At 37.0% G+C, this 72089-nt stretch overlaps 5 protein-coding genes across 8 annotated transcripts; 2 read left to right on the forward strand and 3 right to left on the reverse strand.

Annotated features, from left to right (window-relative positions):
* Nucleotides 1–3322: 3322 nt before the first annotated feature.
* LOC125648649 (uncharacterized G-patch domain protein DDB_G0278987-like) lies at nucleotides 3323–3928 on the reverse strand. The gene has a single exon (XM_048875661.2). The coding sequence runs from the start codon at nucleotides 3926–3928 to the stop codon at nucleotides 3323–3325; it is 606 nt and encodes a 201-aa protein (XP_048731618.2).
* Nucleotides 3929–20997: 17069 nt separating this feature from the next.
* On the reverse strand, nucleotides 20998–21777 carry LOC125663590 (axoneme-associated protein mst101(2)-like). Its single transcript, XM_048895867.2, has 3 exons — nucleotides 21768–21777; nucleotides 21328–21647; nucleotides 20998–21219 (listed from the first exon to the last, which is right to left on the reverse strand). The coding sequence occupies exons 1-3, from the start codon at nucleotides 21775–21777 to the stop codon at nucleotides 20998–21000; spliced, it is 552 nt and encodes a 183-aa protein (XP_048751824.2).
* Nucleotides 21778–23372: 1595 nt separating this feature from the next.
* LOC125648653 (uncharacterized) lies at nucleotides 23373–44672 on the forward strand. Of its 4 annotated transcripts, none has more exons than XM_048875665.2 (5): nucleotides 23373–23498; nucleotides 29699–29823; nucleotides 30868–30933; nucleotides 35474–35636; nucleotides 38318–44672. In XM_048875665.2, the coding sequence occupies exons 2-5, from the start codon at nucleotides 29742–29744 to the stop codon at nucleotides 38625–38627; spliced, it is 621 nt and encodes a 206-aa protein (XP_048731622.2). In that variant the 5' UTR covers nucleotides 23373–23498; nucleotides 29699–29741; the 3' UTR covers nucleotides 38628–44672. The 4 variants fall into 4 exon arrangements, with proteins under 4 accessions (XP_048731622.2, XP_048731624.2, XP_048731625.2 ...); XM_048875667.2 differs by having other exon boundaries at nucleotides 23391–23498; nucleotides 29720–29823; XM_048875668.2 differs by lacking the exon at nucleotides 30868–30933 and having other exon boundaries at nucleotides 23391–23498.
* A 5384-nt stretch (nucleotides 44673–50056) lies between these two features.
* On the forward strand, nucleotides 50057–50854 carry LOC130047446 (uncharacterized). The gene has a single exon (XM_056142525.1). It carries the CDS (start codon nucleotides 50057–50059, stop codon nucleotides 50852–50854), a length of 798 nt encoding a protein of 265 aa, XP_055998500.1.
* A 2894-nt stretch (nucleotides 50855–53748) lies between these two features.
* On the reverse strand, nucleotides 53749–54945 carry LOC125663598 (uncharacterized protein F54H12.2-like). Its single transcript, XM_048895879.2, has one exon. It carries the CDS (start codon nucleotides 54943–54945, stop codon nucleotides 53749–53751), a length of 1197 nt encoding a protein of 398 aa, XP_048751836.2.
* Nucleotides 54946–72089: the final 17144 nt, after the last annotated feature.

Consider the following 72089-nt stretch of genomic DNA (forward strand, 5'->3'; position numbering starts at 1 on the left):
TGACCACATACTCCTAGGAGTACGATTTTGAATTCGAGCTAAAGTTGGAGCTGGAGCCCGAGCCAACTTTTATAACCTCCTAGACAGGCATAATTTGAGTCGAAACGTCGGTCGAAGCGTAACCCGTCACCTTTTCCGGCATTACAAGTTTTCCAGAATTAAAACATGAAGGCTTGCGAAGATTGATTGATGGTTTCGCCACACTCAACAATTTTAAAGTTATCTGGTGGCGCCCAGTTTTTTTTATTTGTGAAAGAGAGAACCCAGATACAATATACCTGGGAAGAGACCACCGACCTTCCGAAAGTAAACTGGGAAACTTCTCACTTACCGGCGCGAGCGGGATTCGAACCCGCGCCGACCAGAGGTGAGAGGCTGTTTGATTTTGAGCGCGATGCTCTAACCACTCGGCCACGGCTTCCAAAATATAGGGATTTTTCTGTGCTTTGCATTGAATATTTCTTCACTTAGAGCGGTTATATATATATTTATGTAATTGACTCGCAATTGACTTTTCCCGGAAAAAATATGTTTGTGGTTGTTGGTTTTCTTTTAAGTTCAACATGGAGGTGAAGTCATTAAAACGCTTTAAAGCTGTAAAAACGTATATCACTATGTTAAGCATGTGAGCAACATTGACAATATTTGTAACTCATGGCAGTTGGGCACCTTATTGCAGTTAAGTTTCTTCCATGTTTACATCACATGAAGGAAATTCAACAACTAAAGTCGATAGATGGGCGGGAGACTTTACTGAATGTCGTTAATGATATTCATGGTCCGCTTCATGACAAGGTGAATGAACTCACAATTAAGGTGGGTCAAACTTTGGAGATAGACCATAATGCTTTTGATATAGAGGGTACGATGTCCATTACAGACATAGTGTATATGAATGTGAAGTCTATCATATTTTCATGTAAACCTGTGAATTCTGATACAGTTTTTGTCAAGGACATTGGGGAAAGACCACGGACAAAGCAGTCAACGCCTTTCAACTCTTGGTGGCTGATCTTATGTGGAGAAAAAGACGCGTAGGTATATATTTCAATGAAATTTTCTATGACAGAAGTTTTTTTAAAGCTGGAAAACAGTTGGATCCCATTAGGATAAGTGGGGTCTGCTCAGACTGTCTTTCTACCATTACACCATTGAAATTTTAGTAATAGAGACAGAAATGTATTAATGAACTTGTTAAGTCCAGGGATTTACATGTATCAATACCTCTAATATCAATGACCAAAATTCGGACCCATGATCAACTGGGAATAGCTTTAGTTAACTCCCTCCCCCCCCTCCCCCGATTTAGGTGAACAGTTCTTTTGTATGGTTTATGGTTTCTCTTCTGGAATAACTCGAGTAACATGGTTCTATTGTTCATAAACCCCCACTATGTACATCATTTAGCAGTACCACAGTCATAACTCGCTTTTAAAGGGGAAGGCAACCAAAACAAAACATTTACATGATAATGATAAGATTAATTATATAATAAAAATTTGTCATACTATCAGTTTTTTCGTTAGGAACCGGCCGCCGACCGAATTGACCGCCTCAGACAACTAAGTTGCCGGTTGAAATCGTGTTTGAAAAAAAAAATTATTGCATCTTTTTTTTAATTTGAAGTTAATTATTATTCTCATCGAAATAACCAGTACTTATTAGTTAAAAATAGACTGTGTTTACTAGTTAAATATACACGGTGCATATCACTTCCTCGTTGTTGAAAGCGGTACGTATCGCGGATTTTCATTGGTTGCGAATATCGTGTATAATCTATGAAGGATTTTCATTGGCTGTAAATTCCGAGTCGATGTTGTGTTTTGAATGAACGGGAATCTTCCCAAATGTACCACGCTGACCTACAACACTGATAAAAAACTTAAAAGATGAACGTGAAGAACTGGTGATGAAAAGAACAGTTAAAGACTATTTTCAAATCCAAAGCAAGCAAACGAAGCGATCTAAAGGTTAAAAATAAAACATATTTTAAACCTCATGATGGGCCAGAATACAGGATTTTGCGTTCCTGATTTTCAAAATTTTCTGGGACCATGATTCATTTTTATTTGAAAACAAACTTTTTGTTATAAATCTGAATTTGAATGCTGACGACTGAATGTCATATTTTATGCACTTTGCTGAAATACCTGAAAAAAAGATATATAATTTCACATATTTTAAACAATAAATTTACTCTCAGAATGCAGGATTTTGCGTCCTGATTTTCAAAATTTTCTGGGCCTCCTCAAATCCTTTATAGGCCTGTTCAATGAAAAGGAAGTGAAAACCCGGACTATTCTGCTGATATACGGCCTAGATAAGCTCAGTACTAATTTGAAAACGTTAAAAATTGAAATTCCCACCATTTATAGAGGCTGCCAAGTCGTGGAACTCTTTTATATTCAAGACAACAAAAATCAATAATTTTGACGTCACACCGTTTGTTCCGCTTTAGATGAGATTCTAAGATCATCAAAGATGTGCATGACTGTGATAGATTTTACGAAAAGTTTGATACCTTTCTCTCAAGCTGTTAATTGCACAAATGCAATGGGGAGATGTGGAAAAAAAAGTTGTTTTTTCGAAATACCTGACCCAACCAAGTGATCTGAAAAGAAAAGACTATGTGTACGGTGGATCCATTATTTGCGTGATGATAAGTTGAGGTTCGAGTATGAAGATACGTGTACCGTCTGCGACTCGACTGAACGTCTTCTTTTCTTAATTTCTTCTTACGAAGAACAGGCTCAACCCTATACGGCTCCAAACTTAACTGTTCGTGACTTGTCATGTTTACAGTGCTGCTGATGAAATAAACCAGAACCGACTGTGTGACGTCATAAATTAAACTTCAATGGCTGCTCTCTTAGCGGCGGTTGATTTAAAATATATAATAGATTGATATTGATTTAATCGATAGGCAAGGATTTTTGTTGTTAAAGACTGTCCTATACATGTACGATATCAGTAAGTAATACTTTTATTCATAAAAGCAACAATGTGGTTAGGGTTGCCTTTCCCTTTAAAAGCACTGAAATATAGCCAACATTTCATTAAATCCGATTTTCCCCGGTTTTTATTTTACTAAATTGTATATGGGCTAAAGCCAGGCTTAAGGAAAGCACGATATGACGCCAGCTGTAGACTATTCGTGTATACATAGATAATATGCGAGTTTATTTGCACTATTTTCCGTGACCGCCACACACAGGAAATTCGGAATATATCCCCAGGATGAGGAAACGCTTTATTCATATAACCGACAAAGGATTATTTAGAAAGAGAAAAAAACGTGACTTGCAACTTTAAATAATTATCATTAGAAAATTACTTCCCCCCTGCAATTAATTTGCTCAGTATTTTTTGTGAAAATGTCTGTAGCATTCAGCAAGAAAAGCCCGTCTGCTATTGCTATTGTCCAAGTACTATAATCTGACAGGGTATAGCTATCTGAACTGCTAGTACTATCATCTGACAGGGTATAGCTATCTGAACTGCTAGTACTATCATCTGACAGGGTATAGCTATCTGAACTGCTAGTACTATCATCTGACAGGGTATAGCTATCTGAACTGCTAGTACTATCATCTGACAGGGTATAGCTATCTGAACTGCTAGTACTATCATCTGACAGGGTATAGCTATCTGAACTGCTAGTACTATCATCTGACAGGGTATAGCTATCTGAACTGCTAGTACTATCATCTGACAGGGTATAGCTATCTGAACTGCTAGTACTATCATCTGACAGGGTATAGCTATCTGAACTGCTAGTACTATCACCTGACAGGGTATAGCTATCTGAACTGCTAGTACTATCATCTGACAGGGTATAGCTATCTGAACTGCTAGTACTATCATCTGACAGGGTATAGCTATTTGAACTGCTCTGTAACCTAACATGATGGAGGCATATGAAATTCATTATAACTTGACAAGATTAACCTAAATGAAATAAACTGTAACATGAGTGACAGGGTGGGATAATTTATTGATTGAACTAGAACTGTCCTAATGGGACTAATACCCCCGCGGGGCATATAAGATGATGGGAAATATTTAATGCAAGCACATTGGATATTTTCACATTATCTACAGGGCAATCAATGTGAATGCAGAAGTGTATATTCTACAGTACAGCAGTACATGAAATATTAAAAATATGCTTAATATAAACAATGAATACTATTTGGACACATTTTAGGCTGTATGATTGCAAATCCCTGGTCAACTCTTTTAGTCTTTAGTTTATATTCACTTTGTTAAAGATCATTATGTTATGCCAACTTTACTTTGTCATTGATTTTGTCAGTAAATAAATGACATTAGCTCAAGTATTGGTATTATTGTAATCTTTTCCACTGGTATAACAACTCTAAGTAGCTGCAATAAAGGCAGTTTACTATGAATCCCATTGCCAGGGATAGTTGAGATTATAAATACTATCTGACAAATAAGTATTCAACACACATGAGCCACTTTATGTTTTACCGAGAAGTCACAAGATTGCAGATACAGTATGTGGATGCCAAACCCGAAAATGTCCGTAACTTCCATAAATGTTAAAATATTTCAATGAAAATAGAAGATGCACAACTACATTATATATTTAAGATGAGAATAAAGTTTGAATCAAATCTGTTCAACGGTATTATAATTAAACTCTGGACAAAGTGCGCAACCCCCAAAATAAAAAGAAAATGTGCGTAACTTCTATAAATGTTAAAATATTTCAATGAAAATAGGAGATGCACAACTACATAATATATAAAAGATGTGCATAAAGTTTGAATGAAATATGTCCAGCGGTATTAGAAATAAACTTCGGACAAATTGCGTCTACGGACAAACGGACGGACGGACGGACAAAGTGATTCCAGTATACCCCCCCCCCCAAACTTCGTTTGCGGGGGGTATAATAATTGTATCTTGCTTAACGTTTCACTCGAGAATTTTTCACTCAAATGGAGACGTCGCCAAGACCGGTGAAGGGTTTAGGCCTATACTCGGTGCTTACAGCCATTGAGCAGTGAAGGTCCTTTAGAATGCCACACCTACTGTGACATGGAGCATCCGATTTTAAGGTCATCTCTGAGGACCCGTGACATTCACACCTGATGACGAGCGTATGGCGATGGAACTGTCACTACCTGTTTTAACGACTTAGGTCTGCCGCGGACGGGCTTCCGCATGCGGGGCGAACGCTCTAACCTCTCGGTCACCGCGGCGGTGTTTATCTGATCAAGATATAGGGCTCACGGCGGGTGTGACCGGTCGACAGGGGGTGTTTACTCCTAGGCACCTGATCCCACCTTTGGTGTATCCAGGGGTCTGTGTTTGCCCAACTCTCTATTTTGTAATGCTTACAGGAGTTACGAGATTGATCACTGTTCGTTATCTTCACCTTTCATTATAAAGACTTTTATATAGTTTCGTCTTCTAAGGTTATGGGGCCTAGTGAAGATCGTATAGGCTTACCATATCAGGTTAGAATGAAATCCATGTACCTCATTCCTGCCATTCTATTGTGAAGTTCATATATCACCACCCTGTCACACAGGGGCTCGGTTGTCAGATATCTGTCCCCGAATAATAAATTGAAGTTTTGCATGATTTGTGTCCGAATAATAGATTATATAAATAAAATCATCAACCAAACTCCGCTTTTTTTCGGGGTTTTAAAAAAGGTGTATCCATATGAGTGAAAAATTCTCGAGCGAGACGTTAAGCAATATACAATCAATCAGTTATCTGTAGTCAAAATCCGTGTGCCAAGAACGGTCTAACAATCGGTATCTCATGATATCCACTACATGTATATCTTAAAAAGGTGGGGCGATATGAACTTCACTATAATCTAACAGCGTGGAACTATATCGCGAAACAGGGGATCTTCATAAACTTAATTGTAGTCTGACATGGTCCGACGCGGTGGTCTAGAGGTTAGAGCGTTCGCCTCGCATGCGTAATGCCAGGGTTCGAATCGTTAAAACAGGTAGTGACAGTTCCATCGCCAAACAATCAGGTGTGGATATCACGGGTCCTCGGAGATTACCTTAAAAACGGATGTTCCGTGTCACAGTAGGTGTGGCACGCTAAAGAACCCTTGCAGCTCAATGGCCGTAAGCGCGAGCAAAGGCCTAAATTAAAAGCATTTCACAGGTCTTGGGTGAAAAATTCTCGAGTGAGACGTTAAACAAAAACAATCCAATCCAAAACTTCGGGAAAACCATTCCAGACTAATATACATTGCAGGACCCAGGAAATCTTTTTTAACAAGCCCTCACAAAAATGTCAACTGCTGTGAGGGGGAAACTTCAGACCTATTGTGCCACAACCAGGTAAGATATAGGGCTCAAGGCTCACTGATCTACAGGGGATGTCTCATCCTACTTCTGGCGTATCCAGGGATCCGTATTAGTCCAACATTTAAATTTGTATTCTTTATAGAATTATGACATTTATCACTGTTCGTTATCTTCACTTTTTCATTCATATGCGTGAAGTGTATTCAAATATGGATTCTCAAAAACGCCAAAGATCTTTTAGAAAATTTGAAATCACAAATCTTTTCTAAATTCAGCAGCATCTGTGCAAACCATACCACTTTCCAACGTTTAACGCCATCATTCCTCACGATAAAGGCTAATCTTTTGACATCATAGCTACTTCTATAGAAATATTCATTTCTGCTTTTATTGAAAATAGATATTAACGGCAAACTAACAACTCAACTTTATGACAAACTGGATGATTTCAGCTTTTCTGGGGATGCTTACTCCCCTCTCGGCACCTGATCTCATCTCTGGTATATCCAGGGGTCCGTGTTTGTCCAACTCTCTATTGTGTATTGCTTTTAGGAGTCATGCGATTGATCACTCCTTTCATGATAGCTGCTTTTAATAACATCATGGGCAAAAGATTGTTGATTGATTGTATATTGTTTAACGTCCCTCTCGAGAATTTTTCACTCACATGGAGACGTCACCATTGCCGGTGAAGGACTACAAAATTTAGGCTTATGCTCGTCGCTACGGCCTTTGAGCAAGGAGGGATCTTTATCGTGCCACACCTGCTGTGACACAGGACCTCGTTTTTTGCGGTCTCATCCGAAGGACCGCCCCATTTAGTCGCCTCTTACGATAAGCAAGGGGGTACTGAGGATCTATTCTAACCTTGGTCCCCACGAGACTCATGAGCAAAAGAAAAAAACCACATGTGAATATATAAAACATTTCGCTATTTACATGTATTAAACTGGTTTCATAGGAATTCCTTGTGCTATAGGTATATAAATGTTCATTATCAGTCCGCTGTTGTGATTTACAATGTTATCAACAACTAAAATAAGTGTTTGATACATTAAAATTTAAAGATAACAATGCAAAATTTATACTTCACCATGTAACGTAAATCTTCACCGCGTAACACAAATCATAGAAAATATATGACGTCACAATCAAATGACGTCGCAGCAGTGTGAGACAGAAAATCTCACATGGGTAAAGTCTATTTCACACTCGTGATAACGTGAGAAAACAGAATTTGCAATATTGTATGATATGAAAAAAGGTAAGGCAATAGTATTTTCCTTGTTGAGATGGGAACACTTCCTGTGACTTCGGAATGTCACGTTACGTCACTGAACCAATATTGGCGGGAAGTTTAATCACTCATCTTCGTAGATTCTGTCACAAATACTACCAATCGTAACTACTCGGCTATTTCCGTAACCGCAAATGAACCTCGTATGTGGATCGACGCCATCAGAGTTGGTTGCTACGTATACATAAACGTAACTATGACGTCACAGTCGTACGTTACACTATGAAACGTGAGCTTTCAAATGCATCTAAGATATCATACATATCTAAGGTATTGTACCACTATCAATTTCCACTTATATGTATTATACTGAAATAGACGTTAATGATACCAAAAATGAATTTGTGGTGAAATCTACATAACACATTATACAGGGATTCAGTTCTGGCTGTTTAACCTCATCTACGGGCGCGCTTCCGGCGAAGAAATGCATCGATTTGATGCAATTCTTGCGCCGATCCACGTCCGAGTCTTCTTACCGGTTACGGAAAAAGACGAGTGCGTGATCCGATTGAAATACTACGTTGGGCGCCATTTCTGTAACCGTGCGGTATTAATGTAGACACAACACAGTTGATTTTTTCGTTAGGTTCTATATTTGTGATCTTGAAGATGAATATCATATATATACACACCCTACAAAACATATAGCAACATATCAATTGCAGTATTAACATAAATAAATTATCACATTGTTATGTTAAAATCTAGATAGCTTACATTTATCATAGGTAATAAAATAATTGCATTACATTGAATTAATCTGTACTATGAAAGGTGAAGATAACGAACAGTGATCAATCTCATAATAACTATGTAATAGAAATAACTTCTATTTTACTCAAGCAAAATAGATTGAATATAATAAATCTCAATTATGAATATATATACAATGCTAATATACAATATGATAAGCAATAATTACAATAGTTACCGAATTGTGGATTCAGGCAAGAGAAAGAATTGGAACCATGTCCATGGTCTATTTACAACACATCAGACCTGTATATAGCAATACACACATTCACACTTTATGTAAACATATATAATAATGTCTTACATCAAAGCTGATATTATCATATCTACCGATACATAGCATTCATTCTATATTAGTGTAATTTACTTTAAAAGCTATTGATACATTTATATTTGATCATTATTCTCTTTCTCTTACATACATGTATAATTACAACTCATCATTTTCATACTCTAGAATTGTTAATGGAAATTATTAAAGAACTTACTTTCAAGGTCTTCTATAGATTGTCCAATTTCCTTCAATTCTTAAATAATGGCAAAATATGTAGCACTGGCAATATCTCAGACTGCCAACTTCAAAGTGATTTAAATTTACAGAATTTTAAAAACTCTCCAGAACTTTGACCTTCAAGACCTTCCAATAAAATTCCAGGAATACTTACAGTGACCAATCAGAGACTACTGACCTCTAAACTAGTCCTCTGCCTATACTTGTCTTGAATGAATAAAACACTAAAGACAACTCTTATTCTAAAGAAAGATAACTATGGTTATACTTCAGTAATAGAAACATGCAGTGCTGGTTAGTAATATGTACATGTATTTTATATACGTAATAAAGCATTATTTATTTACAAGTATTTAATTGGTATATCAATACTTTATTTTATATTATTTAAAGTTTAAAAACACTTCAAAATAACACATAATCATTCTTTATTTACTCGTGTGGAATAGGGAAATTCCACGGAGGGGACGAGATTCGCTGTAAAGCCTCGTCATAGACTGCGAATCTTGTCCCCTCAGTAGAATTTCCCTACCCCACACTCGTACTAATGAAGGATTCTTTTAGTCGTACTTTTTATTTCCCTGACATCTCATATGGTATGTTGTTGTTTTTTTTGTCTTATCTTTCATTTTCCTGACACTCTATATTGTATTGTCTTACCATTTATGTCCTTGACATCATTTTGTAGTCTATTGTTTTGCCATCAATTTCCCTGACACTGTCGTATATTATATTGTCTCAACTTTTATTTCCGTGATATCATTTTGCATTTTCGATGATCTTATCTTCTTAGGTCACCTGAGTAAACTCGGGTGACCTATTGCAATTGTTGTCGTCATGCGACTGTCGTCGTCCGCCTTATGGGCGGGCCAATTTTGTAGACCAGTTTTCAAAAAATCTTCTCTACAACCACACATGTGTAAGACAAAATAAATGCATTGTGATGTAGAGAAGAACGGCCTCTACCATATTTGTAAATTTCATGATCCCTGGGGTAGGAGTTCTGACCCCAGAGCGGGGCCAAACTTGGTATATAGTATTTATTTGTAAAACATCTTTAGTGCTGTCGATACTAAATTGAAACTAAATGGATATTTAGAAAGAACAGGTAGTGCAAAGTTGTAAATTTGATAATCCCAGGTATAAGGGATTGGTATCGGGTTGGCACCAAAATAGTCAGTTATTAAGGATATGCGGGACGATGATCACGTGATGGTTGCGAATTTATTATAAATTTAGAACCGGACGCAGCGTAGTTAAGCTTCCCGAGAAAAATCACAATACTGTACAGACACACTATACGACGTCATAATAAAAAAAAAGTACGTCACGACGTTGTATCGCGGGGAAAATGTCATCATATTTTGTTGTAATTTGCTACCGCTGTCAAGTGTTTTGTGTAAATCTGTAGATTGAATTCTTGTCAAATTATAATTTTCATTTTATTTCATAGTGATTACAAGTCTCTTTTTCATATATATACATTGCATATATTAAATATATGTATAGTATGCGCCACAATAATTTTGATACTATAGCCTACAATTTATAGTCACCAAAATCGCTCCTACATGCACATGCAATTTGCATCTCTAGGCATTTACCAAAAGAAAGTCAACCGTCTGTAAACAATGACTCAGTGCAAGTGTAAGATGATGATCGTTTGTTGATATTTACTATAGTAGTGTGAAACTAGATCTGGACACACATTTCTCCGAATCTTGCTTGGGAGACGTACAAACTATTCAGGTGCTTTTATAATCGATCCTTGTTTGCGAAAAATACCCCCCCCCCCTTATGACGGCAATCGTTACTTTTGGTCAAATATTAACGTCCATACTAGGAATGTTTAATTTTTGCAAGCATTTTCACGTAAATATAAGTACGCTTTATCTCTGAAACTATTTCATATTCCAAATTATTTTTACTAACTTTACGAAACACTGCTATGGAAATGGTAACTAATTTAAAAAATATGACACACGTCGGAATGTATGCGAGAAGCAGACGTGTGAAAAAGAAAAAGGTGCAAAGTCACAACATGTGCGATACATAAATACTTTGAAAAATAGCATGGAGACGATCGAGTCAAGCGACACTAGCTACCATGGCCGCGGAAATGCTGTTAATCTAGTAAAAGAAGTAGTAGCTCATATTGACGTTAACTAGACCTAACCCGTGGTTTGAAAGAAGACGTATTGTTTAGAGCTAGACGTTTTGTTCGAAGCCATGTTTAATATATACATGTATATTTAAAAAAAAAAAAACTAAATTTAAATTTGTTTCCATTATCTCAATTTTTGTTCCATAATTATGAAAATTCTAAATATTTCAATAGGTTCAAAACAAATATAGTTTCTAACAATGTATTCCAAAACAGGCACGAAGAATTAGCCCCCCCCCCCCCCCCCCCCCCCCCCCCCCCCCCCCCCCGTCTTTGACAATGAGCTTCTTCTTTTTTTAATTTTGTAGTGCAAATAAATTGAGACTGTCCCATCCCCCATTACTTTTAACAGTAGTTGTTCATGAAAAGAATATAAGCTTGAAAGTTATTAATAACAAATATTTCGCCAAGCCTAACCCCAAGTGAACATATCAATGTATAACTTCAAGGACGCCTACCTCAAAATCAAGATTAGCTTCACCCCTTCATATTTCTACAGGAAGTTGGGTATATGAACAGCTTTTAATTGCAGTGTTTGCAAAAAAATTCATTGACAAGTTTTTGAGCAGTGCTTCATTTAGTATCTGGACTACCCTGTTTTTGAGTACCAATTTCCACCCCAAAGCCTTAAATTTTCCCAATTTCTTATTATATGGTTATGTTTAAGCATTTTATTATTATATATTTTATATTTTACATATATTTTAAAAATTATTGTAAAAGATATAAATAAAAATTCTATCAAATTATTTTTTTGAAATGAAAATCGGAATGATCTTGTAAAATTCTCAGTTTTCGAAAAGGGGGGTAATTCAAAGCTTATTATCTCCCTTGTATACCTAGAAAGTGGCCATGAAATTTATACACATTGTACAGGACATCCTGATGGTGCTTCATGAAAAAAAGAAAAAATATTCATTGACGAGTTATTTTTGGCCACATCGTCCCGCATGTCCTTAAATGTGGGAATAGAAATTTTTAACTTCTTGATTTATAACTACTATTATAATTCAAATTTGGTATGAAGCATCTATGGGACAAGGAGGACATATATGGTAATTTTCAGGACTCCTTCGCCTTAGGGGTGGGAGAAAACTGATAAAAACTGACAAATTTTCAAAAATCTTCTCTATACCTGTATATCTTTAAGAAAAACTAAATACATAGTGATATAGAGCAGGAAGACCTATACCATAATAGTAACTTTCAGGGTCCCCGGAGTAGAGGTTCTGACTAAGGATGAGGGCAAACTTGGTATCTATAGTGTATATGTGCAAACATATAAATGGTATCTGCTTTAATGCTATTGATACTAAATTGAAACTTAATGGATATTTAGAAGAAGTAGGTAGTCCTTTACCAAAATTGTAAATTTCAGGTTTCTAGGGGGTAAGGGTTTGGTTTCAGGGTGTTGCCAAAATTATTATACATTCTGTAATGATTTGAAGGACCTTTCTAAGTTCGTTGATACCGTATGAAATCTAAATGCATATTTAGGAATAGCAGAAAAGGATGTACCAAAAATGGTGAATTTCGCAACCCCATGGTTTTGACACCAAGATGGGTCCAAATTAGTCATATCGTTTAATGTTAATACATTATTATATCATATTATATAAAGCCTTTCATCAGTGTATGCACTTTTGAGGGCATTAAAGTTTTTTGAAAGAACACATCTTGTTTAATACTATTGCTCAATACCGTAGAACAGTATATTGCATAGCCCTTGGGACTAGTGATACTTATAAGTAGTACTCAGGTGACCCATAAGGCCTGTGGGCCTCTTGCATTTCCCTCAATTATATTATATATTTTATTGTCTTACATTTCATATCCCGACCGTGGGGATCCGGGTTAGAATAGGTTCTCAGAATCCCCTGCTTGTCGTAAGAGGTGACTAAATAGGGTGGTCCTTCGGATGATACTGCACAAACCGACAGCAGGTGTGGCATAATTATAAATATCTCTTCCTGTTAAAAGGCATGTGCCGAGCATAGGCCCAAATTTTGCAACCCTTCACCGGCAATGGTGACGTCTCCATATGAGTGAAAAATTCTCGAGAGGGACGTTAAACAATATACAACCGTCCTTTCAATTCCTGATATGATATTTAATTCTGTTGTCTTGTCTTTTGTTTTCCTGACATCATATTGTATATGACATTGTCTTATCTGTTTTCTCCCTGACATCAAATTGTATATTTTGATGTTTTACTTTTATTTCCCAGACATCATATTGTATGCTCTTTATCCAAACGGCACGAAAATATAACTCGAGTTAGCGCCATGTGACGTCATCGGTCAACAGTTTTTGTAACAGTTCCTGGTCCAACAGTTGTCAGAACAGTCGAAATGTTGGACTTTTTTGTAAGGAGTTATATAGGAACTGTTTTATAGGGGTATAACAATATACAATATACATGTACTATAATACTAAGCAAACATATTTAGACCCTAACTTTTAATTTAGAGAAAACGTTATGTGATTTTCAAATTTGAAACAATTATCCTACAAAACCAATATCAAATTTAGATATTTTTTCTTTGTTCTAGTAAATTGAGAAGAATGAAGTTTGATATGAAAATTAAAGAAAATCACAATATTGTTTTGAAATCATTTGAAAAAGTATTCAATATTATATAGATCTAAGCCTAATTTTCTTTCTTTTATTATCAGGTACCCCATTTTAATTCTCGCCTAGAGTACCAGGGGCCCCTGGATTGGACACATATATAGCACAGTAATTACAAAATCATATACATGCGCCAATTATTATTACAGAAAATAATGTTATAGGCCTATAGTACATTATTGTGTATAATTAGAAACAGGGTAAAGTATTGGCTGTGATAATATTGTTAAATTCAGAAATTTGATTTCAATGTTTTATATAACGAAAAAGAAAAAAAACAACATATAGGTCAAGGTATTTTAATTCTACACAAGACAGTTCATCGTGTACCCTGCGCTACGCTACTAGAGGCAGGACACCTCAAATAATGGGTTTCTAGGTCATATAAGGGAGTGATTGTTACTTAATATTATATAACATATATGAATATTCATAATGTACAGTGAATGCGAAAAGGGTCTTGATCCTCACCTAGGGCACCATGGATTGGATACATTCATATAATACCATGGCCAGTTCTAGGCATAATTAAGAAATTGTTTGAAAAAAAGAAATTTACTTTCACATGTTTTAAGAAGTGATACTCACAAATTAAAAATTATAAACAGTTTTAAAAAATACAAGATACATTATATAATCAAAGTACTGAAAGACGGGGTCAAATTATTCAATGCATAACTTTCAGAAATGGTGCAGTTATGCTAATATGACAATTCATATGAAAACTCTCCAGACAAATACTTTAATCAGACAGGTCTTGAATTGTAGATTTACGTACAACTTCCTATTCGTGTTTTTGATATAAGAAAAAGAAGTGTTCAAAATCTTGAAGTCTGTTCCTTTTTTATGGTTTTGATTGATTGATTGTATTTTGCTTAACGTCTCGCTCGAGAATTTTTCACTCATATGGAGACGTCACCTAGACCGGCGAAGGGCTTTAAATTTAGGCCTATCCTCGGCGCTTATGGCCATTGAGCAGTGAGGGTTCTTTAGCGTGCCACACCTACTGTGACACGGGTCATCCGTTTTTAAGGTCACCTTCGAGGACCCGTGACATTCACACCTGATGCCAAGCGTTTGGCGATGGAACTCACTACGATTTAGGTCTGTCGCGGTCGGGATTCGAACCCCGGCCTTCCGCATGCGGGGCGAACGCTCTAACCTCTCGGTCACCGTGGCGGTTTGAGGCCAAAACGAATATCTAAAGGAATGCTTGTATTGTGACCTCCTAGTCTTGTGGCCAGTTTTGTTTAATCAATATGATCCAGAACTCGATATTTTTGGTTATCATTCGCCGAGATAGTTCCTTCCTTATTAAACCTCAATACTCTTGGTTTGTATCTTATAGTGAAGGTCACCATTTTAACTTGCACTTAGCTCTTCAGCTATTCATAGCTAAATCAGGTGCTGAACTCTTATGAAAAAGCATGAATGCTATAATAAAGTAAATGAAAAGAAATATAGATAAGGTATGGAACAAAGTTTAATATGTCAACAGAACAGAAAGATTACATATGATATGTTGACATATGGCAGTATATGTTTAATAGCTTATTTGTTATGGACCAACATAATGAAACCAAATGTTAAAGATAAAATTGATAATGGCATACTTTGGAATTGCACAAGACAACCTGTCAATAACACATGAAAGGTTAAACTCAAGTGGAAATGCAAACACTCCAATTCTTTCTTTAGTAAAGGAAATTTTCTAAACTACTAAAGCTGTAAACAAGAACATGAAAATTGTAAACAAAATTGGTAGCATAGTAATTTCAAATATTTTGACACACATTTGGGCTAGAAGTTTCCTATGCAATGGAAAATAAGTCCACAAACCAGACCAACTGTCTTCTCAAGTGGAACAATATAACATGAAGTGCTGCAAATTCAGGCATTTTAGAATATTATGCATATACCAGTATCTGGACAATTAACAATTGTAAAAACATTACTGTTGAATAGTAACAACATCGATACAGAACAGAGAACTATGATTGTGTAATGAATATAATACTGTTGCAATGTGAGATTTTGAGTTAATAATACAGACTGATGCCTGATAAGGGTTAAATAAATTGCAATGCTGGGTTTTCATCGCTATTTTCAGTATCACAGAAACGGTTATAATGAGATGGACATGTAAACAATCCAAACTTGTATAAAACAAGATTTGTTTGTGAAACACAAAATGCCCCGATAATGGCCAATTCCGAAGATGACCAAGGTCACAAAGACAAATGTCTTGGTACCAATAGAAAGATCTTGTCATAAGAAATGCTCAAGTGCAATATGAAAGCTCTGATATTTACCATTTTGAAGTTATGACCAATGTCAATCTTTTTAAAAGTAGGTCAAATGGCAAGGTCAAATAGTTTAGTACAAACGGAAAAGTCTTGTCACAAGGAGTACTCATGGGAAATATCAAAGCTCTATCACTTACTGTTCAAAAGTTATTAGCAAGGTTAAAGTTTTCAAAAAGTAGGTCAAACTCCAAGGTCAAAGTCACAGGGTCAAAAATGTTGGTACCCACAAAAAGGTCTTGTCACAAAAAATACTCAAATGAAATATCAAAGCTCTATCACTTACTGTTCAAAAGTTATTAGGAAGGTTAAACTTTCAGACAGAATGACAAACAGGACAAAAACAATATGCCCCCTGATCTTCGATCTCGGGGGCATAAAAATAGTTTCTAAACTACTAGAACTGTAAATATGTGCATGTGAATTGTAAACATTTTAACAAATTATTTACATAATTTCTAATTTTTTGACACACATTAGGACTAGAAGTTTCCTATGCAATGAAAGTTATATGCATATGATAGTCAATCATGAATATACAAGTCCACAGGCCAGACATCTTTTTTTAAATGATATAATATAAAGAGCTGTAAATTATATAATTTCAAAATAGTATGCATATGGCCGAGTTGCAGTTTGGAAAATTATGCGCGCTTACATTCACGAAGTAAAAACATGCACGTATTTTATATACATGTAGTTTATAAGTATGAAGCTTTAAATGGTCACAATAGGTATTTAGTGTGACAATGACCTTGACCTTTGAATTTCAAAAGCAACATGAATCTTGAATGTCATCAGGATTTGAAGTCTGATAACCATGCACCAGCAAGTACATGTATAAAAGTTAGAGTTAGAGGCAAACTGAAATCTACAGTATATAGTGAAAAAGAGACTTTGACCTTTTGACCTCAAAATAAATAAGAAAAACGTCCCAAAGAACTCGCCTGTACAGTTGTCGGAGGTAATATTGTTGGCTTGCATTAAAACTATTTTTTGCGTGCATAGAATGAATAACACGACAAACTCCGGATACATTCGCATATTCTCGGTTTCTTCCGTAAAAAAGGCCGGATATAAACAAAGTAAGAATATTTGCTCATGAAAACAACAATCGTGTCTGTTTGATTGATTGATTGATGTTTTCCGCCACACTCAACAATTTTTCAGTTATCTGGTGGCGCCCAGTTTTTTATTAGTGGAAGAGAGAACCCAGATAGAATGTACCTGGGAAGAGACCACCGACCTTCCAAAAGTAAACTGGGAAACTTTCTCACTTACCAGCGCGAGTAGGATTCGAACCCGCGCCGACAAAGGTGAGAGGCTGTGTGATTTTGAGCGCGATGCTCTAACCACTAGGCCACGGAGGCCCTCGTTTCTGTTTAAAAGATAATTCAAATTCATCTAATATATCAATGAAAAATAAAAAGATTGTTTGGTGTTTTCTTTCAAAATATTGATCTTATATTTTTCAAATCTGTGTACAAAATGATCAGTGCAATTTATGCACTCTTTTCTTCCACGTAGATTCAATTCATGTGTTCTTGGCACGGCTTCCGTTTTGAGGCCTCGACTGACAGTAAACTAATAGACGGGGTCACGTGACCCCATCTAAAAATCTGAATGGGATTAATTCGATTTAACATTTCTTTAGAATATGAGATATATTGAGATTTTACACTTAGATTTGATTTAGATAATGGGGTATACTTTTGGGATTTCATCAGGCGAATGAAAATACCTTCGGAATCATTCGAGAACATTGGAATGCTATGAGGCAAATATGTGAGAATTTATCAAATGATTTAGAATTGGTTTCGAATTATTTGAGAACATTCTTGAGATTGTCGAGAAATACAATTACATTTGATCGAGATGAAATGATGAGAGTTAATAAAAAGGTGCACTCTCCTCATATCAAAACGAGTTTGTAATTTATCCCAGCAAACGTTTTATGCATAATATGTATATCACTGCAAAATGTGGTCATTTCATTAATTTAACAGTCCCATTACGTTATAAATCATTTTTACAATAAGGATCGAACTAAATTGAACAACAATATGAATTACTGTAAAACATTTTCATTTTTCCATTTCATGAAAAATATTTCATAAGGAAATCCCCATCTTAAATACTAGTGTAGCATGCATTTATAATTGTTTAGAAAAATGTTCCAAACTTCCAATATCTTATTCTTTCCTTTACTTAGCAATTGCAGCAAATTATTGAACATTTTGTTTTGATATGTTAATAGTACTATCATAACTTGTATATCCATACAGCATCATTAAAACCCTAGCCTAGCGATTCTCAGTACTTTGATTTTTATAATTTCACCCGTTGTCAAGTACTGTTATCCGTTGCGAGATACTATCACCCTGGACCGCGTGCTTTCTGTTCTCAGAGGGTAACAATATGGGTTTTTTTTCAAATGCTTCTCGACCAATCAGATTCAAGTATTTTAAATGAAAGTATAATAAGGATGTTTATTACACTGTGTTATCGTTCATGTACCTGATACTGTATGTATTTGGTATTGTCCTACCTTTCATTACCCTTATATCATTTTACCTAAATCTTATTTTGCTATTGTACAAGTGCGACAACAGGTATTTCCTGCCCTGAATTCTAACAGATTTATATATCTGAATTCAGTAATTTAAGTGTTGAAATACCTTGAAACGAAAAGAATATTTTCCACTACAATAATTCATTCCCACACGAAGTAGATTTTTTTTTTTTACTTTTTAAGGGTTGTTTTTTCATGGGGGGGGGGGGTGATAATATCCTTTATTTATATAGGATTGCATAATTAGTTTTAACAAGAGGCCCAAGGGCCACATCGCTCTCTTGAGTCACCTTGGCTCATATTTAAAGATTTTCCCTAGTATATATTTGTATGCAAAACTTTGATCCCCCCTTGTGACTCCATCGTACCCCTGGGGGCCAACATTTTAACAAACTGAAATATGTCAGAAAGCTTTCATGTAAATATCAGCTTTTCTGGCTCAGTGATTCTTGAGAAGATTTTTAAAGATTTTCCCTATAATTATATTTGTATGTAAAACTTTGATACCATTTTGTGGCCCCATCCAACCCCCGGGGGCCATGATTATAACAAACTTAAATCTGCACTATGTCGGGAAGCTTTCTTGTAAATCTCAGCTTTTCTGGCCCAGGGGTTCTTAAGAAGAAAATTTTTAAAGATTTTCCTTATATATTTGTATGTAAAAGTTTGATCCCCTATTGTGGCTCCATCATACCCCCAGGGGCCATGATTTGAACAAACCTGAATCTGCATTATGTAAGGAAGCTTTCATGTAAATCTCAGCTTTTCTGGCTCAGTGGTTCTTGAGAAGAAGATTTTAAAAGATTTTTCATTTATATTTGCATGTAAAACCTTGATCCCCTATTGTGGCCCCATCCGATCCCCGGGGGCCATGATTTGAACAAACTTGAATCTGCATTATGTCAGGAAGCTTTCATGTAGATCTCAACTTTTCTGGCTCAGTGATTCTTGAGAAGATTTTTAAAGGTTTGTCCTATATATTAGTATGTAAAACTTTGATCCCCTATTGTGGCCCCATCCAACCCCCGGGGGTCACGATTTGAACAAACTTGAATCTGCACTGTCAGAAAGCTTTCATTTAAATCTCAGCTTTTCTGGCCCAGTGGTTCTTGAGAAGATTTTTAAATGACCCCACCCTATTTTTGCATTTTTGTGATTATCTCCCGATTGAAAGGGACATGGCCCTTCATTTGAACAAACTGGAAAGCCCTTTACTCAAGGATGCTTTATGGCAAGTTTGGTTGAAATTGGCCCAGCGGTTCTTGAGAAAAAGTCGAAAATGTGAAAAGTTGACGACGACAGACAACGGATAAATTTTGATCAGAAAAGCTCACTTGAGCGTTCTGCTCAGGTGAGCTAAAACTAGTTTTGATATATATATATAACATGAAAATATCACAGTTAATTTACATACATATATGAACTACCTGATAAGAGACCATAAACACATGGGTATTTATTGAAAATCAAAATATTTTTTTAGATAGGCTGATTTAAAAGAGGTAGTTGTGCATTTTCTAATAAAATGCAATGGGCAGTATTTGTCGACCAACACTATTTTCATAGATAAGCAACATTATGATATGATACTTGAATTATCGTATTTGATTATGGTCGACACATGCGACCAATATTTGTTTTATCCCAAACCTCAGAGTAATATTGTTTTTGGCCTTTTGATGAAAATGAGTAAATTGATGATTCCTTACTTAAATTATCATTTGTTTTGTATAATGTAAAACGTATACGGTACCAATTTTGATGCACCAGATGCGCATTTTGACAAATAATGTCTCTTCAGTGATGCTCAACCGAAATGTTTGAAATCCAAAATAACTATGAAGTTTTGGAGCTAAATATCGCCAAAAACAGCGTGCCAAAAAAGTGGAGCAACTTGTTATTTATGCAGTTTGAAATTGAAGCTAGAATTAAGACCAAAATAAACCGTTAGTAAACTTTATTCTTCCGTTTCCTTGTTACTATATCGTGTAAGCAACGTAGACCTGGCTATAATCTGACTATTTCGTTATAACTACACGCTTTGAAGTTAACTAAGGAGAGGTAATTGCTATTTGACTTCCTACCAAAGTACACCATTCATCACGAGGAAACAGAACTATAATTGTGACGCCCAAGACTTAGACTGTTTTCGGGTTGAGGCCTGATTGGAATTTGAATATTTTATCTGGTCAAGGAATGACAATTCTCTTTTGATTGAGTCTTCTCAATCTTCTGGTTAAGTTCTGACATTCTCTTCTGATTGAGTCCTGACGCTCTCTTCTGATTGCGTCCTGACACACTCTTCTTCTGATTGAGTTCTGACACTCTCTTTTCTGGTTGAGCCCTGACACTCTCTTCTGATTGAGTTCTGACATTCTCTTCTGATTGAATCTTGACACTCTTCTTCTGATTTAATCCTGACACTCTTTTAAGTGAATCCTGACACTCTCGTCAGGTTGAGTCCTGACATTCTCTTCTGATCGAGTCCTGACAGGCTGACACTCTCTTCTGATTGAGTTCTGACACTCCCTTCTGATTGAGTTCTGATACTCTCTTCTGATTGAATTTTGACACTCTCTTCTGGTTGAGTCCTGACACTCTTCTTCTGATTGAGTTCTGACACTCTCTTTTAAGTGAATCCTGACACTCTCTTCTGATTGAGTCTTGACACTTCTGATTGAATCATGACACTCTCTTTTAAGTGAATACTGACATTCTCTTCTGATTGAGTCTTGACACTTCTGATTGAATCATGACACTCTCTTTTAAGTGAATACTGACATTCTCTTCTGGTTGGGTCCTGACAGGCTGACACTCTCTTCTGATTGAGTTCTGACACTCTCTTCTGGTTGCATCCTGACACTCTTCTTCGGATTGAGTTCTGACACTCTTCTTCTGATTGAGTTTTGACACTCTCTTTTGATTGAATCCTGACACTCTTCCTCTGATTGATGAGTTCTGACACTCTTCTGATTGAATCCTGACATTCTTCTTCTGATTGAGTTCTGACATTCTCTTCTCATTGAGACCTGACACTCTCTTCCGATTGAGTTCTGTCACTCTCTTCAGATTGAGTCCTGACACTCTCTTCTGATTTAAATCTGGCAAACACAATTATACACCGGACACTTTACAGTTCCATAGACAGGGCTACACATATAAACACTGAATTTGTGTTATGGAAGCATACTTTTTAAGTAGGTGGCTCTTCAGATGTATACCAGAATTCATTATGGCTTATAAAGTGATATTTTAAAGAATTTATCACAATTTCAATTAAACCAACAACTGTACAATGTACTGTGTTCTTTGCTGTGATACTTCAAACGTACAGAACTAGAAAAAAATGTTTACAAACGTACAGAACTAGAAAAAAATGTTTACAAACGTACAGAACTAGAAAAAAATGTTTACAAAATTACTACCAGCTTATTTTTAGAAGGAAGCTTACATAGACAACTAAGATCACAATCTGTCTCAATGTTCTGCATTTGTCTTCCGCATACAACACATTATCATCTCAAATTTATTGTATTCAATCAAGAGATTGAGAGTATGTTATAAGTATGATCACTTAATCGTAACCCTAGCACCTGTTAACTTCAGAAATTTATATAGAGGCATCTACAAGGCAAACTATCAAAACAGGATACAATGCATGATTTAAATATAATATAAATTGCCGAATGCTGGTGTTAGACATGAAGGTATTTTGTTTTGTCTTCTGAATATCAATGATAAAGTGACAACGCAAATAATGTCAATGTTTAAAATAGCAATGTCAATAATGCCAAAGTTAAACTAATAAGGTCATGGATTTAATGTTAAAATGGCGTCAACATCGATGTCAATCATGTCAGCATTACTTGTATACTGACAACGACAATAATGTCAAAGTTAAACTGACGTCAATAATGTCAAAGTTAAACTGACGTCAATAATGTCAAAGTTAAACTGACGCCAATATTGTCAAAGTTAAACTGACGCCAATAATGTTAAAGTTAAACTGACGTCAATAATGTCAAAGTTAAACTGACTCCAATAATGTCAAAGTTAAACTGACGTCAATAATGTCAAAGTTAAACTGACGTCAATAATGTCAAAGTTAAACTGACGCCAATAATGTCAAAGTTAAACTGACGCCAATAATGTTAAAGTTAAACTGACGTCAATAATGTCAAAGTTAAACTGACGCCAATAATGTCAAAGTTAAACTGACGTCAATAATGTCAAAGTTAAACTGACGTCAATAATGTCAAAGTTAAACTGACGTCAATAATGTCAAAGTTAAACTGACGCCAATAATGTTAAAGTTAAACTGACGCCAATAATGTTAAAGTTAAACTGACAACGTCAATATAATGTCAAAGTGTCAACTGACAAAGCCATAGTCAATGTTAAAATAAAGTCAATATTGACAACTTCAACGACAATACTAACGTTTTAAAACACACACACGTGTGTGTGTGTGTGTGTGTGTGTGTGTGTGTGTGTGTGTGTGTGTGTGTGTGTGTGTGTGTGTGTGTGTGTGTGTGTAATTCTGTATTGGACAGATGTTATGATTTTTGTTACATTAATTGAATCCGAGAGAAATCACGATTGTTACTTATTATTATTTATTGAATGCTTGAATTTTATCGCATTAACTTTCTAAAATGATACTTCATATCGTATTGAAATAATCCACTTTGCACTTTAATGTAAAAGCTTTAAATTTGTTTAGATTTAGGTTTGGTTCATTTCCCTGCTTCACGTGGTACAATTATATAGATTCTAAATTTATATTCCGATCTAAATGAAATACATGTAGTTAATAATACTTCCTTCCTCGATCGAAATATTACGACAACTAGGAGGAAAGTCCTTTTGGTGACTAGGAAGAAGTTTGTTGTTCAGCGATTGTAACGTTTTACAGGATTCTAAATACAAGCAGAGCTTGTAATTCTTCATTGGTAAGAACTTTGTTGAAATCATTTTCTAATTCTGTCAAATAGCGGGTCAGTACAAATATACGAAATGGGATTTTTAGCGTGTTTCCGATATTTTTCTTGATAACTTAATTTCAAATGCAAAAAAAGAAAAGAGCTGAGGTGTGCTCTAACTTCCTGTTTGATAAGCAAATGATCGCACCGACTAATGCTAAATGTAAGGGTGACCGTTACAGATGTTTGCCAAACATTCCCCCATCTACCTAGTGATGGCTTTATTAAGTATTCCAATTGTTTATATGGTTAATAGACACTTATATACTAACAATACGAATTTCTTCCTAATTCTACATTTTTAAAAGATTTAGTTCCGTGGGGATCCGAGTTAGAATAGGTCCTCAGTACTCTTTGCTTGTTGTAAGAGGCGACTAAATGGGGCGGTCCTTCGGGTGAGACCGCAAAATCCGAGGCCCCGTGTCACAGCAGGTGTGGCACGATAAAGATCTCTCCCTGCTCAAAGGTCATAAGCGCCAAGCATAAGCTTAAATTTTGCTGCCCTTTACCGGCAATGGTGACGTCTCCATATGAGAAAGATTCTCGAGAGGCACGTTAAACAACATTTAATAATTCAATCAATCTAACGACATTTCGGTATTCTTTCAAAATTGGTGCATGTGATGCACGTGCTGATCGTTAATTTGTCCATTCCGATCGATTGCAATACTAAATATATCTACATAAAATACAGAACATTTCATTGAAAATAAAACCCTAAGGCGAATTGTAAAATCATGTAATCAAAATATACAGCATGGATATGCACGTCCTCGCAAGTGGTTGTTTTTTATTTATATATTTTCTTTATAATTTCAACAGCAATGAGTCTCAAGTGTTACTTACAACGCAAATCAAAAAATTGATTTTAAAAAACGAAAAGGTTAAATAGCAATTCCAAACAAATGTACGGGCATACACGTGCATGTGTTTCACCACGTTTGATTATATTAATTTATATGCACTTTAAGCATATACCTATGATGTGAATATCATTCTATTTTCCTCATTCATAAGAGAGTTATAGGAGTTTAAATATTATCAAATCATAATTTACCGTACATGCTTGCGCATCCTGTCAGCAGTTTTGAATATTCTGATCAGTAAGGAGTGCTACTTGTATTTCATTAACAGGAAATAATTTTATATGCCTAAATTAATTAGCTATAAAAATGCACGTGTTGGCAATTATATTTGGCCATTAAACAGGCAGAAATCTCATGATAAACCTTCAACATCAAATTGAAAAGATTTAAACAAAAAAGTATCTGTAAATGAATATCGACTTTTAAAAATGGATGCGCGTGTATAGATGCGCGTCAGCTTTCTTTAAATCTCAATGTATATGTACTTATAGTATCTACCTATGATGTAAATTCTATTTCCTGCATGCAGAAGAAAGTCAGACATTTAAGTATCAATCAAAATTGAGAGCAAGTGCATGCGCGTGGGGATTCTGAATTTATACTGTAAAAAAAAAAAGTATACTATCATCCTAGAAAGGTTTCATTTTACGAGGCCCTTGCATAGTTTCTGGGGACATTTATCAACAAAACAGTCCGGAAGATAGAGAAATGAGAAGATCTTAAAAGAAGAAACAGTAAGGCAACGAATAGTCTATTTGGTCCTCATTCTGACTATGGTTTAAAACTAAATAAGGAACAAAATTGTCTGCATACATGTGTTATTAAATATGTAAGAAAGACAAAAATAGTTCAATTTTAATAGTGTATTATAAATACAATGGATGACGTAATAAAACAATGAATTCCCCACTATTTTCTTTAAAATGATAAAAAATCGCTATCTTCAAGCCTTATTAGACAAAAGCTTATATCGTTCCGGTTTAGTGGCCCATATCTAGAACTTTTGCAACAGTGTAATATAAAGAACGATGTGTGATATTGCATATTTTTTACCCCTAAGTTTTTTTTTAAATCTAAAACTATCTTTACCACCTTACTTAAAACCAGTAAAATTTTATTTCATAGACAACAAAAAACAAAAAAAGGCGTGATTTTTTTTCTGCTATATTAAGCTAATATGTGATATTTTCCGTTACTGATAGAATAGAATTTTCCTCTTTTATAAGTGAAATTTAACCTCAAAATAATCTGGTCATCACACCGTCAGCAACAAAGTATAGAATGCAAGTTTTGTATCTGAACACGTGTCACGCGCCAGGTGACTTTCTTGCAAAATATTAGTTACTCATGAATTTTGCATTGGACGGGAACTCATCCAAAGGACTAAGACCATGTTTAGCTATATCGGACCTGTGGTGTGTTAAAAAATAAAGCAGAATGAATTGAAATAAAATTGTTATCATTTGATAATATAATCTTTATACCATCGCGACGTGCCAAGATTTCCCCGCCAAAACGTCAGCTTGTGGAATTCTATACAAGACAAAACCGGTATAGGTCTGGTTTTCTTCAGAAATCTCCACTTATTTCAAATTTAGTCATATAATTCATATAAAACACGACCTTCAATCCAGAAACTGACTGTAGTCTATCAAAATCTACCAATACAAATAAATTTTGCACGAACGATTTTTTGGATCGAAAGGTGTGCTGTTGATGAATATCAACTTTGAATTAAATCGAGAGCAATCCGGAATTATTTATTTTTGTGAGAGTTGTGGGTATTTTATTAATTATGTTGCTTTGAAAAATTAAAACAATATACTTATGTGGAGTCTACATCATTTCCATGCAGAATACACCCCTATGTGGTGTTTTTTATCACAAGTTTGTGCAGGAATTCTAAAAGCTATAGAATTTTAATGTGCAAACAAACAAATCTGCTGTCCGAGAAATCGGACCTTCAATGCTATAGAAAGTTTTTATTTAGACGACACCAACAGAATTACTAAGATCAAAAATGAAAAGAATTTATAGAACATGCATTGATATAACTAAAACTATATGCCGATATATCGAAAGTATAACGTTAACTAGGGCAAGTAAATGTATGAAGGATTTTAGAGCGAGTGACGTCATAGACGTCGTGGTTTAGTGTGCAAGGGCGATAAATAGATGTACACAAGTGCATTAGCGAGACTTGTGACATCACGACAGTCATATCGCGTATGGCCCAACCCGATCCGTAATGCAAAACTAAACACATTGTCTTGATTACCCCGCGTGATCTGTGATTTTCCGTCACACCATACCCACATAGGAAATCTGTATGGGCTTTTTAAAAAAAAAAAAAAATATATATATATATATATAAAGCACTTTATTTGGATACTCATTTCCGCCCCTACCCGGGGTTGAACTCACGACCTGCGGAACCAAGTTTCCTAGCAGCGTGTAACCAACGCGCTAGACCGCTCGACCATCTAGGCAAGTCACACACACACACACACACACACACACACACACACACACTCGCGAAAAATTATTTCTGGACAATATATGAAAAGGATTAATCTCACTCGTCAGAGGAGTTTCGGACTTTCCAAAAAGCGTGGTTAATAATCATTAACGCTTGACGTTGATCATTAGTGATTTGGGTTAATCATTAGCGCTTGGGTTTGATCAGTGGTGGTTGGGTTTGATCAGTGGTGGTTGGGGTTGATCAATAGTGGTTGGGGCTGATCAATAGTGGTTGAAGTTATGAGTGTATCATTAATAGGATAACGTGGCTTTCGAATGTTGTATCGTTAGTGGTTGCGGTGATGCCTATTTATGATACAATTATATTATAAATGGACAGCGATGTACTCATTTCCAGTGTTTTGTCTTTGATGTCTTTACAATTGTAATGATAGTCATTTCCTCATCAAGTTGTGAACATAACGACTGGGAATTCTGACAGAAATGAAAGCAGGATGCAAATATAAAAAATAAATTTCATTTTTTCCTCACGTGCTAATGCGTCTCGTAAAGTATGCTGGCGAGAAGCGTTGCAGTTCATACCCTCATGTATTTTCAAAAATGAAGTTTGTTTCTTAAATGCAACATGCACTGTTTGTAGTTATTGAGTTTAACAGTTTCGTCTTTAAAAAAAGAAATTACATATGCAATTAAATCGCAACATGAATTTCAAGGCCAATATATGTTTACTCCAAATATGAATAAATCTACCAATACACATATGGTAACCCTCAGAACCCAGTTGCACGAAGGTTAGTCAACTTTAACTGACATTTAACTTGCCATTAACTTCAACATTTATATAGTGTTAACGTGTAACATTTTAACTGACATTTAACTTGCCATTACCTTCAACATTTATATAGTGTTAACGTGTAACATTTTAACTGACATTTAACTTGCCATTAACTTCAACATTTATATAGTGTTAACGTGAATTTAACTGTCAGTTAAACTTAACAGACTTGTGCAACTGGACCCTGTTTTATTCTTTTTTCTTGCTTGTGTTTTAATTGTGAACGAGTATTTCTGTGTACATGTATGGAATAATGAAATGTGGTTCTGTTGTCATGATTGGGGAATATCATGGACGCCAACATAGTGGGAAATTATATGACAAGCGTAATCTAAGTAGGTTATTAATGCAGGTTTTCCTACAGTGCTGGCGACTGTCGTTTCCCCAACTAACGTTTCATCGTTTACTTCTACATTAGCACCAACTGTAGAACACGATTTTTGGTCTTACATCCATATTACGTATTGTGAGAACCTCTAAACGAAGCAGTATGTCCAGTTCTTCATCGAAACTCCACATCAGTGTTGATAAAAAATATATTGATTGTGAATATATTATCATAAACGTATATCATTTGATCAGTATAGGTGTCATTAGTACCAACGCGAAATAACAAACTGTATTTTATTATATATATATATATATATATATATATATATATATATATATATATATATATATATATTAACTAATTTAGATGTACATTCATTGAATACATAAATTTCATTGCATGTCAGAGTAATATTGTCATAGTTGACATTTAAATATATAGGTTATACAGTATTCAACAGTGCCATAATGTTAGATATAATAAAGCTAGGGATTTTCTTAAAACATAATACCACTCATGCTGCCTCAGGGTCCACACACACAAACTAGAGTCCAGAGATGACCCTAGGGCAGCCTAGCCGGGAGACCATTTTCTCCCAGTAGAGGTGGATTTATATCATACGTAAAACTACATTTACATAATTAAATATATGTTGTACGTGAACATATCGATTACAAATAAATACAGACATATGAATAGTAAGAAATATATGTATATTAATTAAAAGTATGTTACAATACTGATAATGTCTCGCACATTGATTTAATTTTATTAAAGTTTATCCGAAATTCCTAATATAATGTCTATATAATTCGAGTTATGAGTGTTACATTTCTTAAGTACTTTATGATATGTTAGCAATTCATATTTTATATGTTGTTTAACTCTTTCTTGTGTTTCATTTTTGCTATTGAGTCTACATAACATTTTGAATTTGTATATACGATAAGCAATGAAAGAAATTAAAATATTAAGAACTGATATTTTGTCATTTGTTTCCTGATAGAAGCCAATAACAATATGTTTCCAGCTAATTTCAAATTTTAATGAGGAACTTATCAAATTCCAAATATCTTTGACATTTGAACAATCAAATATTAAATGTTTACAATTTTCTGTTTCATTTGGACATGAGTTGCATTTACTGCTTATATCTTGGCAGCATTTACTTAAGAATAAATTATTGCTGAGCAAGTTGTTCAGAAGTTTATAGTTGAACTCTGCAACCTTTTTATCAAAAATATTTGCAATTTTATGTCTATATATTTTTACCCATGATGATTTACACTGAATATGAAATTTTCTTTCATAGAATGACTGATAAATAGGTGTACGTGATTTTTTATTGCATAAAATTTTGTAAAATATTTTTGAAATACCTTTGCTTAAGTCTAATAGTTTGTTACCGTACTGAAAGCGAGGGATTATTGGAGAGTTTGTGATAAATGGAACAATTGAAAGATCATATTTGTTTATAAATTCTCTAAAAACTGAATATAAAATCTTATATTGGCAAATTCACTTGAGTCACATATATCTTTGACATAGAGCAGATTACTTTTAATCCAATCAGAGAAATATAGTGACTTACCTTTATATGTGAATAATTTATTATTCCATATTGGTTGTTGTAAGAATTTTATTAATTATGATATAGATACGCATCCTTGAATTGAAGGGGAACTAATTACACGATAACAATGTCCTGCACCAACCCGGAACGAGGGACAATCATAGAAGTACTCATTCTTATCTGCCTCGCTGCTGTACAGGCAAATTCTCGTGAGTATCATTCAATCAATGTATTAGTTTCTTACAATACAAAGTAAAGCATTGAAAAGGATATTGCAAAATAAAAGCAAACAAGCGTGAAACAGTTACATGTACCAAAAAGAAAACAAGTATGTTTAACTTGGAGAATTAACTCTCTCCATAATAATTCTTATAAATTCACATAATCCGATTAATGTGTTTCTGTTAGTTACATTAAATAGTTGATTAAATCTATGATTGTTAGGATTTGTGTAGTACCTTGAAACATTGAGTTGCCTAGCTTGTTTTACAGATATATAAGTACAATTAAATATGTAGTGAAATTCATCACCAATCTCATTTCTATTGCATAGTTGACAAATTCTACATCCTTGTCCATCTGCCTGCTTATATATGTTATCTTGCATTACCAGTTCTAAAGTTAAGTTTCCAATGACACCATACATACCTGTAGATACGTTGCCTTTGTCAAATAATTCTTCGATATTATATCACCACTTTTACTAAAAGTAGCACCCATATATTTGAAACTCTCAACTATTTCAAGAGTTTATTGTTATATTTTAAAACGGTGTTGATAGTGGAAGTACGTTTACCAGAAATGATAAATTTGGACTTACATGTCCAGGGGTCCGTGTTTGCCCAACTATCTATGTTGTATTGCTTATAGGAGTTATCTTCACCTGTTGACCTTTAAGTGCCATGTTTTACAATATTTATGAAATACATTGTACATCTAATTGATATTGAAGTTCTGTTGGTGTTTCTGACAAAAATATTGTGTCAGCTGCATACAATAAAACAAATAATCATAAATAAACATCTAACTTGAGTCATTTTCTAATTTCTCACATAATGTAGAAATATTTTTAACATAATTAATTTGCATAAAATCCTCTACATCATTCAGACATATAGCAAAAAGACAAGGTGACAAGGTTTCCCCTTGTCTGACTCCAAAATTGCATGAAAACATCAGACAGCTATAGAAATATGCATCGTCTAATTTTCTAACCCATCGACTAACTCTTACCTTTATGTTTAACCCTCCAGCTTCGTCCGCAACTATAAGCAACACACAAAGCAGTACTAATTACACAGAAACACTAATGAATACAGGTATGTAGAACCAATTTCATATTTTGTTCCAGTTTCAGTTGAAAAATGTCTGGAACACACTTTCCTGTCCATGAAAGTAAAAGTAATAAACTAATGACTTTTGCTTGTGGAACTACAGAACTTATCTCTGGGGGTGGGGGAGTAAGGGCATACCAGAGAGCTACAAAAACTTTCAATTCACAGCGCAGTTTTTTTCTCAAATTTTAGATATAGAAAAGTCTATATATTTTCCCACTATACGTTTCTTCAAATATTCATTAAAGCCCCTTACATGTACGAAACGAAAACTCACACCTTCAAATAATTTTGTTGACGTAGCTATGTTAGGTTACCAGTCAATACGCAACTTCCGAGATATCAGCTCTTCTGTGATAGAGGTACGTTCAGTGTTCTGTTGAACGCTTGGGTGGGTACAAGATGTATACATATACTATAGACTAGCTATGTTAATACGGATAAAAGTAATGAAAGTGTAAATTTTGTTTATATCAGCCGTTGGTATACATTAAATTGACCGTATCAAGAATAATATTTGATTGAATTAGGCCATTAAATTAAATATGAAATAATTTTTTATTTCCTCTTCTGCACGAGTGATATTTTAATCAAAGAAAAATCGTGATTATTGATTTTTATTTGAGCTATTTTATTATCAAATACTAATAAACTTACTAATATTGTGTGTCCCTGCAGTTTGGGTGGTTGCATGATGTCTGATAATCGGCCTTTAGGCAACATATCAAGGCAACGATAAGCATTTGTACCCACCGCGTGTGGATGATAGTATGTTTTTTGTCTCAATGTGCGTAAGAGTTCCACAAAGGGAAAAAACTATTGAGCAACTCGGAAATTGCGTATTCGAACCCCATTGGTTATTGTATTTATTCATATTTTCAATCCTAGGTATATATTCGGTCTTCATCATCATCAACACAAAGAAATGATATAAAATATAAGGAATGTATAGTTCCTCTAGCCGTAAACTAACCTTTTTATTGCTATGCGACTTTAGTCTGGTCCCCGCCCCCAACCACTCCGTTTTCGAAAGCAAAGTGTAAAAGCGGTGTTGCGAGAATAGGGATCAGCCTAAAGAAAGCTGTGAATCACACTTATTCAAACAATAGTGGTGTTCGTTTTTAGGTCACCTGAGTAAACTCATGTGACCTATTGCAATCGGTTGTCGTCCGTCGTCGTGCATTAACAATTGAACATTTTTAAGTTCTTCTTGATAACTACCAGTCCAATTCTTTTCAAATTTAATATGAAGTATTTTTGGGACAAGGGAAACATAAATTGTAAATTCCAGGTCTCCAGCCCCCCTGGGGCCTTAGGGGCGGGGCAAAAACTGCCCAAAATTGACAAATTTTCAAAAATCTTCTTAAGAACCGCACATGTGTAAGAAAAACTAAATGCATGGTGATGGAGAGCAGGAAGGCCTCTATCAAAATTGTAAATTTCATGATCTCCGGAGTAGGGGTTCTGACCCCAGGGCGGGGCCAAACTTGTTATATAGTGTTTATGTGGAAAACACTTAAATAACATCTTCTTTAGTGTTGTTGATACTATATTGAAACTAAATAGATATTTAGAAAGAGCAGGTAGTCCTTTACCATAATTGTAAATTTGATGATCCCAGGGGTAGGGGTTTTGGTATCAGGGTGGGGCCAAAATGTTCAGTTATTAAATGTGTGAACAATACACATTTTTAACTTCTTCTTGATAACTATCATTCCAATTCTTTTCATATTTGGTATGAAGCATCTTTGGTACATGGGGGACATACATTGTAAATTTCAGGATTCCTGCACCCCTGGGGCCTTAAGGGCGAGGCAAAACCTGCCCAAAATTGACCATTTAAAAAAAATCTTCCTCTCTCAAGAACCGCACACGTGTAAGAAAAACTAAATGCATGGTGATGGAGAGCAGGAAGGCCTCTATCAAAATTGTAAATTTCATGATCTCCAGAGTAGGGGTTCTGACCCCAGGACGGGGCCAAACTTGTTATATAGTGTTTATGTGTAAAACACTTAAATAACACCTTCTTTAGTGCTGTTGATACTAAATTGAAAGTAAATCGATAGAGCAGGTAGTCTTTTACCATAATTGTAAATTTGATGATCCCCGGAGTAGGGGTTCTGACCCCAGGGTGGGACAACACTTTGTATATAGTATTTATGTGTAAGTTTGCTGATACTGTATAAAATCTAAATGCATACTTAGGAATAGCAGAAAAGGATGTACAAAAAATGGTGAATTTCAATCAAAACCCAGGGTTATGACTTAAGGATGAGTCCAAATTAGTCATATCTTTTGATGTTTTAATGTTAATACACCTATTATTTAAAGCCTTTCATCTGTGTATGCACTTTTGAAGGCAGTGAAGTTTTAAGAACACATCTTGTTTTATACTGTTGCTGAACATTAGAATTTAGCTTAGATATTCAGAACAGGAAATGTTTTCTAGATTTCATAGCCCATGGAAGTAGTGATACTTTTTCACTAGTATTCAGGTGACCGATAAGGCCTGTGGGCCTCTTGTTTAAAAAAAAGACCGAACTCGAATGATGTCATCCAAAATATCTAGCTAACATTTTGAGGGGGAAATAGATCAAATAGGAAGTAAATAGAGCGAAATATTGACAAATATTAAGGATGTTGAAATCAACAGGTTTAGAATTGACTGCCAACCTAACAGGGCTACATCAGTAAACGAAATTATTTGAAGCTGCGAGTTTTCGGCTCGCTTGAAGCTTTAATAATGTTTGAAGGTATTTTTGGACACATGCATAGCGGAAAAATATGTTAAGAATATTTTGTATTAAATTTTGAGACAACTGTGCAAGAATACAGCGATATAAAACCTCAGTCGTACTCAGAAAAACACTTCGTCATAAATCGAAGGTTGGTTTTTGGGTTGTTTTTTTTTATAAAGGTAGGATCTATAGCTCTCTGTTACGTCCCGATTTTCTCCCGGAGAGCTACAGTTCAGCAGTTTGTGTGTTATCATTAACGGAGAGCTACAGTTCAGCAGTTAGTTTGTGTGTTATCATTAAACAGTTGGTCCTCACAAAATAGAATGTCTACTTTTATATATCCCCACAAAGTTTGGTAATGGTTTTACTTTGTCTGTCTATCTATCCGTAGTTACATTTTGTATGGAGATGTTCTCGAAGACCGTCCATTTACTGTACACATTTTTGTAGAAATGTCGTATACTATACAAACCTTTGCACCTAGTATTTGTAGAGTTCTAGATTCGTTCAATTTTAAAGAAAATTATGGTCATTTAAAGTTATTTTTCATTATATTTTGTACCTTTTGCCAGTTTTCTTCCACATGACCTTTGGAGATGTATTGGTTTCATCGTGTCCGTTTGTCTTTTCATACATACATTCATTCATCTGTAATTGAAACAAGTAATTAACCCTATCTTGTAAAAGGGTGTCCGGGTAGCGTTTCTCACCGCTACGACCCGAGTTCAATCCCCATGATCGGCAGTGGTTGTAGGAGAGAGGGTATGGCGGTCGCCCGCTCGGACACGTGGGTTTCCTCCGGGTACTCCGGTTTCCTCTCACATAAATGACCCCCTAGCGCAAACATCCGTGCATCAAAAAGGACCCCATTGGAAATGAGCTTTCGAGCTTTCATGGGTTATCCTTGGTATCTTATGTATGTATGTTTGTATGTATGTATATACCGAATAAACATTTTATTTTATCACGAAAGAACTATATACCGTGTTATAACTGAAAGATGTTTACACCATGAATTTTGCTAAAAATCAAAGGAATTCAGTGCACCCTGTAACTTGTAATAAGGTGAAAGACGAATAGTGTTGAAAATGCTTTTCTTATCTTAACCTTTACAATATTTTATATATATGATTCAATATGGATGATACTCGCCTGGGAGTTGGGGGTATTTTGTTAGGTCAGGTCTAGTTTTATCTGAAATTAGATGTACATATCAAATTTACATAATTTCACTTAGAATGGACTGAATTTTTTATAAAGACAGTATCATATACCAATATTTGATTGAATAATTCCAAGCTTTCTAATTGGCTGAGATCCAAAAATGTAGAAAAATAAAGCACCATATTCGCCTACACGTGCCTTCAAGGTAAATATAACCTTTGATTTTTCCAACATCAGACCATAAAAATTGTAAATCCTAAATTGACACAACTAGTTATTATTTTTGGTCGTCCAATGAAAACTAGCGTCTCTTTATCACTTTAGACTAGGTACTGCACTCTACCTGTGAACAAAAATGGTTGACTGTGCATCTTTTCGTAGGCTCTAATAGACGGTTTCAATGGTTGACTTATTCAATCATACGGTAAAAGAATCATTGATATTTCCTAGACCAATACGATGCTTTAGTTACCCTACTAGTACAAAGTTCACCTCGCCCTCCGAGCTCAGTGAATGATGCATTGTAAGTTATCAGGAGGTTTAAGCATCATACTGACCTTAAAATGTCAATACATGTACTTGTAATTGTATGCTATGATTTTGTGTGTAACTTTTCTAACAAGATAATACGACTGCAAGTACAGACATGACTACAATTGCCACAACGACCGTCTCTCCCACGCCAACCAACTATTTAGAATTGATAAAACCATATACCATCATCGCAGGAGTGGCGGTACTGATCTTGTTGTTGATTGTCAATCTGGTAGGAGTTATACAGAGACGGTAAGTTGATTGATTCATTCAATATAGTTTGGTAATCTATGATGATGCTAATCCGTTCATCATCCTGTGTTAATATTTAAACAATATTAACTTCTCAAACACTGCTGAGCTAATTAAGCGTAGCATTCAAGAGGTGAAGTGATTAATTCCTGTAAATTCTGTGGTACCTGCCATTCCTTGTCCTGCTAAGAGGCGGGACTCAAATCTTTTTTTTAAAACAATGCAAACTCAAGCAACTTTCTTATATCTTTATTTCGGAACACCTAGCAGGCAATATGTGTGCATAGTCATGATGAGAAAGGAGGTTTATTGTAAGACTGAGAAATGCGTGACCCTTGGATGAAGAATTCTGATGCTAGAGCGCTTATTCAGTAAACATGTTTTATCACTTTTGAATTATCCAGCTAGGACACTTAAAAGCTGAAGTGAGTGGTGGTCTCTAACAAACTTGTTAAAAGTCGTGGACTGTCAATTAGGAGTGTAGGTTCCAAAGCATACCTAAATGGATTAAAATAGTTTGTTATGATACTGCATGTGTTGTGCCTTTTTACTTTAAATAAAAATCACTAATTAATTTTTTTTAAATATTTGTAGAAGCCATAATTTTGTAATGAAGAAATATTAAAAGTAGTGAACACCATTTTCGATCACAAAGACTGAAACCCACTCCTTTCGCAGAATTTGAACGATGTACTCATTTCGCCATCTACGTTAAATACATGCAACCTTTTAAAAGTGTGTGTTTACTCCAGTGAAAGTTACACGTAGAGCCCATTGACTTCTTGTATCAATATTCCAACAGCATCAATATTGCAAGAGGAAAATTGAAAGAATTGTGCAAATATGCGGAAGAAAGCATGTGTGAGGGAACAAGAAATCAAAAACCTCCGTCAAGAATGTCTAAATTTATCTGCACATTTCTTATTAAAATTATTAATGCTTGTCAGTCATCACGTTCATATTTTGTTACGGACTGTAGGTCCTCAAAAGAAATGATATGTAATGAAAATGTGAAATAGGTCTAATAGATCTTAGTTTAGCAGAAACGTGGAACATGTAAATGTTTCTTTTAGATCTATCCTACAAATAAGAGCCTCGGTTAATGATCAAACTAACAATCCTTATACACCTCGGACTCTTATAATCCAAACGACACGCTCCGACTTTTGGTCGGAAGAATTTCTAAGCAAAATCTTCACAAATATAAGTTACTCTGTTGGTATTTTAAGTTCCATCTATTCGACTGAATCCTAATATCACTTTGAAAATGCTAATATCGCATGTATTTAATCCCATTCGAATCGGTACACATTGTCACAAAATTTGTTCTTTTGACGCAAGAAAATATTTTCGGATGAATTTTCCGGAAAACGAAATTATTGCTTATAGTGTTACATAAAACATTTGTTTAACAAATGAGAGATTATTTTTCAAATTTGTCACATGTCCAAGGAATTCAGCCATATCTTTATCATCGCTACTTTCCAAAAGATTTCCTTGTCCCTGCTGGGCTCTGTTTTCGTTTTGTAACTTGTGTTATATTCCATTCCGTATTGTTAACTTAACCACCTTCATCTTGTATGTTGGATCTCGTTTCTTTTTCGTCCTGTTGGCATCCGAGTTAGAGTAGGTTCTCATAACCCCTTGCTTGTCGTAAGAGGCGTCTTAATGGGGCGGTCCTTCAGATGAGACCGCAAAAACCGAGGTCCCGTGTCACAGCCGGTGTGGCACGATAAAGATCCCTCCCTGCTCAAAGGCCGTAAGCGCCGAGCATAGGCCTAAATTTTGCAGCCCTTCACCGGCAATGGTGACGGCTCTATATGAGTGAAATATTCTCGAGAGGGACGTTAAACAATATGTAATCAATCAATCGAAATACTGATGATCGACTGCTAACAACTTGTGTTACATATGTGATTTATGTTAGATTAAGGTGGAATAGACGCTACATGAATTGCAAACCTCAAATGGAAGTGGAATAGGTTGGAAATATCATTAAGCAAGATATTTCTAGGGGAGTGGTTTCAGTGGTAACAGTTATATACGGCTCTGGTGGCGAGAATTGCTAGAGCATTGTTGTAAAAAAAAAAATAACTAAATGAAATAAAATGATATAAGATAAAATATAAAATGCAATGAAATAAAAACAAAAACCATGTATACATATTAACAAAATAAGTGTTTCGCCACTGAACTTTTATCTGGTTGGAGTAAGATCCATCCTTACGCATGCGTTCCGTACAAAGCTGGATCTTCATAGTGTGTACTTCTATTGAAATTCAATTTAATAACGTGATTATATAGGGGAAAATTCAAAATCTTCCAGATAGATTTCCTTGTATTTATGAAGCTCTGTGATAAAGATTTGTATTGTTTCTGGATATTTGTTTGTATATTCAATTACCTTAAATCCAAACTATAGTTTACATTACTGGGGCTAAGCCTGTTTTGAGCTCGAACTCTTTGATACCATAAATATATATTTATGGCATCACAAGAGTTCGGGCCCAAAACAGGCTTAGCCCCTGTGGTTTTTATGTAACCTTGTATACAGACATTACACGGTGTTTCTTTCACCGTGTATCGTCATCCTGGCTTTCACTAGCGAAATGGGCATCTATCTATCTGGTCGTCCCAAATGTTTTCGTACATATATCATTATTATTGGTTTATATTTACAGGAAAGAACAAAAAGTGATACGAAATTACCTGCTGTCCCTCCACTCTCTGCTTCCCTTTCTGCGCAACTATGACGACATTCCGAACTTCGACGAAACTCATGGAGGAAGGAAAAAGTCCAAGCACAACCTGTTTGGAAACAACATTGAGGAATACGATGAGATCGAAATGGTTGCCCGTAGATCTAAATTAAGTGAAGTGAAGGAACCCAAGCATGATTGTGAAACTGATCAGTCTACGGATGTGGAGGCTTCGCAAGACAGGAATACTGTATACTCCCTACAGAAAGAAATTCTGAGTAGCAACTTGTGAACAAGCGTATGCTTTTCTTATCAGATAAACAGAGGCAGTGCTTCATGTGGTCCAGGAGATATTCCTGACTTAATGTTACTTTTCTAGCAAGATTTCGAATATATTTTCAATATATAACTGTGAAGTTATCAGACAGCTCAAAATGAATTGTTTAATTATGTAGATTGATGTGTCTGGTATAAACCAATTGTGTCTTTGATTCTCCGGGACAGTTACATACCCAGTTCATCTAAGACAATGTATTGTTTATATTGTTTATTGTACAATTGCAAAAAATAGTAAGTAATTGTCAACATGACCGCAGCGCCGTGATTTGGTTAGCTGGGTATATTGAAACTATTTTTTTTTTTTTTTTTTTTTAAATATATATATTTTATTTCCCAGAACCTATTCTATAACAATAATGATAGTAATAATAAAGTACACTATAGGGCAGCTGTCAGGGATGGGGCCCTGGCTAAGCTCCCTCAAAATTTAACAAGACATTTCCTACTGTGCCACGCAGGGCACATTCTATAAATTCTATTTTATAATGTACAAGCTTAAGTATATTTATCTGTCTAGCGTATTATAATGTATATTTAAAAAATTATTATGTGTATCAATTATGATATTTGTTTGGACAAACAAAACAAAATATTATACATTTTTTTTAAAGAAAAAAGAACATCACTATAGATGAAATGATTTAAGATTTGATTCATAAAAATAATGTTATATAAATAGACTGAAGAGTTAATATACCGCTCATGCTGCCTTAAAGGTCCACACACGCCAACTTAAAGAGTCCATAGATGACCCTTAGGCAGCCTAGCTGGGAGACAGGTTACTCCCGGAAGTAGCGGTTTATTAAATACATTTATAATATTGATTTCAATCACACAAAAAAATAAACCTTGTTACTATGAATAAGTTCATAGTGTGTATTATAAAAATATACAATGTGATGACAGTATGTACACATATACATACACACATATACACACACATATACATACATGTCACAAAACATTACCTAGTTTTTCTATAACATCCATATTTAGATTACATTTACAGTATTTCAAAATTTTATACCAAAATAAAACTTTTTGTTTGATATGGTTCTGAATATTGTATTCCTGTTCATCCACATTTTCTAGTCTACAGAACATCTTATATTTATATATTTTGAGAGCAACAAAAGATATGATATTGTTTAACAATTGTACCTTTTTGTTATTTTCATGATGAAATCCAATCAATATATCTTTCCATCTGATGTTAACTTTTGTGGTGAGACTTACAATTTTCCAAATGTTTTGTACATTTTTACATTTGAAAATCAGGTGTTCAATATTTTCAGTCATATCACATAAAAAACAATTTCCATTTTGCTCTTTCTTCCACTTGCTCAGCATTTGCTTGCAGCAAAGTGTATTATTTAATAGTTTATAATTAAATTCTGCAATATTTTTGTCTAATGAAAATTTGATTTTTTGAATATATATCTGTTTCCAATCTTCTTGGTTTATTTCATATTCAGTTTGGAATTTTTTTTGATACAGGGGATATATAAATTTACTTTTTAATAAAATTTCATAAAAGATTTTACATTTTATATTTTCTAAAATATGATACTCGTTTTTATGAAATAAGAATGTTCTTTTATTTTTTATGTTAACAAACTTTGCCTGATTTTTTAGTTTTTCAATTAGATTTTTGAAGACTGATTTAACAACCTTATATTCACATATATAGTTAGCTTTACAACTTAATGTACTTTTTATATCATTGATTGTTTTGAATTCATTCTCTATAAATAGGTCTTTCACGTATTTTATCCCGCTTTTCACCCAATTCGTGAAGAATATCGGTCTTCCCATGTACGTAAAATATCTGTTATACCATATGGGCTCTTGGAGTATTTCTGATATGTTCATTGTACTTAACGGTTTTAATTTTTTGCATTTATTAAAGTATATGAATACTTCTTTGTAAAACATTGGCAGATTGCCAAATGTATTAAAATCTCTAATATCTATAGAATTCATTTTAATGACATATTCAATATCTGTATTTTGACTTCTGAGTATGTTTTCTATATGCTTTTTAATAGTATTTTGATTATCATTTTTGATAAGTCTTGATACCCATGCACCTTTAAGTGCTTGAAATTTAAGGATTATATCAATAACACCTATTCCTCCTTCATTTACTGGACCTATTATGGTTTTTCTTTTTATTCTGTCTTTTTTACTCCAAAGAAAGTTAAAAATGCTTTTGTTTATTCGTTTTAAAATATCAGTTCCTGGAATTGGTAATACAGATGCTATGTAAATAAATTTGCTAGTACCTAAAGTATTTATGATTTCGTTCTTTCCAAAGATTGTTAATTTTCTTTTTTTCCATGTTTCAAAGAGTTTTTCCATGTTTTCACATTTATCTATCCAGTTTTTGCGGTAACATTCTTTCTTATTATTTCCTAAGTATATTCCTAAACATTTTAAAGACTCAGTGTTTACTTTTATACCAAACATTTCATTTGTTGTGTCTTTTAAAGTACCAGTTAATATGCATTCTGTTTTATTAATATTCACTTTAGATCCTGCATTTTTACAGAATATTTTCAATTCTTTCAAAGCTTCTTTCATTGAATTAATATTTTTTAAAAATAAAGTGAGATCATCTGCATGGTGAGCATGTTTTATTTCCTCACCAAAGTGAGAGGTTTTTATTCCAAATATTTGTTTATTCTGTTTTAGTTTCAGAACCAGGATTTCAGCTACAAATAGGTATAATATCGCAGAAATTGGACATCCCTGTCGTATCCCTCGTTTCATGTTGCAGGTTTTAGATATCCAACCATTATTTTTTAACCTAAATATTGGGTTTGTATACAATATTTTAATCCATTTTAGAAAATTTTCTTTAAATTTGAATTTTGTTAATGTTTTGAACATGAAATTCCATTCGACAGAGTCAAAAGCTTTTTCAAAATCTACAAATAGCAAAATTCCTTCATCAGCTGATTCTTCGCAGTATTCTAAAATGTCTAGAATTAGTCTAGCATTCTCTCCAATATATCGACCTTTGATATATGCGGACTGGTTTTTATTTATCAGATTATCTAACACCTTTTGAAGTCTTTTTGCAAATATAAATGCTATAATTTTATAATCAGTGTTTGTTAAACTTATTGGTCTATAGTTTTTCAAATCTTTTGTATCTCCTTGTTTAAAGATTAGAGAAATTACAGCTAATCTCTGTGCATAGCTTAGTTGATTATTTTTGTAGATATGTTTTAGTGTGTCATAGAATAAATCTTTGATATACTTCCAGAAGCACTGGTAAAATTCATTTGTTAAGCCATCTAAACCAGGAGATTTATTTAGTTTTAAATTATTAACAGCTTCTGTGCATTCTTCAAGTGATGGAAATTCTTCACATAATTGTATGTCATTATCACTCATTTCATTTTCTAGTTCAACAGATTGTAAGTAGTCATCAATTTCGTCATCCGATATGTTTTGGGAAGAATATAAGTTTTCATAGAAATTGCACATGGCATACATTATGTCGCTAGTTTTTGAAATATCTTTGTTATCAATTTTTAAATCTTTTATAACACTTTGTTTTTGTCTACTTTTTTCTAAAGATAAGAAATAACTCGTACATTTCTCACCTTCAGTTATCCATTTGGATCTTGATCGTATAAAAGCACCTTGGCATTTCTTGTTATATAGACTGTCCAACTCTGCCTCGATATTTCTTTTTCTATTCATATCAATATTTTGATAGTCTGATTCCTCAATATCATTTATTTCTTTTTCTAAATTTCTAATTCTTTCATTTACATTTTTTCCTTTTTGTTTAGCAAATTGAATAGAAAAGTCCTGAGCTTTTAATTTGAATAATTCCCATTTATCTTGTGGTTCTGAGTCACCATTTTTTATTTCAGTAATCAGGTTTTTAATTCCCATTTTATATTCTAAATCTTTTAGATGAGAGTTATTCAATTTCCAGTATCCTGTTCCTCTTTCGTTATGATTTGTTTTAAATAGTAGTTTTAGTACTCTGTGATCCGATATTCTCTTTTTAGCTACATTACCTGGAATTTTACGTATGATAATGTTTTCTAAATCATATATGAAATTTTTACTTATAAACACATAATCTATTCTGCTACAAGGAATGTCGTTTGAATTGCACCATGTATAGCCGTTTAAGTCCGGGTGCTTACTGTTCCATGAATCAAACATATCTAATGAGGTTAGTATTTTGTTTAGTTTTCTAGAACTTGGATCCTGTGTATTCTCTATTTTACAATTGAAATCTCCACATATTATAACACTCTCTTCTGATATTTTCTTATCCAGGAAATTATGCAATTTTGAGAAAAAAATACATCTCTCTTTGGGGTTGTTTGGTGCATAAATGTTTAACAAAGAAAAAATATCATCATCTATTTTCACCTTTAAATATAATCTTCTTCCGTCTATCGTTATATGTTTTTCTAGTATATCAATATTCAAATCTTTTTTAAATAGTATAGATACTCCTTTACTAATTTGTGATTCGCTGAAACAGTGATAAGATTTTCCAAACCATCTTGCATTATATTTCGTTTCATTTTTTTCTATGTAATGGGTTTCTTGTAGAAATGCAATATCAACTTTAGTGTCTCTTAACCAATCATAAAGTTTTATTCTTTTTTCGTCCGAGTTTATACCTCGGACATTTACTGATATGATATCAAATAAGTTCATGCATTATAATAGAATTTCTTGAATCTTTCATTGTTATATACTGTAAAAAAATATTCAAATTTTTCACATGAAGACAAGAAAAAAATAATGATCATTCCGTAAATACAAAACATAGTCCTTTAGACGATCCGGTTCAAAATTATCTGGGATAATTATACCTGTAATGTACACTTTACCCTTTGTCGTTGGAGTGGAGGTCTCGTCGGCTTTGTCTGCTTTGTCCATCGCGACTTTGCTGTCTTGAATCGCAATTTTGTCTGGCATTTCTTGCAGAATTACGTGATGTCCGATGAGTCGGAGGAGAGCGAGAAGCCTGGCTTTGAGGTTTTTTATTGTTTGTTTTCTTTTCTGGATTATGGACACTGGTTAACATTTTTGTGATGTTCATCTGTGTCGTTGACTGGGGGGTTCTGGTAACCGATTGAGATCGAGAGTGATGCGATTGTTTTTTTGCTTTGTTGATATTTATAAGAATGTTGCCCATCTGGTTTTTTCCTGGCCACTTTAGATGGTTGGTGTGATCAGTTCCTTCTCTGTCAAGTCCAGTACCCCAGAATTCATCATATGTGCTCTCTGCAAAAATTGTGTCGGTATCATAACTTTCTAGGATGGATCGAAAATCATCAACTTGATCATATTTTGCATTTACAATTTCTTCCAGTATTTCGATTTGTTTTTCATGGAAATCATCATTTGTTTGGATACCTTTTCCTATTTTTTTGGCATTCAGAGCTGTTGGGGAATCACGTATGAGTTGAGCGTTTTCAATGTCGCCACAACGCAGCGCTTTGACGTATTGAAATGCATGTTCAGCAGATGAATGCGCAATGCCGAAGACATATATTGAACAAGGGTAGAAGTTAGAAAGAGGAGTATTTGCTCCTGAGAATGAAACCACTTCCTCTTGGTCATCCACGTATTCGCTGCATAGTTGAGAACCTGGCTCATGGTCTTCTTGCAGGCATATTTTACACCTTCTGTTTTCGGAACATTGAAACAGCCAATGCTTTCCCCAGCAATTGGTGCACTTAGGCTCTCGTTTGTTTGAGGGTTGTCCTCTGTGGTATATCTGGCATCTAATACCTGCACATGTGTTCTGTCTAGGTAGGTATGTGCCGTCTTTGAAAGGTTTTGCATATACAAACCTGTTTCCGTTCATAACGCTAGTCATTTTTCATATTGAAACTATTTCTCCAGAGCTTCTATATCCTCAAAAGATCCACTCCAAATTAGGGGAGAAATGTATTTCCATGTCTTTAAAAAAATCTAATAAAACGAGAAATCTCAAAGATTAAAAAAAGGGGTTTTTCTTCTTTTTTCTTTCTTTTTTCCCCTTCCTTCTACACTGGCATAAAGCATTTAGAAAAAGGTATATGACAGAAATTGACTAATTAGGTCAGTAGTGAGAGATATCTTATGTTCCAACATCAGAAAACGGATAGAGCTGATAGCTATCTCGTGACCTAACGCCAGAGAAAGGATAGGGTTGATAGTTGGGCTATCTGGTGACCAAAAACCCATGGAGACAATAATTCCGACATCTATCTCGTATTCAAACACCAAAGGGAAGACGGTGTTGACAGCCATCTCATGATCAAACTCCGTGTAGACAGCATTACTGACAGCCATCTCATGATCAAACTCCGTGTAGCCAGCATTACTGACAGCCATCTCATGATCAAACTCCGTGTAGACAGCATTACTGACAGCCACCTCATGATCAAACTCCGTGTAGACAGCATTACTGACAGTCATCTCATGATCAAACTCCGTGTAGACAGCATTACTGACAGCCATCTCATGATCAAACTCCGTGTAGACAGCATTACTGACAGTCATCTCATGATCAAACTCCGTGTAGACGACATTACTGACAGCCATCTCATGATCAAACTCCGTGTAGACAGCATTACTGACAGTCATCTCATGATCAAACTCCGTATAGACAGCATTACTGACAGCCATCTCAGGATCAAACATCAAATAGAGGGTCTTTTATACTTGCGCTTAATAATAATGATAATATCAGAACACAAATTCCAACATTTGTGTATGTTCATGGCCACAGAAAGTCACCCAATTGGAATATGATGCACTCAATCATCGTACCTCACATAAGGAAAATGTATGAAGTTTGTTTTTCTGATACGCAGTATTTCAGATTACTTCAAGAGCTAAGAGTTACACTAGGCACCTTATTGAGTACAATTAAATGAATGATTTCACGTCATAAAGAAAACACCTTTCCATGCAAAATGTGATCGCCAAATTGAATACTAGTCGAACGCTCTTTATAATACCTTTTAACCACTCTCCCTTAATAATATTCAGATTCCCACGAATTAAAATAAGTTCAGCTCAACCAATATAGATTATATTATTATCGACCGATCTATTTGTGGTTGTTAGAAAGTCTGCATGGGGAAATTTTTTTGGTTCGGTAGAATGATTCCTTATCGATAAAATAAATATCTTAAAAGTTCTGAATAAAATATTTTTAACAATATGTAAATATACTTCTTGATTACTGTAATCAATATGTTTAATTTTTATTCATTATTACATAAATGAAAGATGAAGATAACGAACAGTGATCAAACTCCTATAAGCAATACAAAATAGATAGTTGGGCAAAGACGGACCCCTGGACACACCAGAGGTGGGATCAGATGCCTAGGAGGAGTAAGCATCCCCTGTCGACCGGTTACACCCGCCGTGAGCCCTATATCTTGATAAGGTAAACGGAGTTATCCGTAGTCAAAATAAATGTGCAAAGAATGGTCTAACAATCGGTATGAAAAACGTCAGACAGCATTTGACCCAATGATAGGTTGTATTGACAAACTAAATCGTTATAACGACCATAGAATTTGCGAAATGCTGACTTCAATCGAGACTGTTGAAACCCCTGTACCATCAGCTTGTTTGTCAGTAGCCTCGATTTAAAAACTGACCATACGTAGAACAAGCTCTTGTGTGTCGAATCAGTTGAGAGATATAAACATCATATGCAGGTGATAATGGAATATCGCTACATAAATATGGGAAATTGATGATGGAGAAACTGAAATCATTCCGTTTGTCATACAGCTGAGTTGTCAGTTTGTCGTTAATGTCTACTTCCAATCAAACATCTAAGTATGAAGCAGAAGTGGACGACTCTGTGTTGTCTTTTATTTCGAGCTCACATGGATATATGAATGAAAGTTATTATTGTTAAACAACAAAACGTCGTCGATATATCTAAATGTCGAATTGAAGGCCACAGCGAGAGATTTTCTTCTCACGTAGAAGTTTTTGAATAAATTATGCTTCATAGGAATATAGAAACAAGTGAGCTAACAAAGGAGCATGATTCGTGCCCATGGGAATTCCAACAGACTGTTGGAAGACCTGATCAACAAATACCACGAAGATATTGTCAATGAGAAAGTCAAGTATATTTTTTATTTCAACTTCAGAGTACTTGTGCATGGAATCAGAGTGATGTTTAACAAAGTAATTTTTGGGATGACTGATCACTAGACATGAATATTTCCGTTTTCCATTTTTGTTGAAGAAGCAACTGTCTATGATGTCAAAAAGTATAGTCTTTAATTTATTATGAGGAATGGTCGTGTGATGTGTTGAAAAGTCATAGGTTTTGATGTTATTGATTTGGGAAAAGTTTTGCGATTTCAGGTTTACTAAAAGTTCTTTAGAACTTTTTAGAATCCACATTTGATTAACATATGTAGTCGCACAGTATATTAGAAGTTTCTCTTTCACATCTGTTAATATTTTCGTGAGAAGCAAAGATAGGGGCTTTGTAGAGCACTTACGGGATCCAGCAATGTATCTTTGTAAGAGTTTTTATATAGTTTAGGAATTCAGTATAGGTACGGTAATTCATATTCATTCGACCCATTGACTGAGATATAAAATGTGTCTAAAATTGAATCATGGTTTTGAAGAATTTCATCTTTTGAAAGGGCAGTTGGAGTATAAGTATGATTGCCAAAAATGGAATTAATGCCAAGTTCGTTTAAAATACAGTTGTAATAATGAGCCTTACAAAGATGATGTTGTTACAAGCTTTGTCAGCTGGAACCAAAACATATTCCTCGTGTAACCTATCTAATTCTTTTATCACTTCCTGTTTACTAAACACAAAAATCAAACCATGACTTTGGAGGAAGTCACCCAATTTGTCGAAGCAAAAGAATAAGGAAAACGATCCGCCTCTCGCCTACTAGACCCACATGCAGTAGAAACAGCTAAAAGTTCTTACAAAAGGAGAAAGCAAATAGCCCTGAAGGACAATCATGAAACATGCTCCAAAAAAGGTCATGACAGAAATGCACCACCTCGCAACCGTAAAACAAAATGCCCCGCCTATGGTGATAAATGTGGACATTGCAATAAGGGTCATCACTTAGAGACGGTTTGTCGAAGTAAAGATAAGGAAAAACCCCTGCAGTCTCTCCAGATCTTCACAACTATGAAGGCGCCGTGTTCGAATCCCTTTCTGTCTTATCTGATAATTACTTCCAAACTATTCTATCTGACATTTTGATCCAACCGGTCATCAATCTTACCATCCAACTCTTATCTGAGAACCACACAACACTGGGCTTCTCATTGAATGCAACACATAGAACCATCAAACTTCCAGATATGGCCGACACAGGATGCCAAAGCTGCCTTGCAAGAATTAAGGTCATCCACAGACTTGGACTAACAAAATCGGACCTCATTTCAGTAACGATGAAGATATATGCTGCCAACAACAAGGGTATTTCAATTCTCGGAACTATCATCCTTCGCATATCTGGACTAAATAACCATAGCAATTCAGTTGAAACCAGGTAAATGGCATATGTGACTGACGATTCTGATAAACTATTCCTTAGCAGAGAAGCTTGTGTTGCACTCGGAATAATTCCTGACACCTTCCCCACAATTGGTAACAGTAGTGAAAACATGATAACAGTAGATGCACCTCAGGAGACACAGAACTGTCAATGCCCGAGGCGTCAGCTGCCGCCACCACTCCCAACAAAACTCCCGTTTGTAGCAACATATGACAATTGAATTAAACTCCGTGATTACCTACTGAACTATAACGGGTCTAACACTTTCAATACCTGTGAACACCAAGCACTACCGCTAATGAAGGTCCCTCCAATGCGTCTGATGGTGGAACCAGGTGCTAAACTTGTGGCTCATGATATACCTTTTCCTGCACCAATCCATTGGCAGGAGGAAGTTAAGGCAGGACTGGATCAAGATGTACATCTTGGAGTCATAGAGCCTGAGCTTATCGGCGAACCTCTGTCTTAAATGCCCGGAATGGATACCACAGTGTTCCCATCCATCAAGATGATCGCCATCTCACAACGTTCATAACTCCATGGGGTAGATATGGCTACAAGACAGCTCCACAGGGATACATTGCATCCGGTGATGGCTACACTAGACGATGCGGGGTTGATGTTAATTCATGTCATGGGGGAGGAATTCAAGAAACGCATGCCAGAAAAAACCACCGAGATTGAAAGTATCGCCAACGACTGGCTTCGAGAAGTATACATAAAATATAAAGAACTTTCACCAGTTTGATTTTTCATTGCGGGATCATAACTGCGAGGGATAACATCGAAAAAACATTTGTCCTACAGTGTATTGAGGAAATAGAAAACTTGCCAGGATTTCAATTTTTGAAATCCTATCTTCGTTCGGAAATATTTCCAATCACTTTAGACGAATATTGGTGGATATGCAGACATTTGATCGAGAACCGTATCAACCGCGAGTCATTGGTGTTGATTCATTTAGTAGCAGAGAAATTAAAGAGAACAAAGCCGCACATCAGTGGCGTGATCGAGACCCTTCGAGTGCAGTATCTTCATCATATGTACAACAAAATACAAGAAAATGTGTAACCTTTAATCTGGACAACAATGAAGTGTATCTGTTACCCGAAGAAGACCGGAAAAGTATCTGGATGACTGTAGCAGCTGATCGATATCGATTTCAACGCAGGATTCGAGAAATGGAAAAAAAAATGTTGGACCCTATTTTAAAAAGGCATGTGTATTGGTGTTGTGTGTGGGAGTTATGTATTTGAAATAATATGTGACATGAATAAAATTGTTTAAACGAAAGCTGTGTTTTGTTGAGTCTCTTGGAAAAAGATTTATTTGATGAGAAATCCAGAAAATCCTAAATGTAGAGTGAAAATCGAATCAAATAAGGTGTTTTCTATCGAATAGACCTTATGAGATGTTTTTATGGATGTACATGGTCGAGAAATAAATTTTTAAAGAGGCGGAGAAGAAACATTGGGCCTCGACTCGACCTCTTTGACCTTCGAGTATTTATATACCATGCGACGTAGCAAAATAAAAGTAAGCTTAACGAATTCCGCGTCCCAGAATATATCAGATCAAATCCACAATGCACAGAAATCGAATGTCTAGAAAAATAAAATGAGAAAAAACCCTTCTCGAAAGCACAAATCAGCCATTTTGACGGCCGCCATATTGGCTTCGTCTCCGAAGCGAGGGATGTTTTCAAGGAGGTCCGTGCTCTCTCGTTATATACCGACGCGCTCGCCAGTTTGCTTCACTGGTGATCCAGCACTGATTTAAGAAGATTTTAAGATTAGAAGAATTGAAGATAGAAGATTATTTAAGAACAACAATGGCTGAAGGAAGAAGGGAACCCATCTACAACTTCCAGACCCTGCCTGGATTCCGGTACCGGCTGGTGGTGGTGGCTGAGGAACGGGTAGGGGAGAATTGGGTCGTTCGTTCTCAGAACGACCTGAGCACCTTCTCCCCTTTCGACCGCAATGGGGCCCGTGAGATCGTCAACCGGGTGCGGCAGGAGTATGAAGGGATGGGACGCCGCCGCACCGCCCAGATGTCTACGGCAACGAGACCTCGCCGACGGGCCCCACAGCCACCATCACCACCGCCACCTTACTCCCCGGCGACACCTGCATTGCCACCACCAATGACCCCATTGGCACCAGCGGAGGAATACAGTCCGGTGCCGATGAGCGAGTCGCCAGTGTCGCCGGTGGAGTATTCACCAAGATCACCGTCCCCGGCACCACCTCCAAGCCCGGCGCAGAGTCCATCGCTGTTGGTCCCCGACACACCGCCACCATCACCGCCAAGACCAGCAGACCCTGCAAGACCCCCACCACCTACCATCCGGTCCGCAGGGAGGACTCCGCCACCGAGGCCAGCCCACGCACCTGTGGCAAGTCATCCCCCTAGGAACCACCCAATGACTGTCCCTGGCTGGGCAGTTAGGGCGGTTCCTATCTGGTTTAAGTGCCCTGTCTGCTGGCAAGACAGGGTACACTCCGGAATTACGTGTGGGGGATGTGGGCAGCGCCCAGCTTGCTGCATGTGTGTGGAGCAGTTAGCGGAGAGGAGACAGACCCGGGGACGGTGCCCGTTATGCCGGTTTACCGGATCCAGGCATTGAAGGCGAAAAAGTCGGTCTTAGGACCAAATGGCCCTTTTTAGGGCCACCCCAAATGTTACGAAAAGATGCTTTTATGGCAATGATTGAGAAACATACAAAAAAATACACGAGAAGCACTTTATTAACAAATACAATATTATACACTTGTTTATCATACATATTACGAAAAGAAGCTTTTATAGTAATGATTGAAAAACGTACAAAAATTAACACCAGCTGCACTTTATTATCAAACACATGTTTTAATGACAATATACACTTGTTGATCATACCTACAAGCAAAATCATGAATAAATTGTCTGTAATGAGTCCAATTTCCTCCCGCTAAGCCACAACCAATCTTATAAGGGAAGGCTAAAGTCTTGTACGATAAACTTCCCAATTCACGTAAACATTGTTGAAACCATAGTTCTCGCTGTTCGGGTGTATCTCGATAGCGGGGAATACGATGAGTTCCTTTTCCGTAATCCCACTGGGCTAAGAAACAAATCACATCAGGATCGCTAGCATTTGATAAGATGCGTAACGTGCCAGGCATTCCTCGATCAACTTCTATGGCTAGATTTCTACGGCCTAAGGATCTCCGAGCAGCATACAAGTTACCCCACGGATATTTGTCCGCAATACTTTGACTTAATCCATGAGGTTTCACCGTTAAACAATTACATTGTTGTACAATACCATCGACTTTCATAGTGAGTAAATCTCCCTGCACATAAGTCACACTCATGATGTGAATGATGCGTATCGAGGCTATAGCTTTCGTTTTTATAAGTCACATTCACGCGATGTGTTTGTTGAGTGTCAGTCATGGGGTTTCTTTGATAAGGGTTCACTACCCTATTCAAAATGGCATTAAAATATGATGAAATAGGTTTTTCTCTATCGATCTAACTATCATTGAGGTTTCTATCACCCCACAGACGTGAGAAATGAATTTTTAAAGAGGTCGAGAAGAAACATCGAGCCTCGACTCGAGCTCTTTGACCTTCGATTATTTATATACCATGCGACGTAGCAAAATAAAAGTAAGCATAACTAATTCCGCGTCTCTGAATCTATCAGATTAAATCCACAATGCACAGAAATTGAATGTCTAGAAAAAGAAAATGAGAAAAAACTCTCTTCTCGAAAGCACAAATTCGCCATTTTGACGGCCGCCATCTTGGCTTCGTCTCCGAAGCGAGGGATGTTTTCGAGGAGGTCCGCGCTTTCCTGATATATACCGGCGCGCTCGCCAGTTTGCTTCACTGGTGACCCAGCAAACCTTATTGAAGATAGAAGATGAGCCGAGTACCGAGTCCACCAATTGTTAATCATGAGTGTGTCCCGGAGGATCAGCGCGAGGACTGGGATGCGATAATAACCCATTACCCTCCACCACCCCCACCAGTCAAAGACCATGACTGCATCCCAGAATATGAGCGAGAGGACTGGGATGCCATGATGGAACTGGTGCAGCGACCCCCGGGGAGAGCCATGTGGAGGAACGGGAGAATCCTTTTCGTCTTCTTCACGAGGGCGAAGAGGAAGAGAAACCCAAGAAGAAGAAGAAGGCAAAGAAATAAGGGGTTTATCCCTTACACCCAACGGCCCTTTTCAGGGCCACCCACATCTTATGAAAAGATGCTGTTGATCACAACGCTTGAGAGAAACAAAAACTAACACCAGATGCACTTTTATTTTTTATTAAGAAACTTATCGATAAAGTTACACAGTTTTGATAGTTAATAACTTTCCGTGTTCTTCATAGTCTCCCGTCATGTAACGTAGTCTTTCGGATGCGAGACTATTCTCACATGCTTTCCAACAAGTAGAGGATGAACGAAATACATCGTGTTACGCTTCGTTCTCCAGTGTTTCATTTAAATTAATCCTCTTAACGTTTGTTGATCTCGGCTCATGATCAAATACTGGTATTCACTCTGAAGGATATAGCGATATCCTCCGGGCCTGCATTGTCTAAGATAAAAGTCCATGCCATACTTTGAGGAGTTTCTCTCACTCCTTTGACTCTACCATAAACTGGCACGTATTCCATGTCTAAGTAGACTGATTTTTTTATTGTGGCAAACCTGTCTTATATAGGTGCACACAACACAGATTTTTTTTTCAATTTTATTTTGTAAACAATTAAACATTTAAACAATTAAACATTTGAACAATTAAACATTTGAACAATTACATCAGTGACAAGTTAATACCATGATATTGACAAGTTTGTCCTTTATGGGTTCTAGGTTTACGAAATGTCTCTTTAAACCATTGGGCTACATAACGATCTCGTTGTAACATCGTGCCTTTCCAAGGAAGTAACCAATCTTGAACCGTTTTTCTTTTACGATGGCGTTGATGTAGATAATACACACAATATTGTCCACAGACATCCGTGTTCAAAGCTTGATAACAATTCGTGTTACGAATCCAAGTGTCTCCGTGACGTCGCATAAACGCCTTGATTTCTTGATGCACCGGAGGTAATCCGTAAGAATCAAAATATTCTATGATGGGGCTGCTCAAATACAAACAGACCCAATGGGCTCCGGGGCGATGATGAGGGTCTGTATTGATCACGATCGCTTTTTGGTGGGGGTAAGATCTCCGGTAATACATCTCTAGGATACACACCTCCAAACGCAGGGCCTAAATCTGGAGATAAGACGTCTCTCAATTGATACGTGTCCATCTTCAGTAATCGATGCTGACTTCTCGTTGTTTGTTGATTTCTAGCAAATTGTCAAAGACGGCATACACCACGCAGTTTAAGGTCGTCGCTATGCTGTCGGCAAATTGTACTTCTACTCTCAGGTTACCTGTTTGTATGAGATGAAATTTATCCGTCTGAGCTTCTTGGTCTTTGGTAAAATCCATACACCATAGGGTGTAACCGTTTTTTACTCTTCCAGAGTAATGTCGGGAGCCCAATCTTGCCCTAATTTTCCCAATCCTTTGTACAGACTTAAATACGATCTCAGATACTGATCGTCCGTGAAATTAGGTTCCAGGGGACGAGTTTCCATCATGTCTCCATTGATACTGACTTCTAATTTTTTTACTTTCTGATTTTGGAAATTAAACGGATTTTTAGCATCATCGCCGTTAAAGGCGGCGTTTTCCACAAACCCCAAGAGGATGAGTTTGGGCATCTGGCCTTGGAATAGGTGATCGGTGATTTTCGATTGGGTCCCGGTAGGAATCGTGAACGTTTTCACTTCCACTCTTCTCAATGGATAATTAGCTGTTTGAGTACTCAGTTGTTGATTGATCAGATTGATGATCGTTGGAGTCGGTTTGACTTTTCTCACCCACAAGATCATACTTTGAATGACTACTTTCCCACTACTACCGGCATCGGTCATCATGTAGAATTGGGGTCTGGCACGATTGAATCGAAGACGTACGTCTACTCCGTTCGGCAGACATTTCTCTTGCTGAAACAAATCCAGATGTAAACGGTCCATCAAGACAATTTCCTTACTGTTATTTATTTTGTGGTGACGTTTTCTCAACCCCACATTCTGAGAATCGTCGGGATATATTGGGGTCGGTAGCATTGCATTGATGGTGACTTTATCATTAGCTACGGCAAATTCCTTTGGAGGTTGAACCAGACCAGAATACTCTCGATCCTCCATTTGACCGACGGTATCTTTTTCCCACAAGGTACAGGCTCTCATCTGAGTTTTCAGAGTTTTGGGGGCATAAGACAGTAATTTCTCCAAGTAGGCTTTGTACAGATAAGTATCCGTTCCTGGGGTAATGACTTTCCCATTGAGACTCACATCGATTTCACTGAATAAGGAATGTAAGATGTTATTGACCGGGGTGGAAGTAGAACCCGCTCCCGTGAGAGCCGTCCCGTCTGCTTTGGTGAATTTACAGACCATCTGGAGATACGATTGAGATAAATCCAGATATTCATCTCCTTGACCTTTGATTTCGAATTCAATGGGAGCCGTATCCGAATTTAACGAACTGGAAATCGGATAATATTCCATCCATTTAGAGTCTTCTAAAGTGACGTTTGTCGGGGGAACTTTAAACAGTTCCAAACTGTCGGTCCCACACGCGCAGGAATCTCTGTGCATCATTTTTGAACGATATGTTACTGATCGTTGTTGGGAATCAAATGGGTTCACCCCTCCCTCACATCTTTTTATAGGTTCAGTCGAAAATGTGGAGAGATCGTTTCTTCTTACCCCGGACCGGTGCATGGGACTTTCTTTTACGCGGTCCTCCTAAGACACGTTGTTGAGAGGGGGTCTTAGACTGTCTCTTACGGTGTCCTCGTGCACCGGCCTGTCTTTTACGGGGTCCCCCTCTTGCTAAGAGACGATGTTTGGCCATATCGGCTGTATTCTTAGCAGCTCGTATACCATGTGTCTTAAGAGCGTCTTTGAGAAATCTCTTATTTTCTAAAACATCTAACCCCGTCTTAGCGGCGGCCGTCAAAGCTTGTTTAGCTCCCGTTTTGAGTAAATCGGTAAAAAAGCCTTTTCCTTTCTGTTTTCTTCTTTTCTTTCTCCTAATAGTGGTTGCTAATGCCTGGCTTCCGTGAGTTCTGAGCGCTTGTTTGAGAGATCGTTTATTTTCTAAGACATCTAATCCCGTCCGGTACCCGGCTTTCATGGATTGTCGTGCTCCTCGTTTCACCATACCCGCTAAAACACTATCCCTTTGACGGGATCTTAATTTTTGTTGAATTCTCGGCATGGCCATACGGCCCGTATTTTTGATGGCTTGTACTCCGTGTGTCTTGATGGCATCTTTGAGAGACCGTTTATTTTCTAAGACATCTAACCCCGTTTTAGCGACTGCTGATAAAGCAAATTTGAGCAAATCGGTAAATAAACCTCTTCCCCATTGCACCGGGTTAATCGTTTTGAGGAAATCGATGTAACCTTTTCCCCCTTGTCGTGGAGGTAATACATCGGGCTCCGTGAGAAATCCTCCGATGACTTTACCGGCCGTGTTAACAAAGCTACGACTCAAATTTTTCAACCAACCATATCCTTCTGTTTGTGGTAACCCTCCCAGTAACCCTCCAACGACCTGACCGATCACGGGAGCCGCTAGTTTACCGACTGTTTTAAGAGAGCACCCCACCCGTGACCCCGCTGGTGTAATAAACCTCATTGATACTGCATCTTTGTCGAGACTGACCCCTTTCAGGGCCTTACCCGCTTTTTATACTTTTTGCGACCCCTCTTTTTTCTTTTCATGCCTTTGCCTCCTTGGATGGCTCCGGCTATGGCAGTAGCAAGCATGGGAAGGAGAATGGTGAATAATTCGTGTCCTTTCTGTCGTCTGACTCCGCGATGATACTTCATCGTCACACGACTTTTCTCTTCAATACACTTTTCGGAAATGAAGTTTCACGATCGTTCTTCCATTTAAAAAGGGCATGACACTACCCAAAGAGGTCATGATGTGAATATCGATGATATCGAAATGTTTTTACTCAGTTTCAAATATTCTGCTCTGGTAGGTTCCCATTTGGCTTGTTGTCTATCGTCTTGATGAAAGGTACAAGGAACCACTCTTAATCATTTCAATTCGTTGGACCCCACCACCTGAGGATCCACCACATCGCAATACACGTACATGGATTTCAGATTTTCGTACAAATCCATGGTATGACTAGCTAAGTAAGTCACGTTCAACCACGTAGTCATGGGTTCATTGGGAATGATGAGTTTCTCACTCCCTATTCCGAGTTTGTAAGCTAAGACAGTGGGAAACGGATGGCTAAGGCTGTTTTTTTTAAGTAAACTACCATTAAACTGATACATGACTCGATCATATTTCTCGAAGTACACTAATTTCATAGAATTCTGTTCTCGCGGATCACCGAGTGTTTTCCATATCTTTTTGAATGTTCTGTGCAAGGCTTCATTGATTTCATCGATTAAAGCCGTGGAATGAATGTAAGCCCCAGGTCTAAAGTGAATTCGGTAAATAGTCATCGTAGCATTGAGTGGAATGACATCAGCCCAATGGGTATGGGTCCAATCAACCACTACAGCACAGTGATATAAAGGGATCGAGTTTTTTTTGGTCAGTGTAAATCGCCCCCATTTAAACATATCTGGATTTTTAACATGTTTGGCGTAAGCTGTAGGGATAAGGATGTCAAAATAAGCCTCTTCCTCTGTAATGTTTTTCAAGGCATTGGTATACATCATTTCGGTTAGCCCTACTTCCCATTCTCCGTCCGTTAAATCCAGGGTTTGTGGTAATAAGGTTTTAAATTGAGCAGCCGTATTATTTGGAAAAGCTTCCATAGACCCGTCACTGAGGAGAGTCATGTAAAACCCTTCTCGATGAGCCATGATGATTCAAATGATGACCATGTCTCCGTTCCTTCTCTATTTATACTCATAACACAATGAACATTTTCATATTTTATTGAACATACAACATAATGTTAATACACAATTTTACATGTCATTCTTCTTGATCGCGGCCACCACCGCAACTCAACGATTGTAGAAAAGATTCTTCCAACTCCAGTGTTCCTCTCTCGACTAAACGGCATCGCATCATCAGATAGTGTCGGGTTCCCCAGCAATCGGCCACATCATACCCCTCCTGTAATCTGTCTTTGAAATGTCGGAGACAGTCCTTGGGATTGTCAAACCAAGGACTCTCAATCAATGTCCATTCCGATTCGTGTTGTCCGAAACATCCCCAATGGACTTTCACTTTCCAACGAAAATCTTGATACTTGGTCTTCATGATAAAGGCTGACCATCCATAAGGTATCAGTATACGTTTGTACAAGTACACAGGTTGATCTAACGCTTTGTGTTGTTTACAATGTCTCAAACACATCTTCTTATCCGAAAACCATTCCGTTTTCTTTCCCTCCTGTTTCCATGCGTACTGTGTGTTAGCCATGGTGAACTGGTGAATCTGAAGAAGATTGTTCCTGTTTTATACTCGGGCTCGCTAACGTCATTTGTGGACTAGGCATGACGTATCCTACGAGAGAACTTAATGTGACCATCCAAAAATCACGATTGGAATCGCCTAAGGCTAACATCACGACCGAAGTAATAATGATTGTTAAACACAGGAATAATTGTGCAAAATACACAATTTCTGCTCGAGGGACTTTTTCACCCAAGAATTTCCATTGGACGGTCATGGCAGAATGAGATCCGCTTGCGGAATCCATGAGTCAAAACTAGGGGGATATCCTTTCCAACGCACTTTGACTTCTGAAATGACTTTTTTCCTCACACGGCGCTTTTTATACCCTAAGATCTCCTCCACTTCGTAGACATTGTCTTTTTTAATTACTGTTTGTAACTCTTTATCGTAAAACGTTCCTTCTAATTCTTCTCCATGGTCGTCTTTAATTCGATATACGTTGCGTCCTGGAACTTTTCTGGAGATGGTAAACAATTCTGTAGTCCAATTCGGTAAATAGCCTTTTTCAAATGTACGTTTCGCTTTACTGATCCATACACGATCTCCCGCCTATAATGAAGAGGTCGATGATAGCCTCTGTTTTCCGTACAAGGTTTTCCATACTTTCAAGACGTTCTTGGCATTGACTTGAGTAGGAGCTCTCTGAATACTGCGATGATACGTGTGATTGTAACCGTGTACCAGATCGGGTTAGACATCCACATACCGTCGTGTTTTATGACGTGTAAAATAACGCCACATACGTGCTTTCAGTGTGCGTTGAAAACGCTCCACGATATTGGCTTTGGTTTCGGCATTACGCGTAGTAAAGAAATGAATGGATTTGAAGGCTTGAAGAAATTCTTTATTTGTGAATTCTCTCCCTTGATCCGATTGAATGCGAACGGGGCGGCGTCCGTCTCGAAATATCCATTTGAGGCCTCGTATCATTTCTTTTCCCGTTTTCTGTTTTAAAGGCACCACCCAAGCATTTTTCGACAACACGTCAATCACACACAATAAAAACGTATACCCATCATTGTATTTTTTCAAGTTCGAGACGTCTGCTAAATCTAACTGCCATTGTTCGTCTATATCCACCACTCGCGTCTGTTGTCTTTTAAATTTCCGACGTATGGGCTTATGTAGGGTAAACGTATCCTGTTCTTTGAACCATTCTCGAATTTCAGCAAGAATAATCTTATGACCTAATTTACGCACTTGACGGTATAAAGCCTGTACTCCTCCATACCCCGTCTTAGGGTCGTAATAAAGTCGCTGTAAGATCTGATTCGTAGATTTTTTCATGGTAGGGTTAACCATTTCGCAATTTCACGTGATGTCTTTTTACCAGTGTCCCTGATATTTTTAGGGGTCATCATTCGTCTGGGGGTTTCATAGAAAGATTGGTCAAAACCCGAGATTTCTTGAAATCCGCTCTCATCTTCATCTATAGGTTTAGGAGTACTGATTTTTCCGGGCTTGTCCATCGCTTTTACAACATCACGATTGGTCACATATCCTTTAGGGGCATTCGTTTCTTTTAAAGCTTGGGCAAATTGCTGTAACCCTGCAGGTGGTTCACGATGTTGCAAAGGTTTTTGTCTCTGGGACTCGCTGATTAAATCCACGATATTGGAATCGGGGACCTTATGTCCTCTATAACTGATTTCTCCTTCTTTACTCCAAGTTAAGACTTTGGATTTCTTGAGATGATCGAGTAATAAACCCGCTTTCTTTTGACCCGGTTTACTGACACTTTTGATAATCTGATCTTCTAATGCATTGGTATCTGCGGCTGTGGCACCCCCAGGAGTTGGTATTCCCACAGGCGGTGTCGGTGGCAAAGGTTTAGACGGAGTCTGTTGTCGTGCTTGTTGTAAATATTGTCGATACCGATGAAGTTGATGGCCATACAAAGCTACTTTTTCTTCTGCGGTTAAATCATCTCGATGTTCGATGTCATCTAATTCACTGCGTAACTCCACGGTCGATTGAAATTCGGGAGGCTTAGGTAATTTTCCCTTCAACTCATTCAGCATGGCTTCGGGTACTAATACCATTTTACGACTCATCTTCTATTGAGATATTTGCAAATTTTGATAATTCCACAAACAAATGAAGCCAAGCCCCCTTTCTGATTGAGTAACGCTCGTCGTTTTTTCACGGGTTGCGGCTGCACCATGCGTCTTAAAATGTGTTTCTTAGGACCAAGTTGTCGCTTCTGAGCGGGAGTGAGAGGAATCACCCCTTTTAATATATTGTACACGATCTCACAAATCTTAGAATGCAGTCATTGGAACAATATTTGATCACCTCTCTCTTTAATTTGGAGGAATAATGAGGAGCAGCTAAGGTTTGCAAGAGGGGTAAATGAGGTCTTAATCGGGATTCACACTTCTTCGTATCAGCCATAGTGTAATAATGAAGGTCTGTGCACATTCCTCCTGCTTTTTATAGTGTTACGCGCTCGGGTGTTGGGGATTGAAACGTCCGTGATGAACGGTCTCCTCGTGATGATCGCGACTACTTTTCAAATTATATTGCAGAGGACAATATTGACATTTGTATTTCTGCTTATGGGTCGATGTGCTTAAGGGAGTAAAATGCGCCATTCCCCAAAGGCTTGACTAAAACTGGGTAAGGCTGTATCGGTGGTTCTGGAAGTTCCTATGGGTCCTCGCATGGCTCGTTCCATTTTCTTTTCAGCTAATCCTTGTTTCAGTTCTGCTAAAGTCTTAGTTTTCCTGGGCGTGGTGATTTGAGGTGTTATATATTTCGAAAAAGGGATTTTCACGATGAGTTTAGGGGTCTTCTTCTTCTTAGGAAATTTAGCCATGCGCAAGAGATAAGGAGCCAGGACACTGGTTTTAGGGGCGGGGGTTTTTCGGTGAATGATGAGTTTCGGAACTTTCTTAGGAACTTTAGGAACTTTCTTTTTTCTTTTCTTAGCTAATGCTAAGAGGTAAGGGGGTAACACTCGTGTTTTCTTTTGCTTCACGACTCTCACCACACTACGGGGATGTCTTTTACGTTTTTGTCCCGTTTCCCATTTGAACAAATGACGAATGATGGTCCCTCCTAAGAACCCAGCTCCACCCCGTTTCAAAATGGCTTTTTTACGATCTTCCTCATTCGCATTCTTATCGGCAATGACATTCAAGTCATGGCGATGTGCTTGAATGAAACGCCCCGTGAGTTTATTCACGGGTAAGACTCCTCGTAATAAATTTTTAGCGCCCATGGCAAACCAATTGAGTACGACTTTACGCCCTAATTCAATGAGACGGGATCCCGTTCCCGCTGTAAACGTCGTAACGTTTTCACTAATTTACTCTTGGCTGTAGGTCTACCCATGATGAAAGTTGTTTGTGAAATGAAATGAATAGTCATTTATAATGATATTTATACTCTGGGTGACATGTGCACCGCTAAGGTAGAAAAGAGTTGACTTCTTAATCTTAAATCCTCGGGTGTCTGAGGACTTAAATCGACCAGTAAATACCCTTGAGGAATACTGGTGGCTTCATCATACGCGGGTAATAAATGAGGCATTTGTAATTGACGACTTAATACCCCAATCTGAGATTTATCTCTAAGATTTTTAAACAACACGAGATAGTGAGCATTCAGACTGATAGTACGATGTTGCACGGCCCGATCAAACAGATTTTGTGTGATATATATAACACTGGTATTACGATGATGCACTTTGCGCGTAAACCAATCTACAATAGATTCTATGGCTTTACCCCCATCATATCATCAAAAATGAGCAAATGCCGAGTACTGAGATCGGCGACTAATTTCTCATCGTCTTGAGGAATGTTGTGAATGAATGTTACAGATTTTTGTAATGATTCGTGAGCCGGTTGCCATTCTCGATAACACCATACTATTTTTTCTGGTGGAGGTGATATCCACTGCGTATTTTGTACCAGTTGCTTCACAAATTCCGTTTTACCCGATTTAGAGGGACCCGCCACCACCATAGTAAATTCATGTTTCAATTGAAACGGAGCCAGTGTCTCGTAGGCATACATCTTGATAAATGACACAAGTTCAAGGGATCATACATATTTATTAACAAGTAAAAATACGAATCATTTCTACAAAAGAATCTCTACAAATAGGACCTTTTCTAAGTCCTACAGCACACATAGCAGAGGTACATAAATGACCACAAGGTAAAAAAGCAATTCTCAAGTCTCGTTCTAAACAAATGTGACATTTCTGGCTACACATCGGATTTCCTGCCGCGTCTAAGGGCAAGTCTCCCCAATCGCGATCACTGTCTTTGGCGCGGGCATAGGCATTGAAGGCTTGTCGTACCCATTTGACACTTTTATTGCACAACACGTAAGCACAATGAGGGCTCCAATAGGCATGTTCTATCCAAGGATCGTCCCCGGGTTCCCAATGTTTGAGAGACAATGTGCAATGAAAACAACGCACATTATCATCCATTCCTTTGTAAAAGAATCCGGCTTCTGCAATGTTAGGTAATAAGTTCAACAGAATATCGGGGGCATGTTGAAAAGATGCTAGACGATTCGATAATTCACCATAGGAAGGCACTGAAGGATTCTGTAGTGATCCGCATTTACTCATTTTGCAGACTGATGTTTTTCTCAAGACGCGTTTCGTTTTTATGCCTAATATCCATAAGGTAGTGTGTTATAATGATGAACCCGCTGGTGTTTATCATACACCATGCGATATTTTTTCACTAAGGGGATGGTGCGAACATCGTGCTGGCGCGTTCTCTGAATGAAGTGAGGATAACGCACATTGACTTCTTCTTCTTCTCCTTTTAACATTTTTTCTAAGGTAGCGAGCGAGACGATCCTAGAAGCCCGATAATTCAGAGTCAAACCTTTGACTTTGCACACAGATTTGCTTCCTTCGGTCTCGTATGCATAATTTTTAGGCCCTCCCGACATGTACTTGATGATACAATCTCCACTCAATTCATCGGTCCAGCCGCATAAACTGTTGACAATGGAAGGGCTAAATTGGGTCTCGTCATGTTGATAGATAATACTATCCGTATCTAAATATAAGACGCGTTCCCCCAAAGGTTCTAACGTCTCGTACAAATGTAAACGAGCATGTACTGTGGTAAAACAAGCTAGTACTACGTTTCCAAAAGGACAGTCTTCCAGGAATTCTTCTTTCTCTTGATAATTGATTAGCATCATGTCAGTTTCCGGATGATCTCGATTTTCTAGGAGCTCGATTCCTTTGATTTCTAAAGTGGCGTCTTTTATTTTTTGTTGTAATTCTTCTTCTTCGGTCAGATACTGGGTTTTCGGTAATTGTAATCTTTGAGCAAATTTTCCCCATAGACAATTTAAAAAGAGCTTAGCTATGGTTCTTCGGACAGGGTTTTTCTCGATATCTAAAAGATTCATAAAGATACCTTGTCGTCGTCGGATCTCATCGATGTAGCCTTGTTTCTGTTCGCTCGTTTGACAATGATCGGGGAATCCGGAAGCTTCTTGTTTAATTTTTTTAAAAGTATCGATGTAAGATCGAAAAAAGTCCTGACTGGAGTTTTCAAAATGCCAGACTTCATAGATGCGGTCGAGACGATATCCTAAATCTAAGGCTTTGTGAAGTTCTGTAGTAACCCAGGTGCCAGTCAGACTGCGCTGTGAATCGGTGTGCTGGCATCGCTCGTCAGAGTCTAAGTTGCGATGTTCGGCACAGGTTCGGCATAAGGGAGAGAGTAATTTTCCCCCGTCTTATAGGGTAAGACGGGGTGATACAGACCTCGGGGTGAGAGGCGCGACAATGAATGAGGCCAAAGTACTCTCTCAAATTCTTGAAATCGCTGGTGATGACTTGAGGATGTCCGGTGGGAAACGGTTTGTATTTCAGAACGTAAGGATACAGGGAACAAACATCTACGTATTGCATGTCTCCCTCATCGCAATACAAGCGAGTAGCATTGGTACGACCTCCATATAAGGCTTCCCGAGGATTTAAAGGATCCTGAATATTGACCTCTTGTATAAACGTTTGTAACTCGGTGTTGTTTTGAACTTGCTGGTCAAACTCGTGTTCCCATAGGCTCACGACTGTATACCCTTGTTCCTCTAAGGCTGTGGCTCGTTTCAATGTCTGCACGTGCAGGTCTTAATACGTATGCTGAACTCGATGAGGATGCATTTCCGTCAACAGATTCGGATAACAGATAGGACAGCCGTGCCAGTAACAGCCGTAGAATTCATAGACGATGCGCGATTCCTCATCATACCCGTCCACTGTATAGGGGCCTAAAGTGACTTCACCTCGATTTTTAGCATGGCGTATGGAATGGTGTTGATTCTCTAACCAGGATAGCCAACGGCAAGCCTTGGCCGAGTAGCGGCGCGAAGGTTGATATCCCATATTAGGAATAATGGCAATGGTGTCCGGTGGCATGAATCCTCGTCGATAGGCTAAATTAGCCGTGCTCGCAAAAGTAATCGATTCCTGAAATGGGTCAACGCGTACGAGACCATAGAGGGTAGACTTAAATTGCGCACAACACCGGCGCAAAATATCCACGTCCGAGATACAGTAAGCTAGAAATTCCTTCTGGAAATCAAACTCTTTTCCCTGCTGCTGATTGTACCAGGTATAGAAGACCTCGCGATTGGCTATCGACATGTCGTCAGGATTGTAGTAGTGCGCAGCTGGGATAGGACCCACGTAATTCTGGTTCTGTTCCGTGTTGAAAAAGTGGGGGAAATAGCCTTTTTTCAGTTCCGTTAATCCAAACGCAGAGGGCATCTTGGCAAGGGCAAAGGGTAGGAAATTGTAAGAATCAATGAATCTTAAGCCGAATACACCCATGGATAAGATTTTACTCCCGTTGAGAATGACTGCGGGTTTGATACAGGCCGTGTGCACCAGATAGTTCAAGATAAACTGCCCATCGTATCCCTTGAAATTGTGTGCAATGGCGGTAGTTTCATCGTGTTTGAGTGCAAAAGTACCCTTCTCGTCCGTCTCGGCCTGCAATAACCAGTCCATAAACTGTTTTAAGGTGTCTGGTCCTTGAAATACGAAGCGGCGTTGCTCTCCAAATCCTTGACAGCGGTGACAGGGGATGTCGATATCTAAACTGTCGCAATGCTGACACACGCGTTCTGCTACACATAAATTAGGGATGTGAATTCCGTTTTCCTGTGTACATTCGAAGTCGTAATAAATGTACATTTTCAAATCCTTGTTGCGTTTGGGCTTGGGTTTCTTTTGTACAAAGCAGCGATGTGGCATGGTGACGAGTTTCTTGCAGATGTGGCATCGTGTTTGACCTCCGCAGGCGTGCTGTTTTAATAACTGCTTGGACATCCATTTCTGACACTGGTCACAACGTCCCATTAAACTGCAGACGGTTGTCGTAGTATTGGTACTGTAGGGTTTCAAGTGGGTCTGGTAACACGTAGCATTTCTGAAAAAAAAAACTTACAATTCGTATGGGTACCGTCCGGGGAACAGGGAGTATCGGCTAAACAAAACGAACATCGATGAGGACAGACAGTACGATGCTCTTCGATGTGGCTATATCCTACATCACAATAATCGCAATAATATTGATTTTCCGTCACTCCCGGCATAGATGTAATGGTATCGTAATGTTCGTTATCCAGCAGAATGTTCAAACAAACACCATGGCCCTGTCCTTTGGAGATGGGTTCTAACCTTAAACGCTGTGTGTTCGTCTTAAATTGAAATATTTTCAATCGATAATGAGGGCAAGTTCTCCCACTCCCGAGGGCCACAGGGTTCGTTGATTGGACATCCGGCTTGTTCCATGAGAGCTAAGGCCTGTCGTTTCTGGTCGAGAGCTTGTGTATCCCCTTTTCTCATGCTTTTCCATTTCTTCTCCCATTCGGGGTCGGAATGCTCGGGTTTTTGACTGTGAAGTCGCGCCACGACGATAGCTCGGGGTAGACACAGGGAATCCTCGGGGTTTTGAATTTGAACGATAGCTCTCTTGGAGATCTTAAATTTCTTTTTATCGACTTGTAGATGTTTTGTAGAATTTCCCCGCTAACTTGCGGATATTTCACATGAAAAAAATCCAACTGTGTGGCTCCGTCTGTCATCAGGAACTCTTTTTTAGGTTGCTGTACGGCTTCTATCTTATTCAAAATTTTATCCTCGTTGAGATTCTTGGACTGTGTGAATTCCACCCAAATCTCGGAATCCAAAGACGGGTGTCGAATATTTAGCCGTACATAATCATTGGGGTTGCACTGCATTTCCCGTTTCACATTTTTGAACATATCTTTGAATAATCGCCGAATAAAGGAAGAATCTGGAAGCTCTTTGAAAGTAACGTTGTACACATTTTGTTTCACTTTAAATTTCCTGGAATGGCGGCCTCTGTCGAGCTTGATTTGATAATATTCCGACACTAACTGTCGTTTTTCTCTGTCTATCCCCCCTCCCCGCTGTAAAAATCTCACTCGTCGCCAGTTTTCTCTGCGGAGTTCTAATTCACGCTCTCGCTGTATGTGAAGTTGTTCCTCGAAAAATCTCAATCGCTGTTCAATATAATTGCGTGGGAGTCCATTTCTGTTATTCCGTAAGTCGTTGTGTATTCGCTCAGACATGCTGATGAAAGTGACAACGCGAATTGTGTATTGCGTTTATATACTTATTGTGACGTCATAGAAAAGCAGGTTTTTCCACAACAGAGCCAATCAATCATACGTTTTTTTATCAATAATACTGTGAATTTAAAGGATTTTAAAGGATTAAAACACGGCTCAGGCCTCGTCATAGCGACTTTAGTGATATCGATTTTCCCCATTGTTGCGTCATACCTCCGCACGCGCTCTTATCTCATAGCACTCTAGTTCATACCGTCCTAGCCCGGCACAGCCCGGCAGTCCTAGCACGCGCTACCTCGGCACGCGCAACCCTAGCTCGGTCCACCCCTAGCCCGCTCTCGAGTGCGTTCTAAAACTTGACCTTTTGACCTCAAAAGTGCACTCAGTTGAACCACCCATCCAGGCGGGTTATACTACTCCCATGGTGTTTGGCAGGAGACTGCATTTGCCAGAGAAGAGGCTCTCTGAATTGAACATACCAGGCACCTCCCACCATTGATCACTGGTGACCATGTCCAAATTCAGAACCAAACAGGGCCTCATCCCTTGAAGTAGAATAAGACGGTCATCATCATCGAAGTTGAGCATCACTGAAGAGACATTATTTGTCGAAATGCGCATCTGGTGCATCAAAATTGGTACCGTATAAGTTTTACATAGTATACCTATTAAACATTATTCTAAACAGAGGAGTTTCTTTCGTCGAAAGTACTAATAAGCATCTTTTTCCTGATCTGAGAACATTTATCTCAAGTCTCAATTGAAATTCGTTGCATTTAAGATATTTCAATCACAGAATCTGAAGATACTACATCCTTTTTGCATTAAACTAGCAAGATAAAAATAAATCAATGAGGATGTCACGAATACACAGATGAATTTTCAATTACTTTTTTCTCAGACCCGACATTTCTTATGTCCACGGTGTTATCCTAAACTTGTAGCACTAAATAATGGTAATCATTTTTAAATACTTGTAGTATTTTCCCTTTGAAAACTTTGGAAGTTTATTATTTTATATGCCTGCAAGAATACGTGCAACAAAAAATAACATGTTTTTAAAAACAACATAGAAAAATTTACCAACCATTGATTCACAGCTCTCACCTTTAACATAAAACTGTTTCTGTGCGAGTAAATAAGCATTGCCCTCTGCAAATGATCGGTCAAAACTGACCTATCTTGACACAATGGGCCACAAATTAACGAATGTCCCCATAGGTAATACTGGCAATATCAACGAATGTCCACACAGGTAATTACCGGTAATATCAACGAATGTCCACACAGGTAATACCGGCAATATCAACGAATGTCCACACAGGTAATACCGGCAATATCAACGAATGTCCACACAGGTAATACCGGTAATATCAACGAATGTCCACATAGGTAATACCGGTAATATCAACGAATGTCTACATAGGTAATACCGGTAATATCAACGAATGTCCACATAGGTAATACCGGCAATATCAACGAATGTCCACAAAGGTAATACCGGTAATGTCAAAGAATATCCACATAGGTAATACTGGTAATATCAACGAATGTCCACATGGGTAATACCGGTAATATCAACGAATGTCCACACAGGTAATTACCGGTAATATCAACGAATGTCCACATAGGTAATACGGCAATATCAACGAATGTCCACAAAGGTAATACCGGTAATATCAACGAATGTCCACATAGGTAATACCGGCCATATCAACGAATGTCCACATAGGTAATACCGGTAATATCAACGAATATCCACATAGGTAATACCGGTAATATCAACGAATGTCCACATAGGTAATACCGGTAATATCAACGAATGTCCACATAGGTAATACCGGTAATATCAACGAATGTCCACATAGGTAATACCGGTAATATCAACGAATGTCCACACAGGTAATACCGGTAATATCAACGAATATCCACATAGGTAATACCGGTAATATCAACGAATGTCCACATAGGTAATACCGGTAATATCAACGAATGTCCACACAGGTAATATCAACGAATGTCCACATAGGTAATACCGGTAATATCAACGAATGTCCACATAGGTAATACTGGTAATATCAACGAATGTCCACATAGGTAATACCGGTAATATCAACGAATGTCCACACAGGTAATACCGGTAATATCAACGAATGTCCACATAGGTAATACCGGTGATATCAACGCACCAAATGTTGTGTTTTCTATCATTTTTTTCAACTCGGTATGCTTAATATATGGATGAACAAAATCATCTGTACAAGTTTACCCAATCTTTCATAAAAGCATCAATTCCTGAAAATTTCATATCCCAAGATCTAGAATCAAAGATGAAGATAGCGAACAGTGATCAATCTCATAACTTCTCTCAGGAATACAAAATAAAGACTTGGGCAAACACGGACCCCTGGGTATATCAGAGGTGGGATCAGGTGCCTAGCAGGAGTAAGCATCCCCTGTCGATCGCTCACAACCGCCACGAATTCTATATCTTGATCTGGTAAACGGAGTAATCCGTAGTCAAAATCAGTGTACCAAAAACAGCTTAACAATCGGTTTGGAACACGTCAGACAGCATTTGACTCAATGATAAGTTGTATTGGCAAACTAGATCATTATAACGACCATAGAATTTGCGAAATTCTGACTTTAAACGATCGAGACTGTTGAAGCCTCTGCAACATTAATTTGTTTGTCAGTAGCCTCCCTCTATTTAAAAACTGAGCATACTTAGAACAAGCTCTTGCGTATCGAATCAGTTAAGAGATATAAACACCACATGCAAGTGATAATAAAAGTTATTTACCATGTGATTGATGTGATCGATATCACTTGCAAAGTAAAGTAATCTACTTAATATGACCCTCAATAAACATCTGTCATAGTTGAAAATACACGATGGTACACTAACATTTCCGTGTCTCTAAACTGACAGAAAATCCCCTTTCTCGTGGAGAGACCTTGAAATTCATTCCATTCCCAAATGAACACAATAAACTAAACAACATCTATGATCATGAATAATCAAAGCAATTAATTTCCTGCAAATCCTTCTTCATGCTACGTTTACTTGCACTGCTAACGATATTCTTTTCATTTACCAACTTTCTCCCATTCATGGTTCCATTAAATCAAACTTTCTGAATTGGAACTAACACTCTCAAAATTGAAGTTTTGATAATTTCATCCGAACTTTAATATCGATATATAAAAGATATGATAAACAATGAAAATGTTACAGGAGTTTCAACAGTCTCGTTTAAAGTCAGCATTTCGCAAATTCTATGGTCGTTATAAGATCTAGTTTCCCAATACAACCTATCATTGAGTCAAATGCTGTCTGACATGTTTCATACCGATTCTTAGGCCGTTCTTGGCACACTAATTTTGACTACGGATTACTCCGTTTAACTGATCAATACAGGGGATGCTTACTAGTGCTAGGCACCTGATCCCACCTCTGGTATATCCAGGGGTCCGTGTTTGTCCTAATCTTAATTTTGTATTCCTTATAGAAGTTAATGAGATTGATCATTGTTTGTTATCTTCACCTTTCATACACACTGTTTAACTGTCTACCATTCCCCGGAGGAAGAGTCTGTAAATCTGCGTGACGAGCCACCGATTCATTCTATACCACATTTATCTGTGTACCAACATAGTAATCTATGATATGGGGTGATTCAGTGCTAGCAGAACCAGCAATAGAATGGGGTGTTGCTAAATCACGGAACGGAACGGAAAATAGTGTACATGTATGCAATAACGTTATGAGGAAGTCAGCATTTTGTAAAATAAAAAGGATTCTTATGAACAAGGGAAGTAGAAATTACAGAGAAAACGGAAAGTAATCCACAGAATCCACCGGTTTGAACATATGCTTCATACTAGCGTTCTAAAACCATTAACTTACCATGAAAAATAATAAGCAAGCGCCTGTGGTACCATCTTTTACCGGCTTTGTCATTCTCTGCCCCTCCCTCATTTTCCCGGCTTTGTTACTAAGGTGAAGTTTACGATCCATAGTAAGGAATTAATGCATTTATTTCATAAGTATTTAGTTTAGAAATAAGGATTGGAGTGATGCGGTCACTAAGTCAAAATAATAAATCATAAATGATATATGTATAAGTATCTCACAAGTGGTCATCTCAAAAGCTTAGTATATCTCACAAGTGATCATCTCAAAAGCTTACAGAAGGTAGAAACTGACTATTCAGAACGACTTATGAGGGTGATCGGTGGAGAAACAACATATTTTGGATAAATTATTGGTTCTGTATAAAAATAATTTCATTCTAGAAGGGTGTGGTATGTACATAAGATCTATACAAGCTATCCATGCACACTTCAGGTGCCTGTGATCTAAAAATTAATTAAGTTAAGTAATCAAAGCAACTAGTATATATATAACATAATAAACATTGTCAGATTAATCACAATTGTCCTGATTCTTCAATTCAGTGTACCTTAGATTAAAACACTCATTCAAATATTGACAAAAATGCTTTGTGAATGAATAATTTTCAGGATTCATGAGACTTTTTATGGAATTCGCAATCAAATCACCCAAATGTTCTGAATATTTATTCCTCAAATGATCGTATTTTGTTCAAAATAATAGGAAGTGTTTCTCATCCTCAACTTCATTCAAGCAAAATTTGCAAAATCTATTAGATCGTGGAATTGGAGCTAGGTGTACAATATATCCCAACCTCAATATTGAGGGGATGTGCATTTAGTCTTAGTTTAGTGAGTAGAGCTCTGTAAGCTTTTGGTAATGTGTAATTTTCAAATGTTCTTGCAATTTAAAATTATTACGGTATTGTATACTTGGCTATAAAATACAAGTTTTCCACAATTTGCTTGTTTCATGTTATCAAATTAATTAGATATTTTATTTTCATAATAGTTTCTTGAATTAATAAAAATAATTTTTTTTCTCTTTACAGTCAATGCTAAATAAGATTTTACAGCATTTCTATTCATAATATATCGATTTATCTATAGCAATTGGTAATCGATTCCAGTCAACGATTACATTGCATGTAATAAAATTTTAATGTTCTTTTGAAGCCAATTCTAAGTATCTCTGGTATAAAGTCATTTCTTACCCACTGCTATATAGGCTAGCATATATAAAAGACTTGACATTTGCTTGATATTAATTTACTTACATATATTTTCGCAACTGAATACAAGATAAATTTTATCATTGAGCTTAATATTGTTTTACTTTACTTCCCATATAGCACACTTATTGTACAGTACATTTCCAATCAGTATTGTGATGAGAATTCAATACCTATGTTAATGTAGAAACCCTTAACGTGTATATGGTACACAAGTGTAAATTGTATCATGTAGTTATGTTTAATTGTTAATTTGTATATGCCCCCTGAGGGCCCTTGATTGGTGAATAAATAAAAATATATAGGTGCCTAATATATAATTCATATTACTATTTTTCAAGAATCTTGAAAACCCTCGAGGTTGACAGAGGTGTGAAGGTAAGGAACGATAACTCTGGGCAGAGACTAGGTTTCGATTTTCAACCTCAGTCCCAGGGTACCCCAGCTACAGAAATGATTTTTCGGGGGGGGGGGGGGGGGGGGTCTCAATATTTTCCCTAGAGCTTATCTATCATATGGTGCTCCAAAATATAACACAAAAATACAAAATATGTATGACTTGTTTCCCCCAACATG

This window comes from Ostrea edulis, chromosome 1 (assembly GCF_947568905.1).
Source record: "Ostrea edulis chromosome 1, xbOstEdul1.1, whole genome shotgun sequence".
In the NCBI taxonomy this organism is placed as follows: domain Eukaryota; kingdom Metazoa; phylum Mollusca; class Bivalvia; order Ostreida; family Ostreidae; genus Ostrea; species Ostrea edulis.

Excerpts from the sequence above, each read along its gene's own strand:
- LOC125648649 (XM_048875661.2), bottom strand. The coding sequence starts at position 3,928 with ATGAATTTCATATGCCTCCATCATGTTAGGTTACAGAGCAGTTCAAAT.
- LOC125663590 (XM_048895867.2), bottom strand. Across the intron at positions 21,220-21,327 it reads GGACCCAACCAGAAGAGAAT|AAGTGTCAAGACTCAATCAG; the intron begins GTCAGTATTCAC and ends TGATTCAATCAG.
- LOC125648653 (XM_048875665.2), top strand. The coding sequence starts at position 29,742 with ATGTCCTGCACCAACCCGGAACGAGGGACAATCATAGAAGTACTCATT. Across the intron at positions 29,824-30,867 it reads TGCTGTACAGGCAAATTCTC|CTTCGTCCGCAACTATAAGC; the intron begins GTGAGTATCATT and ends TTAACCCTCCAG. Across the intron at positions 35,637-38,317 it reads GTAGGAGTTATACAGAGACG|GAAAGAACAAAAAGTGATAC; the intron begins GTAAGTTGATTG and ends TTATATTTACAG.
- LOC130047446 (XM_056142525.1), top strand. The coding sequence starts at position 50,057 with ATGGCTGAAGGAAGAAGGGAACCCATCTACAACTTCCAGACCCTGCCT.
- LOC125663598 (XM_048895879.2), bottom strand. The coding sequence starts at position 54,945 with ATGATGCACAGAGATTCCTGCGCGTGTGGGACCGACAGTTTGGAACTG.